General features: G+C 43.1%; 1 protein-coding gene and 4 non-coding genes across 5 annotated transcripts; all 5 read right to left on the bottom strand.

Moving 5' to 3' along the window:
• Window positions 1-17,623: 17,623 nt before the first annotated feature.
• NOP58 (NOP58 ribonucleoprotein) lies at window positions 17,624-52,266 on the bottom strand. Its single transcript, XM_026647682.1, has 15 exons — window positions 52,074-52,266; window positions 45,673-45,749; window positions 43,245-43,297; window positions 41,103-41,227; window positions 39,994-40,130; window positions 38,647-38,711; window positions 36,224-36,358; window positions 35,104-35,249; window positions 33,915-34,041; window positions 32,756-32,919; window positions 31,851-31,985; window positions 30,781-30,842; window positions 26,804-26,937; window positions 19,679-19,800; window positions 17,624-17,971 (listed from the first exon to the last, which is right to left on the bottom strand). The coding sequence occupies exons 1-15, from the start codon at window positions 52,116-52,118 to the stop codon at window positions 17,918-17,920; spliced, it is 1,581 nt and encodes a 526-aa protein (XP_026503467.1). The 5' UTR covers window positions 52,119-52,266; the 3' UTR covers window positions 17,624-17,917.
• On the bottom strand, window positions 24,739-24,822 carry LOC112119181. The gene has a single exon (XR_002909096.1). It is a non-coding gene; the product is annotated as a small nucleolar RNA SNORD11 (small nucleolar RNA).
• LOC112119175 lies at window positions 33,645-33,730 on the bottom strand. The gene has a single exon (XR_002909095.1). It is a non-coding gene; the product is annotated as a small nucleolar RNA SNORD11 (small nucleolar RNA).
• Window positions 34,920-35,004, bottom strand: LOC112119188. Its single transcript, XR_002909097.1, has one exon. It is a non-coding gene; the product is annotated as a small nucleolar RNA SNORD11B (small nucleolar RNA).
• Window positions 42,879-42,967, bottom strand: LOC112119171. The gene has a single exon (XR_002909094.1). It is a non-coding gene; the product is annotated as a small nucleolar RNA SNORD70 (small nucleolar RNA).
• Window positions 52,267-54,467: the final 2,201 nt, after the last annotated feature.

Genomic DNA, 54,467 nt, shown 5'->3' with positions numbered 1-54,467 from the left:
TAAAGAAGACTTGATTTAATCATGGATTTCTACATAAAAGTGCATTCTTGTTGGTTGTTATAACCTTAATACATATTTCTTCACAACTCAGAGATAGATGTAGGTTTCATTTTTAGAAGGTACACACAATACATTTTTAAGTGATTTATTTTGAAAACTTTTCAGATTAGTTTTACAGTATATCAGAAAATGAATGATTGTTTGGTTATTTAATTTACCAAAGGTAATTGAAGCAGATATTTATGATGTCATTGGGAGGTGAGCTATCTCCAGTTCAACAGGTTAATCATTAATATTTGGAGGATTTTCTTGCCATTCTGTATTAGGAGGAGAACATCACCAGACAGACATTTAAATTGTTTTATTTAACTAAAACAACAACATTATGTATTCTGGATTTTTTCCTTCAACAGCAACAAAACAAGCATATGAATTTTTGAATTTAGTTAAACATTCAAGTTTTTTAAATCAGGTTTGTTTTTCTTAAAATTGTTTAACTAAAATAGTTAAATGAGAGAGTTGATTTAATTTTTGTGGTTTTCTTTTTTTTTTATTATGTCAGCCAGGTCAATATGAGAAACATAATATATTCACTTCTGCAGCTAACTTGGTCATCTTCACAGCTTTCCTGCTTTTTCAGGTCCCAAACGATTTATCAATTTGGAATGAATTAGTCCAAAGAAAGAAAATATTCTTTCTACACGAGCAGAAGACGCTACTGCTGTTAAAAGTGAGATTATCACTTCAACACTCTCTGAATCCAAGCGCTTAAGTGACTTCCATCAGTTCACTGGTGTGACTTTCTTTAAAACATCATCAGCAAACATATATTTCTTGAATGGTTCACCCTTAGCTCTGAAGTTTATTATAGTTGGCATTATGGAGGGATGATTGCTGGATGTTCATGTCATAGCTAACTCCTCTTCTTCAGCAGTTAAGGTTTGACCCTGGTACCGAGTATTGAGAATATTTGCAAGAAAATGAGCTGGAGATAGTGCTTGTCCCATTCATTTTGTAATGCTTGTAATTTAACTCTGTCATTGCATATTTCTCTTTTTAAGATCTCACTCAGTTTCTTCCAAAATTTCAACAGCATCAGCAATAAAACAGTTATTTCTCTGCATTTTGTTCAAGGCTATAGAAATAGGCTTCAGAGTACTCAGCATGTGTTCAACATTTATCTTAAGCCCAATGTGGAGAACTTTGGCTGTGACAGTACCATCTATTTTTTCATGATTTTGTTCACAAACTGTCATCAGATTAGGCCAGTTCTTGATACAGTGCTCAAAACAGTCTACTACTGAGTTCCATCGCATGTCTTGTGGGAGACTTAGCTTCGTTCCTCTCACTTTTTTCAGAGCAGCTGCTGCAAAGTGATGTTACAGAAGTATTTTGCAATTTCATCAACATTAGCCTTTATTTCTGGAACACTGAAGTCTTTGGCTAGGAGGTACATCAAATGAGCACTGCAACCGTATGTTATTAGCTTGGGACTCTATTCTAAATAATTTATTCTCATCTTGGATACATTTGCAGCATTGTCTGTGACCACGCTGCGTACTAGACACTTGACATTTTTTTCAGTTTGTTTAGCTTTTACTGCTACTCAGTGCTTGCTCATATCAATTCCAGTTAGGTGACTCCCAAGCCTTACCTCAGAGGTGGGGTCGGAGTCAAGGTATTGCAGACTGAAGAATCGCCCTGCCGAAGGTGGAGTGACTGGAGGTCCGGGTGGAGGAGATGAGGTCGGAAGTGAGAGGTAGGCAGATCGGTGACCGGATCGACAGGATGACATCCGCCTTGTCCCTGCAGACCTTGAGAAGCACCTTGTGGATGAGTGGAAATGGCGGGAAGGCAGATAGTAGTTAACTGGACCATGGAATCAGGAAGGCATCTGCAATCGAGCCCGGGCTGTGACCCCGGAAGGAGCAAAAGGTTGGGCACTTCCTATTGGCCCGCGTGGCGAACAGATCGATTCGAGGAAACCCCCAGCTGTGGAAGATGGAGTGGATAATGTCTGCCCGAATCAACCATTCGTGTGTAAGGAAGCGTCTGCTCAAGCTGTCCGCCGGTACGTTCTGAATGCCCAGCAGGTATGAGGCTTGGAGAAGGATGGAGTGGGCTAGACAGAATTCCCACAGTAGGAGGGCTTCCCAACAGAGAGGAGACGACCGGGCTCCGCCTTGCTTGTTTATATAAAACATGGCCGTGGTATTGTCCGTCAGCACCGCTATACGGTGGCCCTGCAAGCGGGACAGGAACGCTTGGCACGTGAGGCGGATCGCTCTGAGCTCTTTGATGTTGATATGCAGAGCCAGTTCCTCTACCTGCCATAGGCCCTGAGTCGTCAGGCTCCCGAGATGCGCTCCCCAGCCAAGCACAGACGCATCCATTACTAGGGTCAGAGTGGGCTGGGGAGGGTGGAACGGGACCCCGTCGCTCACCATGCGGGGGTCCAGCCACCAATGTAGGGAATCGAGGGTATGCCCCGGGACGGTCAGCACCATGTCCAGACTGTCGCGGCCTGGGCAGTACACGGATGAAAGCCATGCCTGCCGGGGCCGTAGCCATAGCCTGGCATGTTGCACCACGTAAGTACAGGACGCCATGGGGCTCAGCAGCTTGAGACACTGCCTCACCGTGGTGGTGGGAAAGCTGCAAAGGCCAGTGATTATGTGTGCGAGGGCTAGACGTCGGGCCTCTGGGAGGAACGCTCTCACTTGGTTTGCATCCAGGACTGCCCCAATGAACTCTATCGGGTTGGGGTGAGAACAGACTTGTTGACATTGAGAATGATGCCCAAGCGGTTGAACGTGTCTCTGACCATTCGTACCTGTGATTCTACCTGCTGGCGAGACCAGCCTCTTATGAGCCAGTCAACTGCCATGCATTTGGTGAAGACGCAGGGAACCATGCACAGGCCGAATGGGAGAGCCGTGAACTGATAATGTGTCTTGTTCACCACGAAACGGAGAAAACGTCTGTGAGACAGGGTGATTGAAACGTGAAGCATCTCTGAAGGTGAGATTATCTGTATTCAGTTTGATTAGACATAGATTTGCACATTTTATTTTATTTTGCTTGGTGACTTACTTTGTTCTGTCTGTTACTACTTGGAACCACTTAAATCCTACTTTCTGTATTTAATAAAATCACTTTTTACTTATTAATTAACTCAGAATATGTATTAATACCTGGGGGAGCAAACAACTGTTGCATATCTCTCTATCAGTGTTATAGAGGGCGAACGTTTACCCTGTAAGCTTTATACACGGCAAAATGGATTTATTTAGGTTTAGACCCCATTGGGAGTTGGGCATCTGAGTGTTAAAAGCAGGAACAGTTCTGTTAGCTGCTTTCAGGTAAACCTGCAGCTTTGGGGCAAGTAATTCAGACCTTGGGTTTTTGTTGGAGCAGACGGGAGTGTCTGGCTCAGCAAGACAGGGTGCTGGGGCCCTGAGCTGGCAGGGAAGGCAGGGGTAGAAGTAGTCTTGGCACATCAGGTGGCAGCTCCCAAGGGGGTTTCTGTGATCCAACCCATCACATCCCTCTCCTTTCTAGTGCGAGGTTTGAACGCCTTGCAAATCCTGCACTTATCCTCCTAATGGGCCTCTCCCACACACCAAAGACAGGAGTTACCAGTGGGCATAGGCTTGCCGCAGGAGCTACAAGGTTTGAAGCGCTGGGATGGCATGCCCCGTAGCCCCGTGGGGCACTCGTTGAAGGGAAAACCCCTTCAAGTGCTAAAGACTATACTGAACAACTAAAGATAACAATTAACTAACAATAGGTAACTATATACAGAGATTAGTAGAATAGCTAGGGAGCGGTGGAGCATTTGAGAACAAGACACCACTGTTTCAACAACCGTCATGGGCGGTAAGAAGGAACTGAAGGGGGGTCGGGCCGGCAGGGTCATATATAGAGCACCATATCGGCGCCATTCCAGGGGGCTCCACAGCCGGCCCGACGGGTAGCTGCGAGGGGAAAAGTTTCCGACGTCCGTGCACCTGGCACATGTGCACACCTAACTGGAATTGATATGAGCAAGCACTCGAAGAAGAATTATTATTACCATACTGCTCATTTAGTATTACTCATTGCATTCACTGACACTCAGTACTACTTTAAAGGTGAAATTGTAAAAGGAAGATCTACCTATTTCAGCTATTTGCTTTTTATCACAGCTGCTTCTAAAATTATAGTACCATACTGTAACAACTATATATTTTTTTTGCTCAAACATGAGAATTCAAGAATAGTCCAGAAGGAAGACAGGCAGTCCTTAAGAAAGAAGTATGAAATAAAAAAGTTTACCAACCTGAAGATCCTGCATGTTCAGACATGTTCCTTTCATCATCTTCAAGGCAGCTTCCTCCTGAGAAGGAACACTTCTCATGATGTTGTTTCATTCGGGCAACCAGGCCTTGCATTTCTTTGCTGCACTGTTTGCATTTTGCACGCATGCCTGCCTTACCCACAGATAGAGGAACTTCATTAAAATATTCCCAAATTGGGTCTCTTTTGCAGCCTGCTGCCATTATAGGTTTCCTGTCTAGTGAGAGAATGCTATGGTAGATCTCAAATCAATGAAGGCTACACTCAGAAAGACCTCAAGACTTCTGGAATATGCTGCTCAAACAGTTTCACTTTTGTTTCTACTGCCTGTCTCTCCGTTCTCACATTTATCTCCAGACTTCTTCTCCTTGTCCAGATCTATTCTGCCCCCAACAATCTTCTATTCATTGAACTTTCTGAAACTTTGCACTTTTAGAGAGAGGTATGGGATTGACTCTGTGTGTACAAATTTGCAGAGGGACAATAGGGTTGAGGTCTGTTATTTCTCACCTCTATATATTTATTTATTTATTTAAAACATTTTTGCTTTTAACAGGCATGTTATCTCTGGAAACACAAATCCACTGAGCACTGAGTCCCATGGGGTAGATAAAAAAATTAACCTAAATAATCTATACAGAAGCCCCTGGAACCCTATAAGATTGGGTGTCTAATCCATGAACTACTGGAACTCATATTTACAAAACTTTTCTTAAACATTACATGAATATATTGTCTCATACTATATAATTAGAATTTATAATTCCTGTTCCATTATGAGATACATTATAGCTCAAAGATATCTTAATTCAAACTATCTTCAGATAGTTTTTTTTTTTCCCCCCCCCCTCAAAAAGCATTTTATCAAAAAAAATTGCGTGTGAGAGAAACAGAGAGCCTGTGTGTGACTGTGTGTTGGGGGACTGTGTGACAAAGTGTGTTGGGGAGTGTGAGACACTGTTTATGTGACAATCTGTATTGGGGGACTCTGACTCGTGAGAGGCAGAGTGTATGTGAGTGTAAGAGCCAGACTCTGTGTGTGTGTGTGTGTGTGTGTGTGTGTTAATGAAGTGTGAGACAGTGAGCGCACTGTCACTTTAAGTCCGTCCCCCCCCCCCCCCCCCCCGACTCCCCAAATTTCACTCCTCCTGTCCTGGTCCCGGCTCAGCCTCCGCTGTTCACCTTGGAGACCTGCTGCGGACAAAGGCTGACTTTCAATAGATCACAGCGAGGTAGCTGCTCTGCTACGCACGAAACCCTGACCCAGAATCAGGTCGTCTACGAATGCTTTAGCACCAGGATCCCCATGAACATGCGGTGCGCAACGGGTGAGAGGCGGCTCCCTTCTGTCCGCACTCCGGTCCCGACACGAATGGCTCTCCTCACCGAGACCTACCCCCCTATCTGGGGCCAACCGAGGCTCCACGGCGCTGCCGTATTGTTACATTTAGGGGGGATTCTGACTTAGAGGCATTCAGTCATAATCTCACAGATGGTAGCTTCACCCCATTGGCTCCTCAGCCAAGCACATACACCAAATGTCTGAACCTGCGGTTCCCCTCGTACTGAGCAGGATTACTATTGCAACAACACAAGCGAGCGGCGCAGGCAGGCAGGGTCCAGGGAGGGACTCTGTTCCTGGTGGCGGTGGGCTGGGCCGCCACTGAGCGGCCGCGCCACTCTGGACTCCCTGGGGCTGGGCCGGCGGAGCTGGAGGCTGGAGCCCTCGGCCGGCCGGCTGAGAAGCAAGTGAGGGAGAGGGGGTCGGGGTTGGGGAGAAGCCCGCTGGCCCAGCCTGGGGGAGGGGCCGGAGAAGAGAGGATTCCAGCCACGGCCAGCGAGGGAAATGGTGCCCCAAATTTTCAGGTGCCCTACACAGCCGTGTATGCCTAAGGATGGCCCTGCCTAGATGAACTGCCTGCCAAGGTTGACAAGGCCCACCTGCCCTGGCAAGACTTATTCTAAGGTGGTCTCTATTTCCCTTGACATCCTCATCATAGGGTCTAAGTGGCATTTTATAGAGGTAGCCACACCACCAGTTACCCCACCCCCGCCTGCTGAGAGATGTCACCAGTTGGTCTGCAACTGCTTATTAAATATTTGCAACTGTCATGCATAGCTGCAGGATGTTCCCCTATCCACCTCCCCTCCCCCCCAAGGACATGGCTGATGGGAGTTGGTCGCTCCTGCTCATCCCTAGAATGGGAAAATAAGAAGGATGCACAAAACATAGACCCAAGTCAGCAAAATACTTAACCTTATGGCTAATCCTAGTGAGGTCGGTGGGACTACTCATGCTTAAAGTTAAATACATGCTTAAGTGCTTTGCTGGATGGGAGCTATACAAAGGTAGAATGATAAGCAAGCTGTAAGCATGGTAAAAGGGAGAGGGAAGGGTCTAGGCAGATAAACTGTCCTGATATAAAAGATATCAGACCTATAGGCACATTAAAGCAGTCACACAGGCCTACAACACTATGGATTGTTCAAGTATCTGCCCAAGTCAAATGACAAAGACCAGGGGTTCTCAAATTGGGGGTTGTGACCCCTTAGGGGGCTGTGAGGTTATTACCGAGGGGGTGGGGGTGTTGTGAACTGTCAGCCTCCACCCCCAAATCCCACTTCACCTCCAGCATTTATAATAGTGTTAAATATAAAAAAAATGTATTTTTAATTTATAAGGGGTTCACACTCAAGAGTCTTACTGTGTGAAAGGGGTCACCAATACAAAAGTTTGAGAACCACTGACAAAGACAATCTACCACCCTACCTCTTTGTAAGCTACACTTTTCAATAAGGGTCTAAGTCAAAACACCAGAATGGGTGCTTTGATTATTCAGTGTGACAAACTGCTGAGAAAACAAATTAGTGTAAGCTATCATTGTGCATTGGTATTTATCAACTATGCAAGAACTTTTGATTCAGCAGATATTCCACAACGCCAGTAGGAAAAATCCCAAAATGGCATAATCTGTGAGAGGAATGTTAAAAGGATTTGGCTCTGTAGTACTGCATCAAGCTTCTGGGCTGCCATCTCAAAAAGATCTACAGTGAAAGTAAGCACTGTCACTAAATACAAACAGTGATAGTGTACTTAGTTGTACTCACTTTCCATTAATCTGCCCTTTTTTCACTCAAGATTGGTTTGAAATCCTGCATATTTCAGACAATTTTAGCAGCAGTATGAACATATAGGCACATGCACACACACAGATTCCTGTCAGTCTTGCAAGAGCCAGTGAGAATGAGTAAAGGCTTTTGGGCGTTCTCTACATAAATTGCAGTGCTTTAACATCAACTGGTTTTTAAGTTGATTTAGTTAAATCAATGCAAATCCTTATTGGACACTTATTTCCGTTTAGCTTAAACCAGTTATTGTGCCATTCTTCAGATGACATTTTACACAAATGATTTAATGACCTAATTTAAATATCATACATTTAGGCTTATGGTCATCACAACCTGCTCTGAGCAAGACATGAAGCTGCATAAAACTTGGCAGCTGTAGCAGATGGGTGCTTGAGGTGTCATGTACACGGTAGATTGCAAGGCTGCTACTAGCAGATCAGGCTCCTGTACCAGACATAGACTGGCTACAGAACCTCCTTCTCAGAGAGATACATTAGGGATGTGTCTTCCATAAGATCCCTTAGCTTATTGCCAGGTATACCTGTTGTATGCTTAAATACAGTACATTACATGCTGCACCACCTAGAGGCTGAACATTAAACACAGTTTAGCATTCCATTACACTTGATGTCTGGGGACACAGCTGGGTCGGGGAGTCTGAGTGGGAAACTGGAGGTCCGTGGGTGGGTTGGCTGCTGGGGTCTCCAGAGGGACAGAGAGATCTGCGGCTGCTGAGGAGCAGAGGGTGCAGTGGCACGGGGGCTACTAAAGTAGCTGAAGGAGTCTGGTGTAGCTGACTGAGTGGGGAGCCTGGCGCCAGACCACCTGTGTTGGGCCCCACACCTCCTGCTGCTGCTGCTGCTGCTGCCCCTGCCTCATTCAGAGAGCTCCTTCCTGGCTGCCCGGCACCCAGCAGAGGGAGCAGCAAGAGAGCAGCCCCCGAGCAGCGAACCCACCCAGCTTCCCACGCCGAATCCCCCACCCAGCTGTGCTTGGCTGCCTGCTCAACAGCACCAGAGCAGCTCTGCTGCCAAAAGGCTGAACTTCAGTGCTGCCTTCCCACAGCTCTGCAAATGCACGAGATTCAGGCTGAGCTGCAGGCAGGTGCACAGCATGTGCTAGTCCTTCCTGTCCCCAATGGCCTTAAGATAAATGGAAATAAATGAGTTTAGACTGAAGCGAGTGTCCACACAGCCTGCTGCTAAATCTGTTTAAAACAACACCTTTTGTTAAACCAGTGCAACTTTCTCAGGCAGAAAAGCCCTTCCTCCTACTGTAGATGTTAAGGGCATGGCTACACTTGCAGATGTAGAGCTCCGGGAGTTAAACCAGCCCTCGGAAACCGCAGCAGGGAAATCGCTGCCGTGTGTTCACACAGTGCTTGTTTCCCAAGCCCAAAAGCGGCGTTCCACTGCGGTGAGCATGTCCGTGAATGCCACAAGCAATCTCATGCCGTAGGCGTTATGCGTGTCGACATCATTGTCAGACTCCTCACTGTCACTTTGTAGCTTAAGGAGTAACTCGACTGCAATTCGTGATGTGCTGGTGAGAGCCATCAGCATATTCCTCACAAATTCGGGATCCATTCCTGCAGACTGAAAGGGAAGACGCAGTACAAAAAACGTTGAAAGATGGCACCAAATGTGGACAGAAGCACAGGGATTGCTGGGTTGCAAAGCGATGCATCACGGGGCATTGGGACAGGACCGAGGATGCTCCTCTCCTCCCAACCCCCTTCCCACAAGCCCCAGCGCCAGAATGGGAAGAGGTGCTCTGTGGGATAGCTGCCCATAATGCACCGCTCCCAATGCCACTGTAAGCGCCGCAGATGTGGCCACGCCAGTGCTCTTGCAGCTGACAGTGTGAACACACGGCAGCGCTTTCCCTGCTGTGGTCTCTGAGGGCTGGTTTAACGCCCGGCGCTCTACATCTGCAATCGTAGCCATGCCCTTAGTCTTGGAGCAGAGAAACAAGGTGCAGTAACTCTTAGGAAGTTATCCTACCATAAGACTTGGGCACTGGGCACTTAAGAAGTTTTTATATGAATTATACCAGAGCCTGGTTATTGATAGAAAAAGAGGCTAAACCCAAACAAATCCTCTGGCCTTCTACAGGACCAAGGAGGGAGTAGAGGGAGCCAAATATTTCATTTTATTTAATCGGGTCCAGAAACTGAATACTCTGCTATTTAGAGTTCTGAACGCATACTGTAGAGTAGGGTGGTGTCTGGACTAAGAATCTTTATGGCTCAACTCTGAGAGGTGCAGAGTGCCCTTGCCTCCCCTTAGCCCATGTCCTACCATTAGACTTTAAGCAGAACGCTCCATGGAAAACACACAGGTGGTCCTGGTTAAAAATTGATGATAGAATATAGGCTGTTTGCCTGAAACAAAGAATGAATCCAGGGTCATTTGGAGGATGGTAGCTGTTAGCAAATACACCAGACATCACCACTGAATAACTCCTGAGGAATTAAGGGATGCCTAGAGATGCTTGAGCATTGGCAATGAGGGAATATTGAGGAACCGTGGATGGAGGGAAAGCAAGAATACCCTCAGTTTCATGGAAGGTCTCTCACCAAAACTTTTGGCTACAGATTTGATGGAGGACCCTATTTCCATAAAATGATACTACGGGATTCCCAACTGAAGCCAATCCCTAGCTAGCAAGGCTGGAGATAAAGTGACTGCTGCCCTTTATGACTCTCAGGATCAGAATACAATAGGCTTTTGGAGACGGCTAAAAGATAAAAATCATGTTGCTTGAAAGAGTGCCAAACTATTTTTTCCCTCCAAATTAGAGCCCTGAACTACTGGGGATCAAAAAGGATTTCCTCCAGGAAAGAATTACTGCAATTCTCAGGCCAGCCAGTCTCCAGTTTGGTACAATGGGAACATAACCTCTGGCTTTTTGGTAGGACACATATCTAGACAAAGTGAAAAATGAGTGATGCTATAAAACAAATATTTGAACATGGATTTCTATTTTCATCTTTCTGGTAGTGACAGGCTCATTTATCTGACATTTGATGTTGATCCTTTATATTTGTTCTGTTTATTACACCCTTAGCAAATTGATTTATATATCAATGTTAAAATGGTTGGGTATTAATTACTTCCATAGCAGCATTGTTGCTCTGTGGGTATAGCAGGGGATTGGAAGCAAGGATTCCTGGGTTCCATTTGTCATAGTCTCTGACTCCTTGTAATTGAAACTGACCCTCTATGCACGGGGCCATTAAAATGCAGATGCACTATTTGAGGCCTGCTTCAGCTCTATTTTGAGAGCTGAAGTTGGACTTAAACAGTGCACAGGCCTTGTGCTGGCTTTCTACAAAGGGGTCAATTTCACCCTGTATGGCTTTGGACAAGGCATTTAACCTCACTCTGCCTTCTTCAGAGTTAGGCTAATCCCTCGGGGAGCTGCTGTGAGTTAATTGATCCTTGTAATACCTGTTGATATTCTTGGAGAAGCACATATGTATGAAGTATTATTACTGATATTCATTCTGTTTGGTAAGGTAGGTTTTCCTGTTTGTTAGTTTGGCTGGCTGGCGCCAATCTAATAAAAATGCAGAGAATAGTAATAAAGGCCACGTATTGTTTTTAATGTTCTTATTCTTCCCCACCCCGGTATTGACACACCGAATATGAGACAAACTTGCCATTGCCACACTGTTGTCCGTTATTGCTTCAGTGTGTTGCAATACACTTTCTGGGGACTTGGTACTATTTTTTTATCTCATCTCTGTCATGTTATGGTGTTGCATTCACAGCTGTATAAATAGTCTGTCTCCCATCCTTTGTGGCTGCAGTTTGTTATGAGCTTTACGATCTCATAATTGAGCAAGAACACTGATAGAAGGAGAACTCAGAGTTCAGTAACAGTCTGCGCTCCACCAGATAAAGGCTGGAGTGTTCATTTTTAGTTAAATGCTGAGATTTTAAAGTGGTTCTAGACCATTATTGGGTCATTTTGTTAATGCTATTCCTATTATGCCACACAAAATTAAACATGGAACGTTTAAAGATTCTAAGTAGGTGTTTTAATTCCCTTTTCTGCAGGAGTGAATCTGAGATGGCTACCATGACAGAGCCCTTGGCAGCAGTTTTATAATAGAGATTTAATTGTGGTTTCAAACAGCCGTATTGCACTCTGCGTTCTCAAAGACTCCTCTCCTCCCCCTACATAATACACTTCTACAGCACCTCTTATCTGAGGTTCTCAGAGTGCTTTACAAATATTACTGAATTAAGTCTTGTACACTTCTATGAGTTGGGAAGAATCTTCTCACTTCTAAAGAGAATGAGAGATAAAGTGACTTATAGCTGGGGGCATAGATTAAATCTGTGGCAAAACCCAGGGGGCGTGGCCTGATCCAGCATACAAGATCTGAATACCCCACACACTTTGGAGCAGCTTAGGTCCAGAATCAAGCTTTGTCCGTTGAGCCCACTCCTATAGTCCGAGTGTCCCAATTCCCAGTCCTGTGCTCCCGGCCCCTCCTTCAGCAGAGGTCTCCATCATGAATTTCATATCATTCAATTCCAGTTACAATCCGTTTATTACATTTTGACCCATCTTTGCACAGACACGATCACTATTTCCATTTGTCATTTGGTTATCACCACTGATGAAATCCTTAGCTTCTATATAATCATGATGAGATACTGTCAAGAAATCCTATTTCCTGTAGATGGATATTACTGAAGATACAGAACGATTGAACATTTGGCAATTTTAAGGCTGGGACAGGAATGACATTGTCTAACAATTAAGCCAGGCTATGCAGAGAGAGTGGGTGAAGAATGTTAATCTGGTTTGAAAGTCACATGTCCATCTTGGACACAGGGGTACCTATGTATTAATAAACCAAGCCTGTATGAGGGGACAGTATTGCGTGTGGTAAAGACACATAACTCTTCATGCAAGTTGCTTTTGAAATGAAAATGGGATAGACCGGGGGTGGATCATGACATCTACTCAAGGGAGATGCATAGAATACTGACTAAAATTATAACACCCAGTGCCCCACTGGGGATAGTTAGGTAAATCCAAGGTGCTGTACCTGATATCATTGACTTGTGTGGGTAGCATTGGATCAGTCTATTATCACCAGAACGATAGAACAAGAGGGGATACTAGACATAAAAATGGTTGTTTTGCAATGTATGACTAATTAAAAAGTGGATGAAAAATTGTTTATGGGTGGACGCGCTCAGCATTGGCCGAAGCAGCTCCCCTTGAAGTCAATTTACCATTATTTCAATGGAAGCAGTTAGGCCAACAAGAGCTTTTGAAAATCTTACTAACTATAAAGGCAGAGAAACAAATAGCCTGACCGAAAGATGTCCATTATATAACCTGCTCACAGATAGAAACAGAAGGAGAGAGGATCTTAAGCACACAAAATTTCTAGATGATGAAAACTTATTGAATTTTCTACTGCTTATATTAAAACTTGTTTTATTTTGCATTGAAACTAAGTCTCTCTACGTGCAAGTTTAACTTAGATAGCTTCCCACCACCTCCTGGATTTGGTTAAGTCTTGGAATTTTTCATTGTACAAATGAGGCACAACTTTGGTATGGGGTTGGATAGAATTATTCTAATTCTTCACAGATATAATTGTAAGACATATTCCAGTTCTCTCCCATAGGAGAAAACAGAAGGAAATGTTTTTCTAACTTAAGGCACACCTGCCATTCTAAATTGTGTCTTCTAAGCAAGCTCAGAGTAAAGTCTAGACAAAAGGTTGCACTGGGATGAATAACTACTCTGAATCAGTCAGAACACTGACTTGAGCCTGGGATTTCCACATCTCAGCCTAGCACCCTAATGACCACACTATAGAAAGTGGTTAACATGCATATGCACTTTTTTGATGAAATCTTTGGAAAGGTTTTATTTTCATTCCAATCCAAAACAAAAACAAATTTCTAAACATTGTGAGTTGCTGCAAAACAGAATTTTCATCCTCCGGTGAGCTCCAATATTTATTCTCTCAATAGCATCCAGATCAAGCCACGTTGTTTTCTTTTTTCCTCATGCATCATATAAAGTAACAGAACTTACAAAAGGAGAACTTCATGGACAATTGCCCATGAAAAGAATCCAGCTCACACTTCCCTAAACCATAGTGGATCTATAGTGCTAATAGGAATCAAATTTTGTTTGCAGCAATCTCAGGGGAAAAAAAGGCAAATATGTTCAGTAAGGTAGTACCATTTTTATGGTGTCACTTTTGTGACTAGTTATGCTCTAGGTATGCCCTGGTACTAAAGCCCATATTAAGATGTTAGATATTTTCCTCTCTCCCAATGACTTAATAGGGAGAAGTTTCAACTTAGTTTGTAAAATTTACATTCTAATTTAAAAAAAAATATCACCCGATTAATTTTGAACAAACTCTAGTGCTCATGAAAGTTGCCAGAATGATACTCTAGACAATGAATTCATTAATTCAAGAGGTACAGAAGCACTAGCAGTGTGAACTGGCTACTAGGAAAGGGACTCATAAGTTCATGTAAACACAGCCCGAATAGACATCAGAAGGTAATGAGAACATGCTACAAGACCCCACGGTTTGCTAAAGCTTCCCCACCAGAACTGAAGGGGGAAATACAGATTCCTAGAAGCTGGGAGACAGAGCAGAAAACTCCATAAAGTCCACTGCGGACATTGCCATGCACTTAGGCACTACAGTGATGGAACGACAAAACCCTAAGCTAGGTAACTTTCTTTCACTGCCAGCCTGGACCAAGTGTGAACCAAGGGAAAGGTTGTGTGTCCAATTCCTAAGCCCTGGAACCATCCAGTCTCCATACTTTTAAATGACGAAATCTCTCAGGCTGAGAGAGAAGAGAGTGCTGCTGGCCCACACACAACATATATTGCTCTGACACTTGAATAAGCACTTGTCAACACCTCAAAATATATATTATCACACTTTAATTACCCTTCCTATTTTCTATGGCCGTGTTCCAGTAGACAAGCTATCAAAGAGGTGGGCCTTACATTTTGGTTTGATTTCTGGTGACAAGTCTTGTGGGAGTTCTAAAGTTTCAGGTCTTCCAACAGATAGCTCGCTCGCTCTTCCTAGAACCCTTTACCATCGTAGAAGACTATTCCCTTATCACTATCGGAGGGAGAAGTGGTTCTTGAGATAAGGGCTGTCCAAAGCAGGGCTCTGAATACACCATCAGGACCTTGAATACAATCTGCTCTTTCACAGGGAATTAGCATAGTGATTGGCACACATCAATGAAGCCTTCACAATCATGTGTGTTTTCAGCAACACAGTATACCAAACTATTTGGCGTTTCCCCACTCCTGTCTTTAGTCCAAGTGGTGCTACCATAAAGCGTTGAGGTCATTACTGATCACAGCAGCCAGTCCTCCTTGGTCAAGATGATATGAAGTCACTTCAACAGCTGAAGATAGATGCAGGTATTTGCTTTATTTTAGTATATCCACTAGCCAAGAGGAGTGAAAAAAGATGCAGACTTTGTGTCTTTTCTGCCTGCTGGAAAGCACTTTTGCTGGAGACACCTCTACATCTTGTCTAGATATAAGAAGATTCTTGTGTTTCATTCTGGTACATTACAAGCACTTTAGAATATAAAATCAGTTTGCCTAAACTGGACTAGAAATAGCTTCCAAAGTTATCAGCAACCTCACTAAAGACCCCTCCCCCTTTTTCTGGGCCTTACTCTTTCAAAAAAAGTTGATAAGATAAGTTGAAAAGATAAGAAGCAGTAGCTCACATTTCAGGTAACTAAAGCCCTTTGAAAGTGAAGCTTCTACAATGGCCATAGCATTCCCTCCTTCCACAGGGCAGTATATATGGCAGTTGTGATTGTATGGGTCCCACTGTCCTTGCTGAACTGCCATCAATTTCATCCTGGTCTAATGAGACTTTTATATTTAATCCATTTTATTAGTTTCTTTTTTATTTTACACACAGCCAAATTTAAAAGTATACTTTCCTATAAGCAGCACAGCTCCAATTCCTTTCTAAAGCCATTATGGCAGTGAATACTACCTTCAAAAGGGGAACTCAGTGTAACCAAGCCAGTGTTAAATGCCTATAGCAGCAAACAGATTCAGGCTTGTTAACTCTGGAGTATAGTGATTACCATTTCAGTGTCAACATAACATTGTTCACGGTCACTGGCCATTTTTGTAGAACTGTGCTTAATCCAAATATTGCAGTCAGACAACTAGTTGCTCTCAAGCAGTTCAAACTAGAACTCTGATTTCAAAGTTATCTCCAGCCTTGCTCAAAAGAAGGACAGTGGGAAAGAAGAGATGCAATGTATCACCTATCCAGGATCCAAAACTTGAACCGTCTCCCTCCCGTGTTCCTTGGTCCAAAAGGCCCATCACCTTCACCAAACACTGAAAGCCTTCAGTACCACCTCATTTTCTACAGCGGTTTTGTTTTGCAATATAAGAACCTGCAGCACTTAAAAGAACATGGAAATGTGAATAATCTTTAAAAATCCTGATCTGACTGATAACTTTTGTTTAGCTAATAAAATGTTCATGCAAATGTTCTGAGTCGGATAAATTATATAGGACAGTGTCTGAGCATTGACTACATAATTTATTTAAGACTTTTGGGCAAGTGATTACATTAATGCTAAAGAGGATAATGAAATCCCTCATCTGTAATTATTTGTATTTGAGAATACATTTATAATAAAAAAGCTCAGGGCATTACATCAAAGATTTCTGTCTTTCATGGATAACTGCACATGCTTTTTCTTTCTGCTGCAAGATTCAGATTTAATGTGTCTTATTACTTAGCCAGTAAAATCTGAATGCACTCAAAAATTCTGGAGATTCCCATTGGCCTCTGGAGAATTCCACTGCACAGAGCTCCAAGTGGGGGAAAGATCACCTCATATGGGCGACAAGGACCAGCAACCCGGGCTCTCAAGGATAAGCAGGGGGTTCAGAGCAGTAGGATGTGCCAGAGATAGGTGCCCGATATGCTGATTCACAGCATCCTCTGAGAAGCCTCCCTCTGCTAATTAGAACTGCCCTCCTTTGGAGCTCCAGGGAAGGCAGTGGCTAAGCATTCACATGGGCAGAGAAGGAGGTGGCATTTTGCATCCTCTACATATCAAGAGGGTTGAATTAAGCAAACAGATAAACATTTTCATTAGAGAGTCAACAAAACATGTCCGTTTACATGGTCACAAAGCAAACATGAGTAAGCAGTTAAATGTGAAGAGTTGGTCAATAAATTATCTACCACAGAAAATCATCAACTGCAATGACCTAAAGCAGATATCAAACATCTTCCAGCCAGAGACAGAATCCCCCATTTTGTTAGGGAGGAATATAAAATGCCTTATAGAAAAAGATAAGAAAAGGGAATGCGTGGGATAATATGCAAGGGTAATCTACACTAAATATTGGGCAAAGGTCAATTATACAGTTAAAGTTGAATTTGCTTTTCCACTGTAAACCCTATAGTCAGGAACTAAAAAGTCTTTTGAAGGCTCAGCAGTGCAGTATACCGTTTGCTACCCAGAAGCAATAAAACATTTAACAATAGTTGAAATAAGTAGTTTCTATTTCGAAAACAAAAGAAAAGCTTCCCCTTTCAGTTTAGTCACTAAGCAGCTGCTGAAGTCAATCCTTTGGATTTTTGAGTGGCAAATAAAATGGAATTGTTGAATGATAACCACAAAAGACAATTTAGAAGTTCACTCACGTTACTACAAACATAAGTCTCTGTCTTGTCAGTCTTTTGCAAAACCCTGTAATCTTTGCTTCCAAATTCTCTCAAGGTCTCTCATGAAAACTGCACTGTACACTACTGATAATGTAGCTCATCTGTTCTATACACAATTCTTCTGGCTTCTGTAGAAATCAACAACCTTATGAATACATGGCTATTCACATTAATTTTAGGGTATGTCTTCTAAATGAGAAATACTGCAATTGTACTGCAGCTTTTGAATTGCCTTTGTAGAGAACAATCACAACAAAAACCTTTAAGGTTTAAAAAAGGTAAGAAAGCCAGATCCTCCTCTTCATGGTTACACATTTTACAAAATTAAATTGACTTAGAAACCTTAGTGAAATTGGTTACTGTGTGCCAGCAAATCAGAAAGAGGCAAAACAATCTTGGCTCCAGATATATACAAAAAGAATATTTTTATTCAGTATCACAAAAGACCACATATGAACAAAGACCTATTGTGACCTTCTCAATTAAAGAAACTGCAATAAGGCAGTGGCCTACTTAAGGAGCCAAAAACAAATTAAATATTTTGTTCTGAGGAAGAGACAGCAGAGACTTATCAAATTCATCTTCCATGTGCCCCCTCCCATTACTGGGGGAAGTTATGGTGTTTGAGCAAGTATTTAAAGAGAAAGTATTTTAGGGAATATATTCTGAATTGAAGCATCCAAATGAATTGTTTCTCCCCCACTAGTCCTCTTGCTCTACTTTGATTTTCTTCTTCTTCTTCTTTTTCTCTGTACTCTGCAAAACAAAGGAAATATTTCTATGAACATACGATACCAGAACACCAACAGGAACAGCTAGATAACTTAGGACTTGGATAGTGCTGCTCATACTCACAAAGTGGTTTACAAATGTTAAACTGTCGTTAGGGGCCCACAAACTCATTCATTTCCTGCCCTAGTCTCTTAAAGAAAAGGATGCTCACAGGACTGCAGGAACCCATAATTACCTCCAATGCAAAGCAGAGCAAGCTGAAGCCTGCAAACATGGAGCTCAGCCACAGAACAGACTAATTTCTAAGGACTTCACAAAGCAAGACATCCTTTTATATCCATATGGAAGAAGTCATCAGCAATAGGGGTCTGCAATTGAGATTCTTCTACAGATTTCAGCATTTAGTGGAACCAAAGCTCATTTGTGTAAAAAAAAAAAAAAAAAAAAAAAAATCAAGGGAATGTCCACACTACTTTCTAAACAGTGCTAATTCCACCACTAGCACAGAACAGGATAACTATTACATGTTATCTGAGGAGTAACATTTATCAAAGGTTCTCAAACTTTTTGGCCCACAGCACGGTTGAAAAATCATCCCTTAACTCGCCATAGCCTCCCAATGTACTGTGGCCACAACATTGTGGGCTTGGGGTCACAGAGAGAAAGACTGGAAGCTTCTGGGTGGTGGGGTCTTATAGAAGTGCTACAGAGTGGAACAGTGGGTGGGTGGTGATGTGGCCTGAAGGAGCTGCTGTTAGCAATGCTTTTTCCTCCCCTCCCTGGCAATCAAGGATTGGAGAGTTCCATTTTGAGGGGCTGCAGGGCCAGCTTTACAGCCTCCTTGAAATGCTACTACCCCTCCCCTGGAGCTAAGCACTGTGCAGGCAGGGAAGTGGCCTGAGAATTAGGTGGGAAGGGCAAAGAGTGAGGTGCTCCCTCCCTCCTTAAGCATCCACTGTGTTCTAGTGACCCCAGCTTTTAGTACTCAGCCAGAGGGGCGCAACCCAACTGGCATTCCCTCCATTTCTGGGTTGCACTCCACAGGTTTACAGTATGGTTTCGCTGGCACAGGTCTCAAAAAAATCCTTGTCCAACTTTACGGGAGAAACTGTAGTGAGTCACCACTGCTGGTAGCTCACAATTGTAGCTAGCATGGTTTAAGACCCCTGGTGGCCCAAAACAGAACACATTTAAAGAATGTGGCATTCATTCAGTGCTTAGTTGTTTGGCAGCCACTCTGTATTGCCCTTTAGGAGATCTTTTGGCTCACTGCAGCAGCCCAGCTGGTGCAGCGAAACGGGATGGTGCAGCCCCAGTGTCGCACAGAAATCTTTCTGAGCTATTAAGGGACGTTGCTGAGTGAAGACCACTGAGCGGATTGAAGGACACCCTGTCCAGTCTTTAGATAGAGTAGTGGCCATTAAGCTGAACTGGAAGGGTAGAAGTATAAAGTTAGAGATCGCATTTCAAAATATGAGGGTAAGAGAATAGGAAATAGTGGACTTGGAGACAGTCATGAATTTCCCATGACCCTAATTTGTAAGCTGATCCATCTCATATCCTTCAGTATTGAATATTACAAAATAAAAGGGCTGAAGAGAATATAAAACAATAGTCCCCATACACTGAGCTATACAGACATGGGTATTTTTCTCCCCCTCACTGTTTCGGAAAGAAAATATCCTTGCAGATTTCAACGCAACGGATTATTTAGAATGATTCCCATCTCACCTCCACCGCTGTGCTAGTGGACGGCTCTTCAGCCGAAGCTGCCTCTTCCTCAGCTCTCTGTTTTTTTTCCTTTTTCTTTTTCTTCTTTTTGACCGGTTCACCTTCCTCTACATCTGCCTCTTCTGTATCACAGAAAAGCAAAACATCAGGCTGTCAGTTGTCAAAAGTATTTAAGGCAGAATGAAAGCCGTAGCTGCACTGTATGTGTTTCATGAGAGGATGAAGCTGTGCGTGTTGCAGTGCATTCAGGAGTCCTTCATGCAGTTTTACCTCTCCACACCACCTCTCTTTTCTCCCACTCCACTGTATCTCCCTTTTTCACATGCCTACTGCCCGCTGGTATCAGGGCTCACAATTCTGCTTAAGACTCAAAATTTCATCAAACAGATCTGAGCACACAGCTACCTACGATTAATTTTCAGTTCTGTCTTCCAACAGAATGAATGGGCAAGCACAGTATCATCTACTATTAATTTATCACACACACACACACACACACACCATTTAGCTTTAGGAACCTTCAGATAGAGAAATCAAGCATAAAGCACTACTGATCTGACAGCTTATGCAGCAGAGTCACACTACCACTAAAGCCCCACCTCATTAAATTTCTTTGCTTAACTGAGTCAGTCTTGGATACCACGGTCTTTAGCACGCAATGCTTTGTAATGCGTAAACTCATGATGTAGCAACAATACTTCAGTTTCTACCTAACTGGGATGCTGTCAGCAGCATTTGTGGCACGTAGTCATGACTCAAAAGAGGAAACAATTAGTACACCACTTCCAAAAATCAGAACATATTCAATATTTAAAGTGAAAAGGTGAATCAAACACCACAAAAAAGTAAAGAAACATCTGAGACAAAATAAACTAAACAGAGCTGGACTTTCCCTTAAACTTACAAAAATGTAGCAGCAGAGTTAACTCTTTCAGACCAACAGAAGAGTAATATGATACAAAGAACGTTTTAACATTTGCCTCAAGCGCAAACATAAGATACAAAATTGACTCCAGTGTATAAAATGCCTGATTACATTGTGACAGATTTATGTTACTAATTTGCCTGGGGCTTTAGGTGATTAGGCTGAGGCCGCAGGATTTTTAGGGGAGAAGATGAAGAAGCACACCAAGTGACTAAGTTTAAAGCTTTATTAACCAAATAACAGCGGTGAGTGCTGGATGCACCCCATGTTACTTTGAGGAAGGAAGAAAGCGTTAGTGCTCGAGCCCTAACCCACTTTTATACTTACACATGCACAACCCAAGGCTGGCCAAGCCTGGGTGTAACGTAAGAAGAAGAGGGGGAAGGGTAGACAAGAGTTTTGCCCTGTGCACAGGTTGTTTAGGGTTTGCTGTAAATTTTTGACTTGCTTTAGTTTTTGGGAGGGTTTTAAGCCCTGGGTTTTTTGGGGGGCATTTTTGTTTAGGGACCCTTGTTTTTTGTGCACTTTGTATTAGTTTGAACTGGCCTTTTACAGCTTTTTTAGTTTTTTTTTTTAAAACATATTGGCTTTAGGGTTGAAAGGCTGTTTTTTAATTTACTGGCCTTTGCAATTTTTTTAGTTTTGCAATCTTGTTAGGTTTGTTTGGCTTAGTTTTTTTTTTTTTTATATATAGGCTTTTGGCTGTTTGGCAGGCAGCAGAGAGCTGGTTTATGTGCATTGGCCTTGGGCTGCAGTTTTGTTTTTTATTTTTGAGCCTAGCTGGATTGTTGAGTTAACCCTTTCCCTCCCTCCCCCCTTGGCCTTTTGCAACCTGCAAATTGCAACCAGCAAAATAGAGCAATACATGCAGTTTACCAACAAAAAATGCTCAAACCCTCATTAGAAGAGGATTCCAGATGAAAGGCCTGGTGTGTACAATAATAAACTGATTCCACAACAGATTTGCAGGCCAACATGCAACTAGTGTGTGCATATAATAGAACCTCCTACACAAATTGATAATATATATGTAAAGAGAAGTAACAACATACAAATAATTGTACTCATACATTTATCTTGCTATACGTTATTTTGAGTCACATTTGCTGTAAGTTTTCACTCTGTTGGGATACTGAGCAATGTGCTGTGTGGTTACCTTTGGAAAATAACCTATGTTATTACTGTGTCATCTGCTTTGAAACACCAACCAAGGGAACTGTCACAAATTTCAATGCAAAATTATGTATTTTGTATTCACAGGTCTTGTAATTTCTCACAGCAAGCAGCAGGATGCCTTAATAAAGACTTAAATTGCTAGTTTCCAACAGAGCTCATCACAAGATTTCACATGTTCGAACCTGGACAGAATGAGGATAACAGCTCCAGGGAGGCTGTTCTTTCCCTCCAGACCTGGCACTGGCAAGTCACTCAGCCCAGTAGGGTTTCTTTGCAATACAGCAGTTGACAAGAGAGGCAAGAGCCTTTGTCAGCAGGCTCTGAACCAGACTGAACAGCACCCAGAACAGCTTAGCTTGACTGATGTACGTACCAGTACCTATACAGTGTAGGGATCAGTACCCTGGGTTCCACCATGAGTGTTTTACCATACAAAAATTTTTAATGCATTTTTACATACCAATCACTTTGTATACACATCATACTCCACCCTACAGATGACAGGTCAAATAGCATATGATTAAAATGTGCCCTGATAGGGTAGCCCCCATCACTTGAGCCTGCCCTGCAGGGTTAACACCATTAATTTATTTTAAAAAGATACTTCCCCTTCTTGCAGTACAGGAGTTTTAGTGACAAGCCATAGCTGCACATTACGACCTTTAATGTTAGCTGAATGTTTTACTGGTGGTACTGGTTAGCACTATTAGTGGTAATGTTAGAAGACTAAAACCTCAAGTCATTCTGTCTAATTGATTCATACCGGGTTTCCCACACCCCACTGAAATAGTGGTGTTCAAGGGACAGTGTCAACTTATTTTCTAGATAGTTTAAAAAAAGTTAAGTGATTTCAGATACTCTCCCTGCCAATTTTTGAAGGGGTTCCAAACCCTTTGTGTTTAAAAAGCATGTGCACGCCCCTTGTTGCTGTTTGAAAGATCCACGCAAATAGGGAAACACTGAAAGCGACGTCCAAAGTGCTACCAAATGCTCAGAGGAGACAGAAAATAAATTCTCTTATTTTTGTTACAGTAACATCAGACAAACATGATTTTTAAGTTGGTGTCCCTTTCAGGTTGTAATGCTAAGTTAAAAAAAACCACACCTCATTAGAGCACTGCAGTTTTAAAAAAAGTTAAAGCCAAGGAACCTAACACATTTGGGGTTTAGGTGTCTAAGTATAGAAATGCAGAGTTAAGGCTCTATAAACAGTCCTAGCCTGCCATGCAATGCACTCCTTATGCCACTTAGAACTACCTGCCAAACTTCTCAAGCTACCACTGCCACAACACACGATGGACATGTCAGATCTTCTGTCATCTACCTGAAAACAGTGAGGTCATGATCTGTCCCTGTGTCGGAGAATACCACACAGGTTGGTGGATGGCCAGTCCACGGGATGGGGAGGGCGTAAGGGGGATAGCTGATTAAATGTGGGTGGAAAGTAGTAAGAGGTACATCGGGATTGAGAGTAGACTGGTGCTGTGCTAAGTCAAGTTCTATTTTGCAGCGGTATACAAAGGATAAACAGACGTTTGGATGTGAGCAGAATGGTGGCTGGGAAAAGTGTTTGTGAACTACGTAGATACAACAGTAATGTGTGAACCTTGTGAGGTTGTGATTTTAAAGGGTATAAGAGGACAACGAGAAAGGATATGTCTGCACATGGATGGTAAGAGATAAATAAGCTCTTCAGATCTGCCTAACTCAGTGTGTACAGCCCCTAGCACAATAGCACCTCAGTCATGATTGGGACATATGGACACTAATAAGCATAGTACAGCTGGCTTAAAAAGAATTAGAGTTGGGAGAAAGGTCTGGATGGGCAGGGTGCACAAATGTAAAGGGGAAATTTTGTAAACAGCGCAAAGCACATATGTTACTAATACTGGCCATGAAGTAAGATGTACAGCTGTGTGTTTTGGTGGAGGATGAAAGACACCATGAAGGTGGTTTATGGTACCTCAACATGGCATTCCTAAAACTCAAATTCTCACTTCTAACTTCACTTAGGAGTTTGCAGCTCTTCAGTGTTTTCTGGTTTTTGTTTTTTTTTTTTAAGAGTAAATTTTAATGTTTTTTCCTCAACTATTTACACCCTTAATTATAATTTAAGAAAGTTTGTTTGCAGATGATAGCAGCTAGTTAGATTTTTAAGATGTGTGTCTCACCAATGCACCTCTTTATCGGAAAGACAGGACCATGGCTCAGCTCTGGACTCTCCAACAAAACCAGGACATCTGACAAAGTTTAACATATGCGCAACGTAACTTTGCCAATCCACTGAACCACGCTGAAGTTTGCCCACTACATATGATATTGGTGGCTCCGATTTTCCAAGCTCTCGCCAAAATTAAGCTTTATATATCCCCAAAATGTTAAGAGGCATCAGTGCTCAGTAAGGCCAAATGAATCAAGAGATATGATTGGTAGGCAAAGGTATTTGTGGTATAACCCATTAGAAGACATGCTCATGAGTAAAAAAAAAAAAGTTAAACTAATCTTTAAGGACTATACCTGACTAATATGGAATTGGCTGTAGATTTTCTCCTTCTAGGACAGGGGTTCTCAAACAGGGGGTCGGGACCCCTCAGGGGGTCACAAGATTATTACATGGGGGGGTCGGGAGCTGTCAGCCTCCACCCCAAACCCCACTTTGCCTCCAGCATTTATAATGGCGTTAAGTATATAAAACAATGTTTTTAATTTATGGGAGGGGGGGGTCGCACTCAAAGGCTTGCTATGTGAATGGGGTCACCAGTACAAACGTTGTAAGAACCACTGTGCTAGGAGAATTCTTGAGAGAAGTGTCAGCAAGGCACTATGTTCTGGGGCAGTTTTGGGGTAGGGACATAAGTATGAGTGTTTCACATCTAGGTTTATAATGGAAAGTTAGTCTATGGAAACAATTCTGTGCTTATAATAAAGGGTTAATTTAGTGCTGACAACACATTCAGAAGGGTCTCAGAAGAGGTAGTGACTAAAAATGTCCACATACTCCAAAAGGAATTAGGCAAAGAACATTAAAATCATCACAGACCACTCCCATGTGTCCTTGTTTCATTACCGTATTAAATATCACAGCAAAAGTCATTATGTGGACCTTTTCCCCAACACTACAGAAAGATACATCTGTACCATGGGAGAGGGTAGCCCCAATCCTCAGCTAAGTTACAGAGCCCGTGAGCCACTCCACCAGTGCAAGATGCCATAAAGCCAGCCCCCAGGAAAATCACCTTGGCATTAGGGGACCTGAGAATGATGCAGAGCCAGCACAACTGCGCTGAAATCACCCTCACTGTCCAATGTTGGTGCATGGAGAATGGTGGCTGTAGAGGGGGGTTGTGGATTAGGCATCCCTGTAGTGGCCCTGGCTGCTCTTACAGCCTTTGACAGCCATTGTTTACTCCTGGGGGAATGCTGCGCCACTGCTCAATGCAGAATTTTGCAGAAATTAATGTTGTGCGCACAGAATTTCCCTTTTCCCCCTACAGAAATGGGCTGCAGAGATGTTGGCTGCCACTAGGGATCACTGGACCAGCATAGCCCAGCTTGGAAATAGAAGACAAGACCGGTGTGAAGGGGAAGGAACTGGAGGGTTCCCAGCAGCTGCAGTTCCCAGCATGCCCTGAAGGAAGGAGGCGGCAGCATGCAAGAAACTCTGTACAAGCCTGGGACCCAGCATCAGGCGGTTTCTCCCTCAGGATCCCTGGGCTCTGGAGAGTAGAGGGCCAGGAGACCCCCCAGCTGGCCTCTAGGGGGTAGAGGGTGTGAGTGTCTGGGGTGGGGTGGGGTGCGGCTGTAGTGAAGGTGTACGAGTTTCAGGGCGGGGGGGGAAGGCTGCAGCTGGTCTCAGAGGGATGGGAGGGGGTGGTGAGTGTCTGGGCCAGGGAGGGCCCCACAGCTGGGCTCTGGGGGGTTGGGAGGGAGTGTCTGGCTCCCCTGGCTGGGCTCTAGGGAGGAGGGAGCAGGGAAGCAGGAACTGGGTTGTCATAGGAGTTTCTTTAACTCCCTACTCCGGGGGGAATTTTTCTATGTCTCTGTGTTGTTACAGACATACTTGCTGACAGGAATTTTGAAATAAATTACCAAAATAATTGAAACTGTGTGGTTATATAGTGTTATTTTGACACACAATTTGCAGAATTTTAAAATATTGTGTGCAAAATTTGTAATTTTTTGGCACAGAATTCCCCAGGAGTAAATTATTGTGATTTAGATCATTGCAGCCGACATAACCTGGAGCAGCTCACAGCCAACTCTGGCTCAGGGAAACTCAAAAACAGCATCTCTGTGCTCCTCTACCAGAGCAAGTATCAGGGTAGCTATTTTGAGGTTTTGGAGGTGAGGAAGAAGTAGCTTTTTAGCATAGCTGCCTAGGCAATTTGCAAAGCAACTCTCAATACAAAAACTAACGATTCCGAAATTACAATCCAAGATCTTTCACAAGGTAACTCAGAGCTGGTAGCTAGTCTATCAAGGTCTATCACTCTAGAATGGAGTGGTTATTTTTAACACACATACAAATAAACTCCTATTATCTGAAATTCAGATTGTGAAATTCTAAATTGACATTTATCCTGAAATTCTGATCCTCCCCAATTTTGGATATGACCCAAACTATTTGGATAATAGGGGTTTATCCATACTCATAGTAAATGGAATAAACAAGTTAGCACAATGCCAAATTTTTAAATGCGAGAGCCATTTCTTTTCATGATACCAAACAATGTCAGTTAAGGATTAATCTACTCCGCAAGTAATTCTGTAATAGACATTTGAGGCTGCTATTTTTTTTTTTTTTTTAATAAAACCTCTTCTATGTTATGCTTAGAGCACCACTGGCCTTTTAGAAATATATATAAAACAAATGCAGTCCAGTTTCAGCCAACAAGATTAAAAAAAACCATGTCAAACTCATGGAAAACAGTTGCGTATTCTGAAAGGCCACCACATGCCACTCTAATTCCCTTTATACAATGCTCGCAGGAAATGATGCGTTTGAAACAAATACAGTAACCAACCTTTAATTTCTACTTTGATCTTCTTTCCTTTCACTGTAACCTCCATCTCCTCTTCTTCCACCTCTTCAATTTTACGTTTTTTTGGAACAGCAGGGAGTGTAGAGTCACCAGAAGGGTCATATACCTTCACTTCACTGGAATGAAGAAAACTGAGTAAGTTAAGTTGCAAACTTGCAAGGGAAGAAACAGCACTGTAAATAAGATACAGTGGTGAAATGCTCACTTTCAATTCTCTACCAACATCTCCTCACTGTATGATTTTCAATGGAGACAGCACAGCTAATGGGAAGTGAAGGATCATTGGTGGCCTGGTTTCCATTTACCGAGAAACAAACGAACACAGGAGCTGTATTCCACATAGTACAATTGAGAAACAAGTAGTATCTTGTACTGGACCAACTTCTGTTGGCGAGAGAGACAAGTGTTTTGAGTGACACAGAAGAAGAGCACTGTGTAGCTCAAAGTGGGTCTCTTTCGCCAACAGAAGTTGGTCCAGTAAAAGATATCCTAGCACCAACCAGGCTATAACTCCACTAAAAACAGAGTACAACTATCACATCTGCACAGAAAAGCCAGTTCAGGTGTTGAATTTTACTTTTTATTATAAGGGTCATTGTAATCAAGATTTCAATTCTATTATAGTTTGAGACCACGTCATCCATTATGTTGCTCTCTCCACAGCTGAGCCTGAAGAATTGTTTCCTTCAAGAGGGTGTGGCCAGGTGCACAAGCATAACATAAGAACGGCCATATTGGGTCAGACCAATAGTCAATCTAGCCCAGTATCCTGTCTTCCGACTGTGGCTAATGCCAGATGCTGCAGAGTAAGTGAACAGAACAGGGCAATTATCAAGTGATCCGTCCGCTGTTGTCCACTCCAAGCTTCTAGCATTCAGATGCTTAGGGACATCCAGAGCATGGGGTTGCATCCCTGACCATCTTGGCTAACAGCCAATTCTTTTTTGATCCCAGTTATAGTTTGGCCTTCACAAAATCCTCTGGGAATGAGTTCCACAGGTTGACTGTGTGTTGTGTGAATTAGTACTTCCTTTTGTTTTAAACCTGCTGTGTATTAATTGCATTGGGTAACCCCTGAGTCTTGTTGTATGTGAAGGGGTAAATAATGCTTCTTATTCACTTTCTCGACACCATTCAGGATTTTAGAGACCTCTCTCATATACACCCCTCTCTTAGAAAAGTCGTCCCTTTTCTAAGATGAACAGTCCCAGTCTTTTTAATATCTCCTCATATGGAGGCTGTTCCATACCAGTAATAATTTGTTGTTCTTCTCTGTAACTTTTCCAATTCTAATGCATCTTTTTTGAGATGGGACGATATGGCAGGGTGTACTTGCCCTTCGCTGGAGTGGAAGGGGTAGCACTCTAGCAGCAGAAGCCACGCCCTCTTAACCCTGCTGGGCGTGCTCCAGCTGCTGTATAAAAAGGGAGCAGCCTAGCTCAGTCTGGGTTGACCAAGGAGGAAGGATGCACCACGTCAGCTCCAGCTGAGGAGCAGCCAGGATCCCGGACAGTGGGAGCAGGAAATGCCAAGGCCCAGGCAGGTGCCCAGGGACCTGAGGATGTCCCAGGGAGATTGCAGTCACCACCCAAGGAGCCCAGAGACGAGGACACTGTGACTTCAACTGCAGGAGTCACGGTAGGTAGTAGCCCAGAGAGGGACTAGCCAGTGTCTCTGCAGCAGTTGGCATGTTGCAGACAGATTCCCTGCCGGCTTAATGGCAAACCCCTTCGCCATTACCAGGGCCCTGAGCTGGGACTCGGTGTAGTAGGGAGGGCCTGCATGCCCCTACCCCAGCTGCCCTAGTTGGGGGGCAGCCCACCAAACCCCTGCCTACTGACTGGCCATTAGGCCACGCTTCCCTACAGGTAAGGTGTGTTTAACTGGCTCTATCTATTAGGCTGCACTGCCCTGCAGACAAGGGGAGTCCCATTGATGCTGGCCATCAGTCCATGCAGCCCAGAAGCCGAAGGCAGCCATACTGAGTTAACTGCGGGGCTACCATGCCCTTGTCCCACCCCCAGGGTGACGGGGTGTACTTGCCCTGCAAAAGACTACCACAACTGCACGCTGTATTCAAGGTGTGGGGTACCATGGATTTATATAGTGGCATTATATTTACTGTCTTATTATCCATTCCTTTCCTAATGGTTCTTAACACTTAGCTTTTTTGACTGCTGCTACACACATTGAGCAAATGTTTTCAGAGAACTATTCACAATGACTCCAAGATATCTTTCGGGAATGGTAACAGTTAGTGTAGACCCATCTTTTTGTACATATAGCCGGGATTATGTTTTCAAATGTGAATTAAGTCTGTAGACCAGGCACTGAGACGCGCTGCTGCAAGTTTTAAAATGCAGTATAGATATTCCCTGCAATTCAGAAAGTCTACTCAACAGCATGCACAAGCCAGATTTTTTAAAGGCACAAGAGGCAGTTAGATATCTAATTCTGATTTTTGTCTTGGGAATTCTGCTCTCAAGTGTCTTAGGGTATGTCTACATTGCATTTTCAAAGCAGAGAGTCTCAGAGCCTGGGTCTACAGACTTAGGCTCATGCTATAGTGCTAAAAACAGCTGTGCAGACGTTTGGGCTTGGGCTGGAGCTCAGCCACTGAAACGCAAGGAGAGGGTGTGTTTCGGAGCCCAAGCTGCAACGTGTAAACTGCTGTTTTTATCACAGCACATGCCCAAGTCTGTAGACCCAGGTTCTGAGACTTGCTGCCACAAGTTTTAAAAATGCAGTGTAGACATACCGAGACTCCTCCTTTGTTCAATTCCAGCATCTTCTGAAACCTTCCCAGCTCTAGCCACCCTCATTAGCATGCCCCCACCTCAGCACTCTGCTCACTCCTCTATTCATACTTCCTTCAATATCGCAACATCTGTTCCAGGCCCTGGGGCAGTTAAAAGCTTGTCCCATCCAATGACAGCTACTTGCTAAGGCACGGTTCTCTGGCATCAGTTAAGAATAGTATTTCTACTGAAGCAAAGGAGTTTTAAATATAGATCCTACTAACAATCAGAATATTTTATGGGTATGCATATACTGCTTCAGTAGTGGTGACAGGAGGAGAGCACCACCATAGTAATCCTCCTTTTGGTCATCACTAAAATACTACTGATGATCAAAGCTGCTACTTTCCTACCAGAAGTGGCCATCTTGTTGAAAACTCAGAAATATTGACTTCTACAGTTTATTTGTGGTAAAATGTACATCTCACCTTTTCTATTCCTGACTGCTAAACTGAGCCACACAGATTGGAAATTATCTTTAGTCCGCTCTCCTTTTAAGCCTAGAGTTCCATTTGTTAGTGCTGAAATGTTCTGCACACATGTGCAGCCAGGAAGTCAGGACTCCCCAAGTCAACAGGCTGAGGATATACAAGTATCAGACCATCTTCCTACTCTCCACCCTAAAAGCCACTGATGCTCCACCTGCTGCCACTTCAAAGCTTTTCTATACATAAAACCCCGCCATAAATCACATCATGAAACCAATCTACATCACTGAACGTTTTGAAGATTTCTCCTGGGAGTTTTGTGCCTGGCATTTTCTAGAATGAAATTGTCAAAGGAAGTTTCTAGTGTGGCTTTCAAACGTGTTATGGGGGGAAAAAAGCTTACCTAAACCCTGTATTTCTAAAATTTTAAATAATTCTGACTAGCATGAAATAAAACAGCTAGTCATTGATCCTAATAATACCCAATGTTCTCTCAGAGGATGTCTCAGCAACCCATTCTCAGAAAGTTAGGGCAGTTACCCTAATCCACCTGTTTTACTCTGCCACAATTGTGTTAAATGAAAGAAAAGTAGATGGTACTTAGTAATGGGCATGTTGCCAGTATTGCATGAAAAATGTTTCCTGGAACTGAAGTCAACAGAGATCAAAACCCAAGTCTCAGGGTAATAAAAATAAAGTTATACAGTGCCAAGCTGAACAGAAAACTACCCACCTCTTGTGCTGATATTTGTCTGCCCTGGCCAAGGCCTTTCCTGTGCCACTTATTCTTCTTATCTAGGACAAAAATTTAGACGTGAAAAACAAATTACTCATAACGAAAACAGTTTAGAACAAACTCCACAGCCCTTGAAAGGAATTAAAACTGCAAAGACAGGCATGCAATGCCTGGCAAAAAAGACACATGCTCTTAGCTGCCAGAGAAGTATAACTGACAACATTTACTTTTTGGGGCAAACTCGTGAGAGGGGTCTTAATTTGGATTTAGAAACGTAGGTGTCAAGTGCACTGTATTTCTAACCCGTTTAAGGTTCCCTTTTTGTAATTTACAAGAAATGTCAATACTGAAGCTTGTGTAGTAGAATGTCTAAGCTTTAAAGGCTGCAGCCACTGGAGCTAAACAGGACCACGTACTTGGAGCAGGGTGGATACTCCACCCAGAAGAGGGCAATGATACCGACACAAGTGCAACATATTACGTAGACAGATGCAATACTGGTATGGGGAAGCAGGTGCTTAGTACTTGGCGATGGGAGAAGAATGGAGCACTTTGCATCCTCTTTGGCTGACAATGGCTCTCTGTTTACTGGCTCCAGAGGGTGCTCTTGTGGACTACAGGTATCGTTGACCAAAGTGGGCAATATTAGAAGGGAAGAATCCTTAAAGCTCCAGGGAGCTTACTTCCCAGACACAGAAATGCCACAAAATATCAAGCAACCACAGCATCTATGTCAGTGGAACATATGTCTGCATCTCACTCATGCTCCCAATCAGAACTGAGGTTTCACATTGACATCTAAATGTAGATATGGAATGAGGGAAAGCTAATGCAAGTGGTGGCCTAGGAATGCGGGGATGGGCTCACCCTGAAGTCCCCCACTTTCTGTCCCAGTCTAGGCCAGGGAAAAGTATGGCAAGGGAAAGTACCACAATCTTATGCAGGGAAGAGGAGTTGGGAGAAGTGCATTCTCAGAACCACACCCCTCACATAAAAGAAACAAAATGAAAGTCTCCTCTCTCCTGGATAGCTTCAATTATCTTTTCAACACTGCATCCCAGGCTCACCCCTTTCTCTTCCAAGTGTCTCAGTCTAGTCTCTACTTTTAATCTGTTCTCAGCTCCCATTTCAGCACTGGAGTCTTCTCCAAGGGCATCATAACGAATAGTCAATGCAGTTTTGGCTGCTAGCATTCGAGAGATCTGGAAAAAGAGGTGAGTGTTAAATGCTAAGATGGGACACAAGGTAGTGATTCACTATGTACTCAGATCTGCAAATCATCTCAAGAAATAAGAGAATGAAATGACCCTTAGTAGTAGCACTTAGCCCTGAAAATAAGTAGTACATCCCATTCAGCCACTTCAGTGTTAAGATTTTTTGATATGGTAACTTTACTTCACCATCCACCCTTCTCACATCAGGCCAACTTGACATATACACTGGAAGCAATCTGCCTTTAAAAACCGATTGAAGAACTTTTTCCTCAATGTGAACACACGTTCAAAGTCATGTTACAAAAAACACCTTTAAAATTCCTCATATCCTTTAAATATAAGCTGTTTGTTCCAATATGGAGTAGAAGCCTATGATGTCAAGGATTTCCTCCTCTGAAATTGAGGAAGCCTAATGTTATCTTCGTGTATTTTACTAACAGCAAAGAAATTTAACGCGTCTTAAGAAAGTTTGATACCCAGTGCTAATCACATAATCCAGCAGGATTTTGTCACTCAAGTTATCACTCAGACTTTTGCATTGACAACTCTATTCCCTTTTTCTAATAGGAAAAAAAGTGACAGCTGACTGCAAGATCTGTGGTGCGGTGGCATTCTGCACACCATCACAAAAGAAAGTAGTATAGCAAGCAGTGGAAAAATCCCTATCAGGACTCTTAAAGTTATCCATCTAATCTCCACAGACATTCACCTGTACCGGAAAAAGCTAATTAGCAAGATAAATCATTTCAGCAACTCACCTTTCCTTTGTTTTTTGTAGAAGTTTGTCCCACCAGGGAAGCATGATAAATCAGGCCAAACTTGGGTGTGTCCCGTTTAGTCTTCAGGGCTCTAAAAAGTGCTTTTTCAGCACCCAAAATCTGAACAGTGGAAGCTGGGTGTTTAGCCAGATTCAAAAGGGAACCTAGGGCAGAAAAAGTCACAGCATTATCAGTTTAATCAGAATATGAACAGCCTAAGGGTATGCTATGCTTAAATAAAATACCAGTGGCTGGCCTGGGTAGGCTAACTTGGGCTGCTGGGCTATACAAATGCAGTACAGATGTTCAGGCTCGGGCTGGAACCTGGGCTCTGAAACCCCGTGGGACCCAGCACCCTGGCTCCAGCCGAGCCCAAACATCTACACTGCAATTTTATAGCCCCGCAGCCTGACCCCCACAAACTCAAGTCAGCTGACCCAGGCCAGCCACTGGTATTTTATTGCCGTGTGGACATACCTTTACAAGTCTGAGACCGATACTAGGAAATGAGTGAAGGTAGGAGACAAGTTTCAAGCTTTGATGGTGGAGGATTTATAAGATGATTTACCTTAGTTTCGAGGGGGAGGGGAAGTGGTGTTGATCCTCTACTACTTAAGTAACAATGCTTAAGACCAATTCTGTATCTCCAGGTTTCATTTGGAAAGGAGGTGGGAAGACTGACTTGACACAAAACATCCCACTGGATTAATGGGTAGTGCTGACTGCACTCTGCAGTAAGAATGCTGACAGCACAATCTGTAGCTGGCACTACACTTTGAGAAGGTGAAATAAACCTAACACTTTTCAAGTCAGTCTGACATCAACTTAAGCCCAACCTCCTAACAGATTAACTCAGATGTGACCAAACTGTTGGCAACAGGCTCAGAAAACGTCTCAGAAGAGGTAGTGACTTAAGTTGCCCTCATATTCTGAAAAGAAGTCAGGCAAACTGAAAAATGAATCATCATCGACTACTTCTGTGCTCATGCCAATATTCTGACATCACACTAGGTTCTTCTGGCTTTCAGCAAAATGTTTTACGTCAAGAGCTTAGCACAATTCTTTCAACTGACCAGGTCATTAGGGAAAGCTGTTGATGGACTGATCTTGTGAAGCCAGTTCACATCTAACTTGCTATATACTGATCAAAGTGACCTACCTGCATGAGCAATAAGCCTCGCTCCAACTAATTCCCCGACCATAACAGTGAGGTTAGGTGCAATGGCCATCATTCTGTTCTTGAGATAGTCATACAGCTGCGTTCGATACTCTGAGATCTCAATCACCTGGCACAGACAGAGCGGAAGATCAGGTTAAAGCAATCTAACAGCTAACAACCAACTGTAAAAGCGTTAATGTGTGTGTCAAGCACCAAGGATTGCAGTCAGGAGGCTGTTAGTGAATTTGTAATTGTATTACTGAATTATAATTGTATAATTCAAATTTATGATGTGAGTGAGTTATAGCAGACTGAAATGTAACAGGGTGTGAAATCCTAACAGCCATAAGTGAGGTTTACCTGAAAGCTTTATATGGGCAGCTTCATAGCAGATCCATAAGAATACAATGCATAGGATTTGTATTTCTCTTCACTATGCTACTACTAGCAGTAAAACCCCAATATGCCAAGTACAGTGAAGGACAATTACTGAGGCTATTTTCTGTAATACAAAACCTGGAACATTCCGTTTTAACACAAATATCTGTAACCATTCTCTTAAGATGGGATATTCTTTACTTCAAAGACTGTTAGACACAAAAAATTAAAGTGTATCAATGGGCAGTCAGCGTGATGCAGCAGACTGAGTTTGGGATTAAGAGCCAGGAACTCTCTACTGCTCATCCTACCACTGTCACTGACTGTGTTGGCTTGGGTACGTAACAAATAGCCTGACTCTGCACCACTGAAATGGGAGTTTTATCTTTTACGAGAATGGGAGCAAGATTAACCCTCTTGGCCTCAGTTTTCCATCTACAAAATGGGGCTAGCACTACACTTTTATAAAGCATTTTGAAACGGAGATGAAAGGGGCTATATAAACGTAGAATTTACATAGCATACTTCTTTCTAAGGATCTCCAAGCACTTTTTAATTAATATATGTTAGCCTTCCTCTCACAATCATACCCAATAACCTCCGTCTCCTCTCCATGTCAGCAATCCAAGATGGCATCAGATGAGGTAGTGACTGTGCGCCCTCATGTTTGTACATCAGGCGAGCAACAATACAGGAATCATCACGGCCATTAAGAAAGTGTGCTGGAGCAACCATAGGAAAACAGCTGTCTGCAGAAGAAGCAGCCCACATTGCTACACATCTTAAATTAAAGCTCTAAATGTATATATACCTGGTCACAGAGATGCAGTATATTGTTTATGTCTTCTTCTGATACTTCTGTTCCCATGGAGATTTCTGCAGCAGCCTTCACATCCTCATCAATCTCCTCTGGCAGGACTTCCGAGAGGTCGGAGGTAGAAAAGTTTCTTCTGTCTCCTGCGGGACAAGATTGAAGGTGGGGAGAAAAGGAGAAAGAAGATCAAGTAAATCAAAAACAGAGAGAGTATAAAGAGGTAAGAGCCAACTGTGTCAACATGGAAACACCTACCCATTAGGGAGGAATAATCAATTGCACAAATACAAAAGAGAAAATGACTGCCTAGGAAAAAGTACTGCAGAAAAGGATCTAGTGGATCACAAACAAAACATGAGACAACCACGTAATACTATTGCTAAAAAGCAAGCATCATTCTTAGATGTATTAGAAGGAGTGTTGTAAGCAAGGCAGGAGAAGTAATTCTTCCACTCTACTGATAAGGCCTCAACTGGAGTATTGTTTGTCCAGTTCTTTACTGAATTATGGACAAGATGTGGACAAATTGGAGAAAGCCCAGAAGAGAGCAACAAAAATTAAAGAAAACATGACCTACAAGTAACAATTAAGTTCCTCTCTGAACTGCAAAGCTACCACATCACTGTACAAATCAACAGGGAAAAAAACATGCCTAGATGTTGAAATGCAGATGTCCACAAGATTAAACCTATTGTTACTTCTGTTCCAAGGAGTAAATATAAGCCAGCTGTGGTCTCAGGGAACACCAAAAAACACTAAATGTTTCTCTCTATATATATCAGTTTTAAGCAATAATTCCCAAACTGTGGTCTGTGGACTAACGGTGGTCTACAGAGCACTTCCTAGTGGTCCTGGGAGAGCTGGCCAGTGCTAGCTCTCCTTGTTTCCAACTGCTAGATTACAACAAACTATTGCCAAATTATATTACTTTCCTAACATCAATTTCCCACATAGGCATTTTCTAGAGTGTCACTGAGATGATACAGGATTGTGAACAGGTGAAATGGCCTGCACGTTAGTGAACAGCAGGAAATCTGGCCCACAATGCGCTACTGAGTTGCGATTGATACTACTAATACTCAACAGTCTCCCATGCATGCTCAAAATTGTTACTCACCAACTTTCCGCACACATTTACAGTATGTTAGGTTATCTGCGACGATTTTGCCTAGTTCAGGGAAGTGCCAGCCATACCATTCCCTACAGCGCATGATATAGTTATTCAGCTCTTTATCTAGGTCGTCAAGAAGGGCTGCAGACAGGACAGACATGTTAAAAAAAAAAGTATAGTCTAAAGGGGAACATTTTAAAGTCAGATGTAATGAACACTGCAAAGGGAAATATCAAGGTATTTTTCCACAATGTTTCCTTTGCACAAATACAAACACCAATGTACTGTGACAAGGTTGGTCGTCATTTTATTTTAAAATCATTGAAGGATTTGTTTCAGTGAAGAAATGTACTTTGCAAACAAAATAGATCAAATTACACACTACGTTAAAAGAACATTAAGGTTGCATAATCAAACATTCAAAAGTCAGGACATGCCAGAATTAAGGATGCTAATGCAACCCTGCATTTTCAGAGAGCTGTTTTATCTTCCACAGAAACAAGGCTCAGAAATTGAAAGTTACCTCTTAGTAATGCACAGTTTGATGAAAATCCTTCAAACCTGTTCCTCACTCAATGATTCCACTGTTAATTTTACTGGGCAACATACATGCTATGGATTTTCTGTAAAAAGCCACTTTGGAACAGATTTTCTGAAAGTTTAACTGGTGCTAATGTGTTTCCCATAGGTAGCTACAACCAGGAAAGGTTCAATTTAAACATCCAACACATAGGGAATTTAGGGTTATGACTAACATTCTATTCTTAACTCATCCCAATTCACCTAGGTTTTGCAGTGTTCGAGCAGTGAATAATCCCATATGAGCACAAGGATGAGTTTTGATTTTGAATTGGTTTTTTTGTTCATTTTGTCAAAACTCTGCTTTAAGCCAAACTTTTATCATCTTCACAACAACATAAAAGAGCCATTAGTTAACATGATGGTAAGGCCTGAGGTTTCATCACAGGGACCTGCCACTCAAATGATGGGCCTCTTTCACATGTCATACACTGAATGTATTGCATATGAACAGTTTCCTGCAACAGTGATGATTATAGGGAAACAAAAGCAGCAGTTTGGCTATCTGCGAGTTCCGAGTCATCCATTCCAGATGGTGGATGTGTGACTTGCTGGTGGGATTGTGTTTCAGGTGTAAATCTTAGCCCTCTAATCCATTTTTTTTCTTTAAACAGGATGCAGATGTCAAAAGCCACCCTGTCCGACTATTTGATATTTAAGTTACAGTAGCACCCTGAGGCCCAGATCAGGATTGGGGTCTTGCTGTGTGAGGCACCGTACAACCAGACGTAGATACAAACAGTGTGGAGGTGATGCAGTATGTTAAAGTTACTACACATGCATAGTAAACTAAGTATGCCTACCTCCATATGAAATCTAAGTTACAATTTGTGTTTGAATTAAAAAAAAAACCCCAAAGCCGGCCCCCCCCCCCCCCCCCCCAAAAATGCAATAATGAAAGAAACTGAAAAGATTTAGTTTCAGCCCAGAAAAATTCTTTTCAGCTGTAATTACCCTTTAAGCTTATTGAAAATATAAACATACCTAGAACTAATGCAATACGCTGTCTACTCCAGTGCTGCAGATATGAGCTATAAGCTTATTTCTATTACAGCAGGGTAGAACACCCACTGCACATACTGTTACAAAGCCCCAAGGCTACAAGCATTTTCTTGTAATGCCATAAGGACATTCCCATCTGCTGTCTCAGCAGTAGTGATGAAATTGTGAATTCAATCATTATATCCAGCTCAACAAGATTCCATCCATGACAGAGCATGGAATTTGCAGCACTGAACTATTCCATTCACCACTGCCTGAGACTGAGCAACTCCATTATAACATGCATTCTTCAAGGAAAAGGAAGGATTAGTCCAGATATTCTATTTTCCATTTGCCAAAGAAATTTTAGTTTGTTTCCCTTAAAAAAAAAGCCACGATGCAGAACGTGGTACTACCTTTTATAGTTATTTTCACGCATCTTTAAAACTGTTACTGCGTTGTGGTCTCAGTTCACTTCACACAAGCTACCACCACAAATAGCACCCACAGCAGAGGTACCAAGGACCAAATTCTTAGGGGAACAATTAACTTCTTATCACTAGTCAGGGTGAGTCACACTAGGAATTGAAGCAATGGGAAGCTTGAACTGTCACTGCATCTGCTATAGCTGTTTTCTGGATAACTAGAGGTCTTCACCTTTTAATACCACCCTCTCCGACTATTTGAGATGTAAATTACAGTATCACCTTTCATAAGCAATAGTTTTTAAAATTTCTGCTGGGTTGATTCAAACTGCCCTGTTATACTAAAACACTAGCAAAAATCTTGAAAAGGGCACACTTTAATAAGTGATAAAAGTTAGCTGCCCCCAGCAGAATATTTAAAGATGAAATCCTGAATATACTTACAGATTGCTTGGACAATCATTGTATCTACTTTGTCTGGGCTGAATTTCAGCTTGTATCGGGAGAGGCTAAAAACAAAGATATCGTTATTAGCTGCACCCCTGGCATTCCACTGCAAAAAACATATTCTCCACCTGTTTTATTTTGCATGAATGAGTCCAGCTGTAGACTCATTCACACTTGCTTAATTTAAAGCTAAGGACTGGCCTCTGCTGGATGTAATGGGAAGTTTGGAGAAGCACTGCTGCTGGTTGGTCCCATAACAACGGCAGCACACACAGTACCCAGTATGATGGGCTGAACCAAGGCACCAGAAAGGAGAAGCATGGCTGGCTGGCCGTCCCTCTGCGTAGTCTACATGAACACAGTGGCAGGAAATTTGCTGTTCATTACTTTTTGCAAATTTCTTCACAAAAACAAATAGAGCAAGTATTTCCAGTTTTGCAGTGGTTGGGATTGATCCACAGGAAACTGTGTCTATAAAGTAGTGAAACTCAGGAGTATGACTGTAGATAAACTTCCCTCGTCCTTCTAACCTCATTTTAGCACAAGCCCAACATCTATACTTTTAAAATACATTCTAGGATCTTGCATCACACATTTGGATTATGCCAAAATAAAACTCTGCATGTACATAGGGATTTGTATCTTCAAAAAGCTGCACAAACATTAATCCTCTCAATTACCCCAGCAAGGAAGGTAACAATCTCCATTTTAGAAGAGTAAACGAGAAAGGTTCAGCAACTTGCCCAAGGCCATGCAGTGAATTTCTCTCAGAGTCTGGATTGAAACTCAAGTTTCTAGCACCTAATTGTGTACTTGTCAGGGCTGTGTGCAGAGCTACTGCTCTGCTTAAATCTACAGTCAAGAACTCTGCCTTTATTTAATGTTTATATTATGTACCACTGTGATATGTACATGGAGATATAAATTATATATCCATGAAACACTGAGTCCAACATTTACATTAAGCACTGAAGTATCAGATACCTCAGTGGTGATGAATTAATGTAAAATTCATTTTCATACTGCCAATGACTGCATTTTAAAGATACTATTCAATTACGTACATAATATACAAGAAAAAACTACTCAACTCAGGTTAACGCTACAGCAAATATTGAGAGGTCTGACTTGAACCTGTGGTGCTAAACACAGTGCACCTTGTAAGAGCTTGCTTCTAGAGCAAGATTGACCAAAATTAATGTGCTTAGACTTTGGGCCTAATCCTGCATTCATTTCACCCCCCAGACTCCCTCTGATATCAAACGGAGTTTTGGGTGTCCAAGAATGCAGGAATGGAATAAAGCCGGTGGAAAGTACTGAACTACAGCTTCAATGGCAACTCACCTGTGTGCCAATCCTAAACACATAGCTGCCATTTCCCGCGATGGAAGGCCAGTGATAAGCCCCTCGATTTGAGAACGAATTCCTCTCATCAGTTCAGTAACCATTGGGCTATGAATACAACTTAAATTCAGTTTATCCTATAAAATTAAGGTGGATATTAGGTGTTAACCAAGTTAAATCAAATCCTCTTACAAATTCTCTTTCAATACTACTATCTTTATAGTTTTTCTCCTACTAAGGTGTACTTGTTACCCATTTATGCTAGGCAAAAAAAAGTCAGAAGTAGTGACAACCTTCACGGGTAATAAACATCAGGATTTCCAGCACTGTAATCATCATACGTATTTTTCACTTTAACATCCTGGTATCAGGAGCAACAAGACTTGTAAGTAAGGCCCTGTGCACTCTGCCCCTAAGATCTGGGGCAACACCAGGATTTTGTAACTGATTAGTTCTACACTGCACACTACTTTTTATGCAGATTTTTCTATCAACAACCCACAACTGTGCCATCGAACAGGTCACAGTAGGAAGCGGAGGGTTTTGTAGCTGGCTCTGGTTCCAAGGAAGGAATGTGAGATGGTTTGGGGTTTTGACATCTCGGAGACAAATGAGGATTTTAGAATATAAATCTAATGTATCTCCTCTATACTTCCCCCCTTTCAGAATACATGGAGAATACATGCACATATCTGGGTGCTGTGGGGAATGTGAACTCCCAGCTACCCTTATAATAAGCAGCTGCCTCACTTGCCAAAGCAACCAACAGTGAGCAACCACATCAACCTGGATGTTTCTATAAATAAGATCAGTAGGGCAACAATTTATATTTATGCTGTCTGCTTTCACACTTGATACCCCACTGAGACAACAAAAAGTGTGCACACCTGAGTGCAGTTTCAGGATGTCCAGTTGCAGAGCAGACAACATCCTATCAACTTATATTCATCTGAAAGTTTCTCTTTCCATCTCAGAACTAGAAACTTTTTTCTAATGAAAGCTCATAATCTGCAGCACAATCCATGACTACAGGACCACAAAATACAGAGGCCCCTCTTCATAACATCTCAGCAGAATAAAACCAAATTAGAGAAGCAGTCAGTTTTCACCTTTATGACACCTCCGAGTTTGGCATCTGCTATGGCCAACTGTTCATGGGCATCTTTTGCCACTATCTTCTTTAGAATTTTCTTCAAGTTCTTGCTGAGCTTGCCCTCTACCAGAGCTGTGCATGCTGTAGAGGGAAGAAGAGAACGAAGATGCGGGTGAATAAATAAACAAACCAACCAACCTTTCTAAAATCTAACAGGTACTAAAAATACCATGTCCAACTTGATACACAAGGCTGTACACTTACATTCACACCTCTGCAAGCTACTATACTAACCAAAATTGCAGTTGAAATTTTTTGATCTTGCAGTCATTTAAACAAATGTCATAAAATGTTAGTACATTTGCTGTTCTTAATTTGAGAATATTTCTCCTCTAATTTTTCCCTCCTCCCTATATATGGAAAATCACCAAGACTGACTCCTAGTTCTGACAACTTTGTTAAAGATAACAGTCCACCAACTTTAGAGATGTACTGAACACCCCCAGAAGCGACTCTAAGAAGATTTAGCATATAACTGAGTTACCCAATGCCCAATTGACTTTTCAGACCTCATGAAGTCATATATCACCAGCTCCCACCACAGGCAATAGTCCAGTATATACTCTCTGATGATGATGTTGCAATATCCAGGAAAGCGCACTGAAGCATGAAGCCAATTTGTGCGGATGGCAGAAGTCAGATACAGCCCTTTTTAAGTTATGTGATGTGGATTTGAGGAGTTTTAAAAGAATCTTTATTTTAAAGTATAAATAAATCTGTAAAAGCTTCACAAACCCACATGACATATTTTAAGAGGTCACTTATGCAACTCCCTTGACAAGTTATCTTCATGCTCCATTGACCTTCTGGGATTGGTACAACATTTCCAGCCTAGCGTATGAAGCAGAACCCAGTGACCCATTATTTCAAAAAACTTGAAAGAAAGAAAGAAAAATGGAAGAACAAATGTAACTGCTGTGATAAATGCCTTCTCACCCTTGCTATGTGGGACATTAGCTATGTAACCTTAAATCTGACAGATAGTTCTTAAACCATTTGATATTTAAATAATGCTTAGCTACATATTTATCACTTATCTTCAAAACAATTTACAAATCCATCCTAGCAATAATCATGTGAGCTGGGTAGTTTAAATATCCCTGATTTCACAGATTCCTCAACTGAGGCAGAGAAACTGGGTGATTTGCCCAAGTCACAGAGCTTCTTCTGTATCACAGTAACAGTTAGAACCCAGGAATTCCTGGCACCTAGTGCTATAACAAGGCCACACTCATTCTAGATAGTGTGCACAAATGTAGGTGGGGAAAAAAACAGTAATTTCAATCTCAGTTATGATTTCATTCCATCCCATGTTTAAAGGTGGTCTCCTTTCCTGTACTTTCCTTGTTTTGTTTTTTGTACTTGTGATCCTAACAACTCTAATGTAGCGAGACTCATTGTTTGGCCAAAATACTACATTTGACATTTATCAACTGATTTTACTGTTATGGAGACACAAAAACACTCCCTTCAAGAACATGAGTCAGGCCACCCCTAAATAACTATTAGAAGAATATAAGCTATCACTTCAGTTCAGATTATTCAGAGCCTATAATGCTTCTGTGCTTAATTCCTAAGAATCACTCAAGTGGCAGGTTTTGCATGTGATTACAAATAATTCAGGAAGTCATGATCTTAGAAAAATAGGCATTTATCAAATACACAAACATATCCATCATACATCTCCATGAAGTGCAGAGTAAACAGCCCTAATGTAGCTATTACTAGCATTTTATCTGTTGTCTCAGTGGTAGTGACGAAATGTTGAATCAAATCATTAGAATTCAGTTTCAACACCAATGCATCATTGACAACAGGGTTCTATTCACTACTGATTTGTGTACTCATGACCATAAACACAGGAGCAAATAACTAGATTTCAATATTTTTATCTAGTGTCCAGAGGCACGGCAGCTGCCCGAGAAAACAAATACTTATGGTTTTGTTCTGAAGCACATGTAATCTAAAAGATAAACAATGAAGAAATAATAAGAGGGTGAGAGGAGAGTATGGGGCATATAATGAAAGTATGTGACTAGTTCTTTTCAGAAAAAAACAAGCTGCAAAGTTCAGAGTTAACTTTCTCAGCTTTACTTACCAGCAAGGGCTTCTGTTGTGTCCTGAAACTTTTCAAAGTGTTTCAATTTCACTCTAGGGGAAAGGAAATTTATTTTTATATTCAAGTTTACAATAGAGTAGCCCTGTCCTTCCCTCTTCCTTTATGATGCATAGCATCTGTCTTAACTTCCCAAACTCCCATCATAAATATCAGGTCCCTACTTCCCTAGAACATCACAGGAGGCTGAAGTTTGATTTTCAGATCTCCCAACCTCCAAATGAAGGGAAAGGGAGTTCGAGTCTTGGAACTGTAGATCAGCTTTCAGACCCCTGTTATTTCATCACCCAAGTCCCCCAAAGATCTTGCTAGAGATCTCCAAAGAGGTGAGAAATCAAGATCTAATATTTCTAATGAAAAAATACATACAAAAAATTTGAAAAAAACGAGACCATCTTTTTGTTTTGCAATTCATATTTAAGACACCAACTATTCAGATTTTAACACTACTCCTTTGATTAACTAGTAAAAGCAAGGAATATACTGCCTCTACTATAGCAGAGCACCAGCTCTACTAGAGTTGAGGTTACGAAACTCTTTCTGTTTCCAGGTTGACTCTTCTAAGAGCTCTACAATCCAGTTACTTGGATTTCCTTGAAATGTACAGACTCTCATGGGGGCACAGGCTAGACATCCAAATTTGGGGTCATTTGATGAAGGGATTCCTGAGATACAGGCCCCCCAAAACAACTTTTCTTAAAATTAACAGATTCTACTTTTTCTCTGTTTTGCTTTTGCACGGCACCCACTACCCCTTGGAGGAACAATATTGAAAACAGCATATGAAAAAGTTTAGCTCTTCAGATAGGCACATTCCTAACACTCACAAAAGCCAAATGGATTATACTGCGCATGTGCAAACAATGCCCAAGAGGTGTGGTAGGTAGTGATGACTCACAAACCTGTATGAGTCAAGGGGATGTATTACGGCCATCAAACCTGAGCAACACCCTGGCACTGTACGTTTTAATTTGGCCGTGATGAAAACTGGGAGGGGGGAATGAAGGCATGTACCTACAATCTGTGTTTTTTGTTTTGTTTTTTATTTGGAGGAAACAATCTGAATATAGCAGAAAATTCAAAAGGCTCTCAAACCATTTTTGAAAAGAAAACAAATTATACATACAAACGTTCGCTTGGATGGGGAATTAGGGGATAAGGGGTCTGGGACTGCAGAGAGGATAATGGGGCAGGAATAAATTGGTGGCAGAGCAAGTGGGAAGGATATGGGATGAGAACACAAGATGGCCCCACATTTTCCCTTCCTAAGTGTGAGCCAGAATCCACGGTGTTTGACTCCTCCCTGCCTCTCCACATGAGCAGACATCTGGGGAAACCCTGCCCTTCTGGGTGAGAAACAGAGAACAGCCATGCTGGGAGCATGCACCAAGAATACACTGTTGAGGCTGAAAGGTAAGGTGGAGAACAGGCACACTAAATGCATATCACTGGCTCTGGGGAAAGGGTATGAGAACACCGACTGACATTCACAAGTGTATGGAAGGATTTTCTATTCCCCATCAGTTTACCAGGTCCAAGTAGCCTATGGACAGTTCCCAGCTACATCAGCTGTGTCACCTCCCCAGGCCAAACTTCCTCTTCCTGGTGTAATCTTCCTCTCTGTTATCTAAAGAGTTGTGCTTAAGAAGCCATCGCGACCCAGGACAATTATCTCCAGACCTAGATTTCTGACTCTAGTCCAATCCTGATTAATCTGTGTCAGAAAAAGCTGTATTATCTGTAACAGAAGCAAGGTCACAGATAAAGCTACCCTCTCCTAACTTACTAAACTGCACTTGCGTCATCTCCAACAGCAGCTCAAGGCTTATGCTGCAAGGCTGAGTGAGACAAACATCTTTTCAGAAACATTGGAATTTCACAACTGGATCAGACCAAAGTCCATTCAGGCTAGTATCCTGTCTGACAGTGATCAGCATCAGACATTTCAGAGGAAGGTGTAAAAAGCCTGCAGTGGGCAGATGTAGGATACTCTGCCACAGCCACACCCACCCATGTTAGGTTTCACCCTGATCTCTAATACTGAGACTGGCTTAACCCCTGAAGACAGAAGTTTAATATACCTGCCAAAAGTTTGTCAAACTCAGGATATTCTTTATATTCATATAAATGTCCAATCCCTTTTAGAACGTTAAGGTTTCAGCTTCAACGCCTTCATGTGGCAGTGAGTTTCACAGTTTAATTACACACTGTGGGGAAAAGCATTTTCTTTTATCAGTTCTGAATTTCTCACTTTTTAATTCCACTGATCTCCCCTTGTTCTTGGGTCAGATCGTTCTTCTAATATTTAAAAGCTGTGAACTATACTGAAAAACAACGCAGGGCCTAGCTCCTTGATCTGAACATGCAGTTATCTTCCAAAGCCAGGCTGCCAGCCCCTCAAACTGCTTACATTTTATTTGCCTTTTCAGGTGTTTCAAATTCTCTCCATAAACTGTCAACTTCCTGGAGTTTCTTCTCATCCAGGACCTGTGGATAAAAAATGGAATCATTAAACAAATATTTAAAGATGTTTGGGATCATTGTTCGGTATAGAAACCGTGACCCCACTTTTTATGGTGCATCCTGCCTGAAAGCTGATGTTAGTTAAGTAAGTGGGCTAGCTCTTAGCCATCCAGTCTGTGACCACTACTTACTATTTTCTCTCCAGTTCTGCCCCACCAATATTTAACCATGTTAACAGCGTTTTACTTTCAGCAGGAACACAGCTACTGTATTGTTTTTCGCCCTCCAATAAAGGCAGGCCCTCTCTGAACATCTGCATTCTCTCTCTCTTTTTTAAGAACCAGACTTAAAAGCATCTGTCTCATCCCCAGTGACCTGGGACCAAACTTACTAACCAGCTGATCAGGGACACCACCACCAATGGGAAAATAAATACAAAACAAGTCACCTTCATAGAGAGCCTCAAGTTCCTTGAGGAAGAAAGAGGCTACTTCTAAAACAGAGCTCCCCCTCTTTGCAGTACAATGCATCCATACCAATACAGCCTCAAGAGTAAATTGATTAACAGACTGATATTTCAGCTTGCTGTCTCAAAAAGAAATCCTTTAGGGGGGCAGAGGTGGGCTGAGATCACAGTTATACTAACTACTCCACCGTATTCTGCGTTCACTTAATTTGCAGTGCACTAAGGCCTGGTCTACATTACAATGTTTCTCCTGCCAATGTAACTTGCCCACTACCCTGACCTAATAACTCCATTTCCACGAGAGGCATAGCACTTAGGTCAATGTAGTTAGGGAGATGCAGTGTCCATGTAGACATTGTATTACTTACATTGCCTGTTAGCCCCATGCCAGGCTCACAGCTGGAGCCACCCCACCTCTCACCCCAGGGCTGACGGTGCTGGGCTCATGGCTGAAGCCCCGCTGTCGGAGGGCTCCAGCGATGAGCCTGTCAGCTCTGGGGAAAGGGAGATCCAGCAGCGAGCCCCGTGCAGGCCTGATAGCTCAGGCTGTCAACCCCCAACACTGTCCCCTTAAATCGGGGCAAGGACTCCGGGTGAGGACATGCACCCGGACAGGAGGGCAGTGTGGATATGAAAAACTGCAGCAATTAACGTGGTGGCTGTACGTTGACCTAATTTAGGTCAACAATTTTGTAGTGTAGACAAGGCCTAAGAATTCTTAGTAAAATGCAGCCGGACACAGAGCCAGCAGAGGATCCCCGGGCATGGGGTGGGCAGCCAAGACCCTGGGCAGACAGCTGGGAGCGGATCCCTGGGTGTGGGGCGGGCAGACGGGACCAGAAGCGGAGCTGGGTGGTGCTCCCTCCATCCCCGTCATCCGTGGGGGCTGGTCCAGGTCCCAGCTACACCCCCCCCAATGTTACTCTGCACCCTCCTAGGGAGGCGTGCCCCACAGGTTGAAATCCTCTATTGAGTCCCCCAATTCCAATTCCTTCTCCTTATTCAGAACTGAACATTTAAAACAGTGGTTTTCAACGTTTTTTCATTTACGGATGCCTAAAACATGTCAAATGGTGGTGCAGACCCCTTTGGAAATTGAGCCTATGGTCCACAGACCCCTGCCATAGAAGTCTTAGGCTGAAAACTGACTAACCAGAATTCAACTATAAATGTTGCAAGTGCTCGGCAAGGCATTTGACACAGCGTGAGAAAGGGTGCTAAAGTGTGGGTTTCTATGGTGGTGGTAACACTTCTGGAGTATTCACATACATTTGACTGATGAGAGCACCAGAATGCCTTTTCTGGGATCTGAAATCTGAAAAAGTGCCACCATGGCTTAACAACGAAGTAAAAGAAGCAGTGAGAGGCAAAAAGGCATCTTTTAAAAAGTTTAAGTTAAATCCTAATGAGGAAAATAGAAAGGAGTATAAACTCTGGCAAATGAAATGTAAAAATATAATTAGGAAGGCCAAAAAAGAATTTGAAGAACAGCTAGCCAAAAAACTCAAAAAGTAACAGCAACATTTTTTTTAAGTACATCAGAAGCAGGAAGCCTGCTTAACAACCAGTGGGGCCACAGGATGATTGAGAAGCTAAAGTAGCTCTCAAGGGTGATAAGGCCATTGCGGAGAAACTAACTGAATTCTTTGCATCAGTCTTCACGGCTGAGGATGTGAGGGAGATTCTCAAACCGGAGCCATTCTTTTTAGGTGACAAATCTGAGGAACTTTCACAGATTGAGGTATCATTAGAGGAGGTTTTGGAACAAACTGATAAACTAAACAGTAATAAGTCACCAGGATCAAAGGAACTCAAATGTGAAATTGCAGAACTGACTTCAGTACCGGGCAAACTGGTTGAAACAATAGTAAAGAACAGAATTATAAGACACATAGATGAACATAATTTGCTGAGGAAGAGTCAACATGGTTTTTGTAAAGGGAAATCATGCCTCACCAATTTCCTAGAATTCTCTGAGGGGGTCAAAACCGGGTGACTGGGCAACAAAATGGCACATGAGATTCAATGTTGATAAATACAAAGTAATGCACATTGGAAAACATAATCCCAACTATACATATAAAATGATGGGGTCTTAATTGTATGTTACCACTCAAGAAAGATCTTGGAGTCATTGTGGATAGTTCTCTGAAAACATCCACCCAATGTGCAGCACGGCAGTCAAAAAAGCGAACGGAATGCTGGGAATTATTCAGAAAGGGATAGATAATAAGACAGAAAATTGTCTCTATATAAATCCATGGTATGCCCACATCTTGAATACTGCACGCAGACGTGGTTGACCCATCTCAAAAAAGATATATTGGAATTGAAAAAGGTACAGAAAATGGCAACAAAAATGATTAGGGGTATGGAACGGCTGCCATATGAGGAGAGATTAATAAGACTGACTTTTCAGCATGGAAAAGAGACAACTAAGAATGGATATGATAGAGGTCTATAAAATCGTGACTGGTGTGGAGAAAGTAAATAAGGAAGTGTTATTTATTCCTTCTCATAACACAAGAACATGGGGTAACCAAATGAAATTAATAGGCAGCAGGTTTAAAACAAACAAACGGAAGTAATTTTTTCACACAACGCACAGTCAACCTGTCGAACTCTTTGCCAGAGGATGTTGTGAAGGCCAAGACTATAACAGGGTTCAAAAAAGAAGTAGGTAAGTTCATGGAGGATAGGTCCATCAGTGGCTATTAGCCATGATGGACAGGGATGGTGGCCTTAGCCTCTGTATACCAGAAGCTGGGAATGGGTGATGATTACCTGTTCTGTTCATTCCCTCTGGGGCAGGACACTGGCCACTGTCAGAAGACAGGATACTGGGCTAGATGGACCTTTGGTCTGACCCAGTATGGCCGTTCTTATGAAACTTCATTTTCATAGTAACCTATGGTTGACCCCTTACACATAGTCTGCAGACCCCCAGGGCTCCACGGACCAGAGGCTGAAAACCACTAATTTAAACGAAGCCCTGGCCCTGTGGAGTTTGGGATTTCTATATCATTTTACAGGCAGACAGTGTGGTCCTAGCAGCAATAGCACAATCAGGAACATCTAGAGAAGGAAGCAGCAGCTAAGTAGAGCAAATGGTAAAATCAGCTAAGAAGTTCTACTTCCGACTATTGCAATATGAATATCATAAAATAATTTAACATACCCTAGGGTGGGTATTTTTGGTTGAATACTGCTGGTGGCACTTTCCAAAATTAATGGGGGGGGGGGGGGGATAGCTCAGTGGTTTGAGCATTGGCCTGCTAAACCCAGGGTGTGAGTTCAATCCTTGAGGGGGCCATTTAGGGATCGGGGGGACAGTACTTGGTCCTGCTAGTGAAGGCAGGGGACTGGACTTGATGACCTTCAAGGTCCCTTCCAGTTCTATGAGATAGGTATATCTCCATATATTATTATTGTTTATTTAATGCCGGGTGACTTCCCCTCTTACAAGCACAAAGTCTTAGTGTAGAAAATAAATTTTTAATGAAAGGAGGGAAGTATTGCCTCTTAGAAGCATTCAAGGGATGGTGTGTAATTTTCCCATGTTACTGGTTTTGTGCTGTATTGTTGAAAAGGAACCCCTAGATATTAAATCTGGCCCTGGTTGCTGCTGACTCCACCTGGCACACAGGTTACAGACACCAGTTCAGCAGCATGGCACATCAGCCTATCTATGATTATGTAATGATATGGTTGTGTGTCCAGTGAAAGATGTGGGAACTGAATCTTTGCTTTTCAAGTATAGCGGATGAATTCTCCCAATTTCAGCCAGCATGCAAATACACGTGTACACCAGTCAAGCCAAGCATTTTACATAAACAATAGCAGACAAAATTAAATTCAACACACCTTGTAAATGCAGTATTTAAAATATATTAATATCACTGCTGTTACGTTTGCCTCAGTCCTTTCACTTAGGAACTATAGGCATGATAGCAATTACAACAAATGCTAAAATAGAAATGCCAGAAATAGATGCAATGTGAGCATATTTAGAGAGAAATCATTGAGGACTAGTTAGGGGTAAACACCACAGTTTTTGCTGATACAAATTAACACGGCTACCATGCTGAAACCTAACATTTACAATTACACTTAGTCAAACAGAATACTGTAAATCAGTGGCTCTCAAACTTTTGTACTGGTGACCCCTTTCACATAGCAAGCCTCTGAGTGCAACCCCCCCTTAGAAATTAAAAACACTTTTTATATATTTAACACCATTATAAATGTTGGGGGCAAAGCAGGGTTTGGGGCAAAGGTTGACAGCTCGCGACCCCCCATGTAGTAACCTCACGGCCCCCTGAGGGGTCCCGACCCCGTTTGAGAACCCCTGCTGTAAATCAAACCTCATACGTAAAGGGGCCTCTGCAGGGTTAGGAATTAATTTATCCCTGCACTACACTGCATGATTGGTTAAGAACATTAGAACATAAGAATGGCCGTACCGGGTCAGACCAAAAGGTCCATCTAGCCCAGTATCCTGTCTACCGACAGTGGCCAATGCCAGGTGCCCCAGAGGGAGTGGACGTAACAGGCAATGATCAAGTGATCTCTCTCCTGCCATCCATCTCCATCCTCTGACAAACAGAGGCTAGGGACACCATTCCTTACCCATCCTGGCTAATAGCCATTAATGGACTTAACCACCATGAATTTATCCAGTTCTCTTTTAAATGCTGCTATAGTCCTAGCCTTCACAACCTCCTCAGGTAAGGAGTTCAACAAGTTGACTGTGCGCTGCGTGAAGAAGAACTTCCTTGTATTTGTTTTAAACCTGCTGCCTATTAATTCCATTTGGTGACCCCTAGATCTTGTATTATGGGAATAAGTAAATAACTTTTGCTTGTTTACTTTCTCCACATCACTCATGATTTTATATACCTCTATCATATCCCCCCTTAGTCTCCTCTTTTCCAAGCTGAAGAGTCCTAGCCTCTTTAATCTCTCCTCATATGGGACTCTTTCCAAACCCCTAATCATTTTAGTTGCCCTTCTTGGAACCTTTTCTAGTGCCAGTATATCTTTTTTGAGATGAGGAGACCACATCTGTACGCAGTATTTGAGAGGAGGGCGTACCATCGATTTATATAAGGGCAATAATATATTCTCAGTCTTATTCTCTATCCCCTTTTTAATGATTCCTAACATCCTGTTTGCATAAATTAATGGAGATATCCCATCTCCTAGAACTGGAAGGGACTTTGAAAGGTCATTGAGTCGAGTCCAGCCCCCTGCCTTCACTAGCAGGACCAAGTACTGATTTTGCCCCAGATCCCTAGGTGACCCCCTCAAGGACTGAACTCTCAACCCTGGGTTTAGCAGGCCAATGCTCAAACCACTGAGCTATCCCTCCCCCCCACAAGGGGGGTACGTCCCTTTTACCCCACCAGACGGATCCACCAATTGCCACTGCCATAGGCAGGGGTCAGACCTACCCTCCAAGGAGCCACGCGAGGTAGACAACGATTTCGTGGCGCAGGGAGCGAAGTAAATCCTCCCTTTCCTGTGTTAACCTGCTCCCGCCGCCTGCACACCTGGGGCAAGCCAGAGACATGAGACTCCGTCCCAGAGCCAGGCTGACTCCTGCCAGACCCCGCTCCCCAGCGCGGTATCGGCGCTAGGCTCGGGGCGCCAGGCCCAGCTCGCGAGGGCCCGGCCTGGGCAGGGCGACCAGCGGCTGACGGAGACTGGGCTCTCGCCGCAGCCACGTGGGTGGGAGCCAGAGCCCGGGCACGGCGAGCGCCCCCTCCCCCGCGCTGCTGCCGCCGCAGAAGGGGCCGCGAGAGCTACGGCCCGGCCCGGCCCGGCCCGCCCGGGGAACGGCGAGGCGGCGGCGCGCGGCCTACCCCTGCCCCGCGCCTCACCTTGAAGACGGCGTATCCGGCCGGGGTCTCGAATAGCACCAGCATGGCGGGCAGAGGTGCGGGACCGGGTCAGCGAGAGTCGGTGACAACTGGGGCCGCAGCGCCGCCGGGGGAAGCGCGCCAGGACACGGCCACGTGCGGGAAGAGGGCCACAGCTCCCAGCGCCAAGACGCAGCGCACACGGCGAACCGGAAGTGAGGAGACCGGAAACTGTCCGGCCTCGCCAGAACGCGGGGGCGGAATTCAGCGGATGACGCGGCGAGGCTGCAAGGAGAGGGCGGGGGGCCGGGCTCGGCGGATGAGGGGGCGGGGCTGTGAGGAGAGCGCGGGGGGCCGGGCTCGGCGGATGAGGGGGCGGGGCGGTGAGGAGAGCGCGGGGGGCCGGGCTCGGCGGATGACGGGGCGGGGCTGAGGGCAGGGGCCGGGAGGGGGCTCAACGGATGACAGTGCGGGGCTGTGAGAAAGGGGCGGGCTCAGCCGATGCGGGCTGGTGCAGATTAGAACCCTGCTCAGACCTAGCTGTTGATCCCAGGGCTCCTGGCAGTGCAGGCCTGGGCCTGGCCCTGGGATGAAGGGGCAAGTGTTAGTAGCAGTGTTGTAAGCAAGAAGTAATTTTTCCAGGGTACTCCGGGCTGATTAGGCCTCAGTTGGAATATTGTGTCTAGTTCTGGGTGCCATATTTCGGGAAAGATGTGGACAGATTAGAGAAAGTCCAGAGAAGAGCAACAAAAATGATTAAAGGTCTAGAAAACATGAGCTGTGAGGAAAGATTCAAAAGTCAGGGTTTGTTTAGTCTGGAGAAGAAGGGACATGATAACTGTTTTCAACTACATAAAAGGTTGTTACAAGGAGGCCGGCGAAAAAGTGTTCGCGTTAATGTCTGAAGATAGGCCTAGAAGCAACAGGCTTAATTTGCAGCAAGGGAGGTATTGGTTGGATTAGGAAAAACTTCCTAACTGTCAGGGTAGTTAAGCACAACAAATTGCTTTGGGAGATTGTGGAATCGCCATCACTGGAGGTTTTTAAGAACAGGTTAGACAAACACTTGTCAGGGATGCGCTAGTTATTACTTAGTCCTGCTTTGAGTGCAGGGGACTGGACTAGATAACCTCTCAAGGTCATCCCTGCCAGTTCTACACTTCTGTAATTGTATAAGCCAGTGGGGCTGGCTTGGAGGGGCACAGTTACATTCCTCTGGAGCCCCCAAGCTGTTGGGAAGCTCATGTAGCTGGTACCACTGTGGTCATTTGTGCAGGTGACTACGTTGTATTTTATCAGGGTTGTTTGAACCCCTGCCCCTTCCTGCCCCCCAGAGTGTCCTGGGGGTTAATAAGCTGCAGGATATACCTACACCTCAAATCAGTGTAGGAGCTGTCTCTAGCTCAGAGTTGCTGAATTGTTTGGATTTCCAGTTGGTGAGACAATCCAGATTTACGTTTTCACTCTTGCTCGTAGACCTGTCTTGGGCTCTAGGCTTATGAGGTTCATAGAAAATGTACTCTGACACCTTTATTTTTGATTAAGATGGAGGAATGGATCTGTTCTAAGTAGTCCCCCTATTTTGACCACTTGTATCAGACACTTAGACCATGCTCTAATGGAAAAGGAAGTGCTGATATAGTTCTCTCTATCCCAAAACACAATCAGCCAATGTTTCTGCACTCCCATCTGCTTTCCCCTTTCTAGTCTTCCCTGGCTCCTTCTCTCACCTCTTTCTTTAGCCCAAACCAATCTCCTCTGCAACTGTCTGTGCTCTGGAGTATGACTGTTGGCTTCTTCCCATCTACCTCTATCCTGGTGGGCTCCAGGATCTTCATCCAGCAAGTCTGGCCTCAGTGTCTTCTGCCCTGTTGGAAAATGGCACCCCAGCACAAGAACTTAAGCAGACTCAACTGGCCTTCAGCTCTCTGGTGTCTTAAGTGTTGGATCTGAACTGGTTTGACATTGGCCTCCTCCGTCCCTACACCTGGGGTGGGTTTTCAGTTGTAGGGCCTTTCTGTCCATTCACGTACTGGCTGGAACATGTTCATGTACTTTCCATCCTGAAAGCAAAAGAACTCCTTAGGGAGGACAGAAAGGCCATTAGCACCTGGAGAAGTGCTGGTTGGGTATACTGGGTATTCTGGCTCAAGTTGAGCTCTGCACTTAAGGCCATTGTAAGATGGTTTTAAGATAAATGGGTTAGTTAAGCTTCGTTAAGAAAACATATGTTTTTTGTAGCTTGTGTAGACTGTAGGTGGTTAAGCAAATGTAACAGGGCCTTGAGAATAACATGTTAAGTTAGAAAGTGGCATCTAGCAAGACAAGATCTGGAGAGGATGCTGAGCTTGGAATATGGCTAAGATAAAAAGGAAGTTTCTGGAAAAGGGGCTTCTCAACTATAAGAAATTATTA

Source organism: Terrapene carolina, unplaced genomic scaffold (assembly GCF_002925995.2).
Source record: "Terrapene carolina triunguis isolate 2854851 unplaced genomic scaffold, T_m_triunguis-2.0 Scaffold62, whole genome shotgun sequence".
NCBI classification, from domain to species: Eukaryota; Metazoa; Chordata; order Testudines; family Emydidae; genus Terrapene; species Terrapene triunguis.
This window is presented reverse-complemented; position numbering and strand designations above follow the sequence as displayed.

What these genes read in the sequence shown, in the direction of transcription:
- NOP58 (XM_026647682.1), bottom strand. Translation starts at nt 52,118, where the DNA reads ATGCTGGTGCTATTCGAGACCCCGGCCGGATACGCCGTCTTCAAG. An exon ending in CCTGAAAAGGCAAATAAAAT is followed by an intron (nt 43,298 to 45,672) that starts GTAAGCAGTTTG and finishes CCTTTCCCCTAG; the next exon opens with AGTGAAATTGAAACACTTTG. An exon ending in TAAATGTGTGCGGAAAGTTG is followed by an intron (nt 35,250 to 36,223) that starts GTGAGTAACAAT and finishes CTTGTCCCGCAG; the next exon opens with GAGACAGAAGAAACTTTTCT.